General features: G+C 41.8%; 4 protein-coding genes across 4 annotated transcripts; 2 read left to right on the top strand and 2 right to left on the bottom strand.

The window, feature by feature from the left end:
- Positions 1–12,620: 12,620 nt before the first annotated feature.
- On the bottom strand, positions 12,621–15,576 carry LOC118968013 (olfactory receptor 52L1-like). The gene is given in 3 exon segments (XM_073217714.1): positions 12,621–13,568; positions 13,570–13,605; positions 15,532–15,576. Coding segments are annotated over 3 exon segments (1,029 nt in total).
- A 4,078-nt stretch (positions 15,577–19,654) lies between these two features.
- On the bottom strand, positions 19,655–20,617 carry LOC108402342 (olfactory receptor 52K1-like). Its single transcript, XM_017668817.2, has one exon. It carries the CDS (start codon positions 20,615–20,617, stop codon positions 19,655–19,657), a length of 963 nt encoding a protein of 320 aa, XP_017524306.2.
- An 8,020-nt stretch (positions 20,618–28,637) lies between these two features.
- LOC118968005 (olfactory receptor 56B4-like) lies at positions 28,638–36,643 on the top strand. The gene is made up of 2 exons (XM_036996460.2): positions 28,638–28,654; positions 35,695–36,643. The coding sequence occupies exons 1-2, from the start codon at positions 28,638–28,640 to the stop codon at positions 36,641–36,643; spliced, it is 966 nt and encodes a 321-aa protein (XP_036852355.2).
- Positions 36,644–66,114: 29,471 nt separating this feature from the next.
- Positions 66,115–67,080, top strand: LOC140844242 (olfactory receptor 56B4-like). Its single transcript, XM_073215726.1, is given in 1 exon segment — positions 66,115–67,080. A coding segment is annotated over 1 exon segment (966 nt).
- The last annotated feature ends 5,009 nt before the right edge of the window (positions 67,081–72,089 follow it).

Here is a 72,089-nt window from a genome sequence, read left to right on the forward strand (position 1 = left end):
ATAGCTAGTGATGTTGAGCATCTTTCTGTGAACTTACTGGCTATTTGTACTCTCTCTGGAGAATAGTTTATTCAGATCCTTAGTCCATTTTTAAATCCGATTTTTAGTTGGGTTATTTGTCCTTTAATTATTGAGTTGTAAGAGTCCTTTGAATATTCTAGATATAAGTTACTTATCAGATATGACTTGCAAGTACATTCTCCCATTCTGTGGCTTGCCTTTTTATCATCCTGATGGTACACTCTGAAGGACAAACAGTTTAATTTTGATGTAGTCCATGTATGTTTTCATTGTTGCTTATGATTTTGGTGTCATATATAAGGATTTGCCTAACCAAAGGTTATAAAGATTATTCCAATACTATCTTCTAAGGGTTTTATAGTTTTAATTCTTACCCTTAGGCCTATGATCCATTTCGAGTTAATTCCTATGCATAAAGTAAGAGGAGAGGGTCCAACTTCATCCTTTTGTGTGTAGATATCGAATTATCCCAGCACCATTTATTTAAAACACTATTCCTTCCATTGAATTCACTTGATAATCTTGTCAAAAACCAGTTAATCAGTGAAGAACCAAGATGGCGGAATGAGTAGAGCAGCGGAAATCCCCACCCAAAACCATATATATTTTTGAAAATACAACAAATACAACTATCCCTAAAAGAGAGACCAGAAGACACAGGACAACAGCCAGACTACATCCACACCTGCGAGAACCCAGCGCCTCATGAAGGGGGTAAGATACAAGCCGCCGCCCAGTGGGACCTGAGCACCCCTCACCCCAGCTCCTGGCGGGAGGAGAGGAGTCGGAGCAGGGAGGGAGAGGGAGCCCAGGACTTCTAAACACCCAGCCCCACCATCTGCACCAGAGCACAGACACACAGTTCGTGGTATGCAGGATACTAGGGGACCAGGACAGTAAGACCTGTGAGTGGGTCCCCGCAGCCGGTGCCAATAGGGCAAAGAAGAGCGAGTGCTTTTTGAAAGTCTTAAAGGGACAGAGACCCAACAGCTGGACGGAAGCGTCCCAGGACACTTAGCCCAGCTGCTGGGAATCCCAGGGAACTCCGGGAACCCTAACCCCCTGGGCAGCAGCACAGCTCAGAGGCCCCTCACAGAGATAAACAGCCTCCTGGCCGTTTCTCCTCCAATGCGGCTCCGCCATATTGGAATAGCAGCCTAAGGCAGGCCATGCCCATACCAACCGTGGAGCTTAACTCCACAGCAGCTGGGCAAGAATTAGAAACCCTGCCTGCATGCAGCTACCCAGCACAAGCCGCTAGGGGTCACTGTTCTCCCAGGAGAGGAAGGCCACAAACCAACAAGAAGGGATGTTCTCCCAGCCAACACACACGCCAGCTCCCCATAAATACCTCTATCACCATGAAAAGGCAGAAGAATTTCATACAGATCAAGATCACAGAGGCAAACCCTGAGAAGGGGATAGACCTAACTAATCTCCCTGAAAAAGAATTCAAAATAAAGCTCATAACCATGCTGATGGAACTGCAGAGAAATAAGCAAGAGCTAAGAGATGATGTCCGGAGGGACATTACAGAAATGAAACGATCTCTGGAAGGATTTATAAGCAGAATGGATAAGATGCAAGAGGCCATTGATGGAATAGAAACCAGAGAACAGGAATGCATAGAAGCTGATGCAGAGAGAGATAAAAGGATCTCCAGGAATGAAACAATATTAAGAGAACTGTGTGACCAATCCAAAAGGAACAATATCTGCATTATAGGGTACCAGAAGAAGAAGAGAGAAAAAGGGATAGAAAGTGTATTTGAAGAAATAATTGCTGAAAACTTCCCCAAACTGGGGAAGGACATAATGGATCAGACCACGGAAGTGCACAGAACCCCCAACAGAAGGGACCCAAGTAGGACAACACCAAGACACATAATAATTAAAATGGCAAAGATCAAGGACAAGGACAGAGTTTTAAAGGCAGCTAGAGAGAGGAAAAAGGTCACCTACAAAGGAAAACCCATCAGGCTATCATCAGACTTCTCAACAGAAACCTTACAGGCCAGAAGAGAATGGCATGATGTATTTAATGTGATGAAACAGAAGGGCCTTGAACCAAGAATACTGTATCCAGCACGATTATCATTTAAATATGAAGGAGGGATTAAACAATTCCCAGACAAGCAAAAGTTGAGGGAATTTCCCTCCCACAAACCACCTCTACAGGGAATTTTAGAGGGACTGCTCTAGATGGGAGCACTCCTAAGACTAAACAGATGTCACCAGAGAAAATAAAATCACAGAAAGAAAGCAGACCAACCAAATACTAACTAAAGGCAAAAATTAAAATCAACTACCCACAAAAGCAGTTAAAGGAAACACAAAAGAGCACAGAATAAAACAACCAACATATAAAGAATGGAGGAGGAGGAATAAGAAGGGAGAAAAATAAAGAATCACCAGACAGTGTTTAAAATAGCTCAATAAGCGAGTTAAGTTAGACAGTAAGATACTAAAGAAGATAACCTTGAACCTTTGGTAACCACGAATCTAAAACCTACAATGGCAATAAGTATATATCTTTCAATAATCACCCTAAATGTAAATGGACTGAATGCACCAATCAAAAGACACCAAGTACTAGAATGGATAAAAAGCAAGACCCATCTATATGCTGCTTACAAGAGACTTACCTCAAACCCAAAGACATGCACAGACTAAAAGCCAAGGGATGGAAAAAGATATTTCATGCAAACAACAGGGAGAAAAAAGCAGGTGTTGCAGTAGTATCAGACAAAATAGACCTCAAAACAAAGAAAGTAATAAAAGATAAAGAAGGACATTACATAATGATAAAGGGCTCAGTCCAACAAGAGGATATAACCATTTTATATATATATATATGCACCCAACACAGGAGCACCAACATATGTGAAACAAATACTAACAGAACAAAAGGAGGAAAGAGAATGCAATGCATTCATTTTAGGAGACTTCAACATGCCACTCACTCCAAAGGATAGATCCACCAGACAGAAAATAAGTAAGGACACAGAGGCACTGAACAACACACTAGAACAGATGGACTAATAGACATCTATAGAACTCTACACCCAAAGGCCATAAAGAAGATGTGGTACATATACACAATGGAATATTATTCAGCCATAAGAAGAAAACAAATCTTATCATTTGCAGCAACATGGATGGAGCTAGAGAGTATTATGCTCAGTGAAATAAGCCAGGTGGAGAAAGACAAACACCAAACGATTTCACTCATATGTGGAGTATAGGAACAAAGAAAGACTGAAGGAACAAAACAGCAGCAGAATCACAGAACCTAAGAATGGACTAACAGTTATCAAAGGGAAAGGGACTGGGGAGAAAGGGAGGGAAGGGAGGGATAAGGGTGGGGAAAAAGAAAGGGGTATTACAATTAGCATGTATAATGTGGGGGGAGGGCATGGGGAGGGCTGTGCAACACAGAGAAGACAAGTAGTGGTTCTATAGCATCTTACTATGCTGATGGACAGTGACTGTAATGGGGTTTGTGGGGGGGACTTGGTGAAGGGGAGACCTTAGTAAACATAATGTTCTTCATGTAATTGTATATTAATGACAACAAAATTAAAAAATTAAAAAAAACAGTTAATCATAACTGTGTGTTTATCTCTGGGCTCTCAATTCTGTTCCACTGACATATTTGTGTATATCCTTATATTACTATCATGCTGTTTTTATTACTATAGCTGTGTAGTAAGTTTGGAAGTATGCATCCTCCAAACTTACTCTTCTTTTTCAAAATTGTTTTAGGTCTTCTGGGTCTCTTGAATTTCCATCTAAATTTTAGAATAAGCTTGTTCATGTCTGCCAAAAAGGCAGTCAGAATTTAGATAGGGATTTCACTGAATCTGTGGATCAGTTTAGGGGTATTGCCATCTCAATGATAGTAAACCTAATCCATGAACACAAGATATCTTCAGGGGTATTGCCATCTTAATGATAGTAAATCTAATCCATGAATACAAGATATCTTCCCCTTTATTTACTTCATATTTTATTTCCTCAGCACATGTTTTGTCATTTTCAGAGTTACATTTTACACTCCTCTTATTAAATTTACTCCTAAATATTTTACTTTTATGGTGCTGTTGTAAATGGAATTGTTTTCTTAATTTCATTACTGAATTGTTCATTGCTAGTATAAAAAAATGACTTTTGTGTAAATGAGTTGGTACCCTGCAACCTTGCTGAACTTGTTTATTAGTTATAATGGTTTTTTAGTGGATTCCTCAGGATTTTCTACATACAGGCTCATATTGTCTACACATACAGTTTTACCCCTTCCTTTCCATTAGGATGTGTTTCTTTCAGTTTCTTGCCGTTGCCCCTCCTAGAAACTCACTGTGATGCTGAACAGAGGTGGTGAGAACAGATACCTCTACCTTATTCGTGACCTTACAGGGAAAACTTTCAGGCTCTTGTCAATGAAGATGTTAGCTGTGGGTATTTTAATCTCATCAAAAAATTTTGTCTGCTTGAGGGAATTCCCTTTCCCTAGTGTGTAAGTGTTTTCATCTTTAAGGATTGTTGGATTTTGTCAAATGCTTTTTCTACATCTTGAGATGATCACGTGGCTTCTGTTTTGTAGTCTATTGCTATGATGAGTTACATTGATTTTTAGGTATTAAACCAATCTTAAATTTGTGAGATAACTGCACTTGATTATGTGTATATTCATTTTTCTGCATCATTGAATTCCATTTGCTAGTGTTTTATTGAGGATTTCTGTGTCTGAACACATGTTTTGAATGCCCAAATTATAATTTTTATATCTTTTTCAATATACACTATCAATTAACCAAATGCAAACAATCTCTTGAATCAAACTGACTTTCCAAAACTGCAGAGACATAGGATCCTGCACACATAGGACCTTTACAATTGGAAGTCACCACATAGCTGACAGCCACAGGGACACATACTCCAGAGACAAGAAGAAAGGTGCTGAGCTCTACATGCCTATTTTGTTCCCTTTATATTAACTACACATATTAAGACATTCTTTCTACTCTGAAAGTGAGTCAAAGATTAACAGAAGTCAGGAGTGTTATGATGGTGTACTGGCCAGTACATGGTACAATATACCAAGAAGGGGGAAATGTGCCTCCCTAACATTAGTAAACAATGAATTGTGTCTAGCTATTTATAAGAGATACTAATTTATACTAGATTGATCAAATTGGAGTTTATCCCATCTCTTTCTCTCTCTCTCTCTCTCTCTCTCTCTCTCTCTCTCTCTCTCTCTTTCTCTCTCTCCCTCCCTCTCTCTCCCTCCCTCTCTCCCTCTCTCTCTCTCTCTCTCTCTCTCTCTCTCTCTCTCTCTCTCTCTCTCTCTCTCTCTCTCTCTCTCTCCCTCTCACTCTCTCCCACTCTCTCTCTCTTATCCAAAGCTATTAATACCATCCTTCACTCAACTTTATGTTTCAGACAAAAAGGAAGAAATGGAAAAGAAGTCTTGAGAGGTTTTTACATCTCACTGGTCAGAAATGAGTCTGATGTTCATCTCTAGTTACAAAGAAGACTCAAAAGTGTAGTATTTTAGTTTACCAATCTCTTATGATAGAGGAAAGCTATGGAGAGATGGGTCTGAATGGATGCTGAATAGCTAACCCTCAGTAAGACAAGAGAATACACATTATGTTTTTCATGCATTATTTTCAGAAATTGACAAAATAATGGGCCATGAAGAGATTCTCAAAAATTCCAAAGAGTAACTAAGTTCCAAAGATCTCTGAATCAACATGACAAACTCAGAACTCACTGCAGCTTCCTCCTCCCAATCCAAACCTAGTAATAACTAACAACATATTAAATAATACATCAATTTATCACATGATACAAAACAAATGGAGACCTACTGATGAAACAGAATAAATGGGGAAACTCAAAGATGAAGGGCAACCATGATGGAATTATGGAAGAATGGAACCCCCGCAAAGGTGAAGGTACGAGGGAAAGTCCTGCTACAAAAACAACGTTGATTCAGACTGAGAAATGTCTAATACTAAGAGAAAAGGGGGCATGAGAAAACCAACCTGGTGCTTAATGGGTAGCACAGTAGGTGTAGCCAGGCAGGTCTATCTTTCTACACATATACTCTTTCTACACATATCTTTCTACACATATACAACACGTGGGCCAAAAGTCAAGCAACAGGTGTGGGTGTTCCAGAATATTGGAGATTGGGGTCAGAATGCAGGGCAGTGACCCACATGGCTATAAACAGCCATACCCCATGAGGCATGGGGAACAAGCTCAACCCTAAATCATGAAGTTATCATGCCCCACATCCCCCACACACACACAACATGTTGCATCAAACAAATATAGCAGCAATCTGAAATTTCCTACTAGAAGAGAAAAACCATCAACCAAGGATCAAGATGGCTTGGCCTAAATTCTGGACAAGTTTCCTCCTGACTATGTGCCTCTGGCCTCCTTTCTCTTAAGGCATTTACTTTAGGAAACTTCTCATTATAAATTCCTTCTTTGCCCTTTGCAGTGTATATAAATCTTCTATCCTATTGCCAGTTTCACACTGTAGGAAATGTCTTTCTCATGGATCTGGGAACTATCCCTTGAAATATAAGCATTGAAGGAGAAAGCACCCCATCTCCCAGTCTCCATGCAGGGAAGGAGCCCAACTTCTAAGGGCGCCAATTAGCAAACACAGATGGCCTGATCAGACAACATTGCCAATCTCAGGAATAACTCAATGTGTTTGACACATCACATCAATCAACCTACCACTAAAGTCCTCCACACCTGTTCCCCTAAGCTCACCTCAGGGCTTAAAAGCCTTCTACCTGACACCTTACCCAGCCCAACCCCACCTTACATTTTAGCAGAACAGGGTATCCAGGCTTGGTCACCTTACATTTTAGCAGAACAGGGTATCCAGGCTTGGTCTGTGCTCTCTTCCCCACTGGCAGCAACAGTATTGGAATAAAATCAGCTTCCATTTGCTCATCCTGCCCAGCGTGATTTTTCATTAACACCAAGTACAACCAGCTATTTGAGCAAAGTCAACATGAAAGAGTGGCATTACACTATAAGCCCAACACACTCCCAAAGAGACAGAATAAATTCAACAAAACTAACCAAGAAACTCCTCTCATGGGAACTTTCTTTGTGCTAACTCTTGACTTCAGGATTCCAGTGACTCATCCCTTCATTCATGAGGTGGCAACACCGCTGTTACTACCTCTAGGCAAATGCGCTTTGTTTCTTACTGACTACAACCTTATAAGTAGTACATTTGTATGAAATCGTTTCTCATATTATTCAAATTAGAGTAAAAAATGTTGGGGAGGATGTGGAGAAAAAAGAACCATCAAGCACTGTTAGTGGGAATGTAACGTGGTGCAGCCACTGTGGAAAACAGTATGAGGGCTCCCCAAAATATTAAAAATAAAATAACTTTTTAATCTAGCAATTCCACTTCTGGGTATTGATCCAAAAAAAGAAAAAAACACTAATTCCAAAAGGTAATATGTATCACCACATTCACTGCAACATTATTTACAATATCCAGAATATGGAAACAACTGAAGTGTCCATGAATGTATGAATGGATAAAGAAGATGTGGTGGAAAAATACAAGAAAAATATTACTCAGCCATAAAAAAAGAATGAAATCATGCCATTAGGGAAAACATGGATGGGCCTAGAGGATATTATGTTAGGTGAAATGAATCAGGCAGAGAAAGACAAATGCCATATGACCTTACTTACATGTGGAATTTAAAAAAACAAAACAAAAAGCTCATTGACAGAGAACAGATTGTCAGCTGCTAGAGGTGCAGAAGAGGAGAGCATGAAATGGGTGAAGAGGGCCAAAAGGTACAAACTTCCAGTTATAAAATAAGTCACGGAATGTAATGTACAGCGTGGTGACTATAATTAATAATATTGTATGGCACATTTGAAAGTTTGGACAAAGATTAACTCATAAAAGTCCGTATCACAACAAAAAAAAAACATTTTGTAAAATGTACGGTGATGGATGTTACCTAGATTTATTGTGGTCATCATTTCACAACAGATGTCAAATCATTTTGTTATATATCAGAAAATTATATAATATAATATGTCAATTATACATCAATTAAAAAATTTTTTTAAGTTATTCTAATTTGAATGGGCCATCTGTTGCCTCTTGGAACTCTTGTCTACTACAATGCTCATTCAATTAGGCAGCATGGAAGTCATTAGCAAGAGCAGTTTCACCATAGTGACAGGACAGATTTTAAATGGTCATAGAGGAGAAAGCTGAAAAAGTGAAGGTAATACACCAAATAACTCTTACAATATGCTGGGTCAGTCAGAGGCAGACCCTGAGGACACAGGGGAGCAAAGGGGAAGTGCCATGGAAAGATCTGGATAGAAGTTTTTGCAGTGGAGATGCTATCTGACGTTGGCAGTCCTTGGACACTGCATACATTGAGGTGAATGATACAGGACAGAGGAAGACTTAGAGACATGAAAAGGGGCTACACTCGGTTCTGCTCTATGACCAGAGATACATTACAAAACAATTGAGCACAAGTGAATTTCACATTTGCCTCTGTGCAATTTCTTCCACTAGAAGCACTGCGTGAATGCAGAAAACTGCATCTTACAGAAAAGGAGCTGCATAGGAATATACAAAACACACACTCCAAATATCTACCAACTACCCTCTTCCACTTCACAGCCTTCAGGTTGATTTCAGATAAATCTCCTTCTACCATTTCACAAGCTCTCACAAGCAGCCCTTCTGCCACCTTCCACAACCAAATTCCACGCATTTTACAAAGTGTTACACTCATAGTAGCATTTGTGTTTCTCTTAACCACTTAACAATGTAAAACTGCTCCTATTTACCGTACTTTACTATCTTTTTTATGTGTCACTAGTGGAGTTGAGTACTGTGTTCCTAAGTCCATTTGTCATAAATCCTGTGGTTTTTCACATGGTATATTGCCTAGCACAGTGACTTAAGAACTCATGTGTCCCGTTATAAAACACCTGATTCACTTGCCTCAGAAAGCAGGGAGGAAACCAAGCCCAGAAAGAGGGGAGGACACGCCTCCTTCCAAGACTTACTTCCCCGGCAGGGCTGTCCATCAAGTGGGCTTCCCCGGGACTAGGTTTGAGGAGGACTGCTCCTGGAGGGGCCAACACAAGCCTCCAAACTCACTGGGGCCCTGCCTGCTGTAGGGAGACAACCACCGCCCCCAGGAGGGAGCAGGATGAGACACAGGGGTCACAGGATGGGCCCTGGGTGGGTCAGACCAGGACCCGGTCATTTCATGGCTGTGATTTATAACTAAAACCCCCAGAGTGGTAGGGACAGGGATAGAAGTGATGTGAGCAACAGAGAGCCAAGCACAGGCAGTCCAGGCCCAATGAGGGGGAGCAGCCCAGCAGGAAGCCCCAGCTTGAGGGCACCTCATGGCCGCTCTGCACAAATAAGTACACAGCCATGTCAGGGACACTGGTGGGGAGGCGGAGGCAGCCCCCTGCACAGGAGTCCATCCTGGTGTGTGAATCAGGCTCACAGCCCTTGCATTTCTCAACTTGCCCACCTTTCCTTCCATCAGGCTCTTCCCTGAGCAGGGGTTAGAGCTGAGTGGAGGCGAGGCCAGGGAGGTGAGGCTGGAATCTGGTGTGGCCAGGTTGGAAGCGATGGGGTTGTCCAGCCAGAGGACTATTCACAGGAGACTTCTGAGCTCTCACAGCGTCAGGCACACAGGAGGCTCACAGGAAAGATGCAATGAGTTTTAAGATCTGTGGTGACTCCTCAGGTTGTCCCTGTGACTTTCCGAACCTCCTGGTATCTGAACCCCCTGGTAACTGGGGATACTGGAGCCAGTGGCTACAAAGCTGGATCTCAGGGGAACCGACATCAGATCTCATGTTAAGGTGTTACTGGGTGCAAATGAAAGGTGGAGGACAGGATTGGAAAGTGACCTGAAATTCAAATCTGTATTTATCTGCTTGATCTAGATTTTTGCCCTGTTCTGTGCTGGGGAGGTGGATCTCTAGGGCCCACTTCAGTTGGGTTCCCTCACCTGACCCTTCAGACTGGGACTTATGCCACCTGCTACCCTGGTTCTCAAGCCTTTGAGCTAAGACTGAATTATACCACCAGCTTGCCTGGTTCTCTAGCTTGCCGACAGCAGATTGTGGGACTCACCAGCCTCCATAACTGCATGGGGCAATTCCCATAGTACTTACCTGCTACATCTCTCTCTGTCTCTATCTCTGTATTCACCTATCTACATCCTACTGGTTCTCTTTCTCTGGAGAACTTAGCCTATTACAATATCGTCCCCCTTAAGGGGAAAACTTGAGAAAGGAGACATTCTTAGTTGGTAATTAAGAGGAAAACACAGAAGAGGAAGGAACACAGGGCAGGAAGTGGAGGAGGAAGAGGAGAAAGAGGAGGAGGCAGAGGAGGGGGAGGGGGACTGGGAGGGGAAGAGGACAGGAAGGGAAGGGGGGGAAGGGAAGACTTTCTTTGAGAATGGGAAGATTATCTCTTGAGAATTCCTAATCACAAGTCCACACTAGGATGTCTACAGGCTGGTACTCATACAACTTGCGCCCTAAAATCTCATAGGTAAATTGTTGGTGTTACTGTCTTCAAATCATAACATTCCTTTCTTATCATTTTATTATCTATTAGGGTATGCATGGTAACATCTTCAATCATATTGATCCTTGGGTTTCTTTTTCTATGATAAGTCTTACTAGGGCTTAAATAATTTCTATCAATCTTTCTAACAACCAATCTTGTCCTTTTGTTGATGTTTTCTATAACTTCTGTTTTCAATTTTGTCAGTTCCATTATTGTTCATTAATTCTCACTCTTCTTTACATGGACTTAATTTTTTCTTCTTTTTCTAAATTCCTATATTGTCAAGTTAGATAATTAATTTAAAATCTTTTTTCTAATTTAAACAATGAAAAGTATAAATTACTCTCTAATTTCTAATTAAGCTCTATCCCACAACTTCTGCTATGTCATTAACATCAATTTGAAATATTTTCTAACTTTCTCCGTGATGCTTATTAAGCCATAGATTACTTAGATGTCTGCTGATTATTTCTAAGACTTTTGAGTTTTTCATGCTATCTTATAGATATTGTTTCCCAGTTTAATTCTGTTCACTAAGAAAATGTATATCAGGTTTTCTTCTTTTGACATTTATTGAGACATAATTTATGATGTCGTTCATCCCCGTGCCATTTTCCAGCCCCCGTGTAGTATTATCAGCCTTACTCAAAAGAATATGAAACAAGCCTGCGTGCTGGTTATTAGGGAAGAACCTTAATTCCACCTCCTCTGCTTCTACACAAGGAGGCTTTCTATTCCCTCAGCGCAAGGAAGGAATAGTGAGAGTGAACAATTCTGCTCTCTTCTTTCCACTTCTCTGCTCCATTGCCTGCTTTTCCATTCGGGAAGAAGGATCACTAACACACTTGGACAGAGATCACTGGGAGCAGTGGATGGGGTTAATGCACCCCAATGTAGGAAATAAGTTCTAAGCTGCTCATTTTAATGCCTGCCCCAAGGGTCTGTAAGGACAGCACTGGACTCTTGCGCATTGTGTTCGAGTATCATACACTCACCCGTGTAAGAACCTCATGATCGGCTTCCCAGGGAGAAACCTGGAAGCCAGCCTCTCTCTTTTGCATTTCATATTCTACTGGGGCTCTGTTTATGGGGGTCCTGCAATGTCCCTTGCAGGTTGCAGGGTGATTATAACCAGACCCTAATTTTCATGTCAAATCTCCCCATATTAATGTGGGAAGAAGGAGTAGAAAGGAGATGTAAGGCCTAAAATCAAGGGAATAAAATGCAGGCACTCCTCTCTGTCCGCTGGTTCCCCCTCTCATGTGTGGCCATGACCCAGCACTTGGCCCCTGCACATGGGAATGGGTGGTTCTGACCCTCCTCACTTGGATCACTCTTCACTTCCTTGTGAACCATCTCAACTGCTAAGAGCACGAAGGGAATAAAGAGTGAAGAATCTGCTTTTTTTATCTCAACAGCATGTCCGAGCTTCTTACTCTCAAAAAGGTGCCCTGTCCCTGTCTCCTGACGAGCATCTGATTCTAGGACGGGACATCTGTCCTCCGAGTCTAAACAGAATATCACACTGCAAATTACTAAGCAGGACCAAGGGGCACTCACTGCAGAGCATCAGGTTTGTGCACTCATCCTGTATAGCAAATAGTTCCTGAGGATGATACCTGTGCTGGGGAGTAAGTTGGGCAGCGGCTACTGAGAAGAAAACAGAACACAGACACCTGTCTGCCTGCAGCCTCTGGTCAAGCATGGAAGATATAGCCAACACAAGTCATATCACAAAATCACGTGCAGGAGGAATTCCACACTGTTGTCACCTTGATTCTAGGCCTCAGACTTCAGCTGTGGAGCCACGAGCCCATGAGTGTCCTCTGCCATGACACTGGTAAGACAAGGAAGACTTCTCTCTGCAGAATGGCCTCTACCAGACAGCCTGACCACCCTTGAGCTCCTGGCAGTGTCTCCGGCAGGAGCCTCTGAAGAAGATAATCAGGATGTGCTGAGACCTACCCTTGTACGTAGAATACCCTGAGTACTCGGTGGCGGATCTGCCGAGTCTTCGCACCGTAGATGAGAGGATTGAGAGCTGGTGGCACAAGGAGGTAGAGTGTCGCCAGAAGAACATGGACGTGAGGGGGAACATGGTGGCCAAAGCGGTGAGTGAGGAAAGAAAACATTCCAGGAACATAGAAGACCAGGATGACACAAATATGAGACCCACACGTGCTAAAGGCCTTGAGTCGGGCCTCACCCCCTGATAGCCTCAGCACTGCCTGGAGGATGACGGCACAGGACACGCCAATGGCCAGGACATCCAGCCCAACCACCAGCAGGGCCACTACTAACCCATAGGCTCGGTTCACTGTGGTTGCAGAGCAGGCAAGTTTCATGACAACCATGTGCTCACAATAGGCATGGCCTATGACGGTGGCTCTGCAGAAGGTAAGTCTCCACAACAGGACAGGGAAGGGGAGAAGGAGCAGGAAGCCCCGTACCAGCACTGCCGCTCCAGTGCGCCCTATGATCCCTGCGTGCAGGATGGTGGAATGGCGCAGAGGGTGACAGATGGCCACGTAGCGATCCAGAGCCATGGCCACGAGAACACCTGACTCCATGGAGGAGAATGCATGGATAAAGAACATCTGGATCAGGCAGACAGTGTACCCCATCTCGTGGGCATGAACCAGGAGCACTGCCAGTGTTCTGGGTGCAGTGGAGGAGGCCAGGACCAAGTCAATGCCAGAGAGCATGGCCAGGAATAGGTACATAGGCTGATGCAAGGATTGCTCAGTACAGATGACCAACAGGATGGTGACATTGCCCCCGAGGGCAAGGAGGTAAAGGACACACAGCGGCAATGCTATCCAGTGCTGGCTTTCCTCTAAACCTGGGATGCCGACCAGGAAAAAAGAGGGCTGGTGTAGCAGCCAGCTGCAATTGCTAAAGGCAATCAATCATCAGTGGCTTACACAAGGAAGAGAGAAAAGAAACCTAAATTGTATTTCTGCATTCCTGATGCCTCATCACATTGTCCAGATCTGGCTACAGTCTTCACAAGAAGAAAAAGGTTTAAACTGCAAAGGAAGTAAAGAAAATTAGATACAGGCAAGAAAATCTCCTTTTCTTGAAATAATTCTTTTAAAGATGAGATATTCTTATGTCTGTTTTACTAGGTCTGGTTTCATTTAGAGAGAAGAGTAAGCATATGCTGATTTTAGAGAGATGTTTAAACTCTACCATGTCAACCGGAAAGGATTCTCCATGTCACCCCTTGGCCTTACTGAATGCTGGCATCACTCTGTTCTCAGATCAGCCTCCCTCAGGTTCGGTAGCTAGCACTCTACCGCTGTTCCTCCCATTCCCTCTTCTGACCGGTCTCCAGCTACATATCCATTATGTGCTATGGAGTCTTGGGTTCCATCTCTCCTCTGTTTCCTGTTCCTTACATAGTCTATGGTTGAGCTCATTCATTTACATAGCTTTAACCATTTATAAACTTTAATTTCTTCCACACTACATAAACATTACTTACTTTATAAGTAAAATAGCTTTCTGAACACAAATCCATTTTTCCATTTGCTACATGTTTGGAATTCATATACCAAACACTCAACACATTCAAGATGGAATTAACTCACCTATTCTTCCCATATCAGCTCTTTCTGTCTATATTTTGTGAATTACATCACTTTCTACCAATCTAAGCCAAAGTAGAAACTTGAAACTATCCTTATTCATGATTATCTCTCATAAAATTTACCTGTTCATCATTTCCTGTGTTCTGTATTTTTAACCCCTCCTATATCCATTCCTTTTTACAATCCCCAATGGCACCGCCTAGTTCACACTCCCAGCTTCTATCTACTGGATTGTTTCCTTACATCTGCTTTTGCCCTTAGCCCTTTCCAACCCACTCTCTGCTCTGAGGTCAGAGGGTTTTCAAAATACATCTAAAATGCAGATGTCATCATGTCACTCCTATGGTTAAAATCCAGTAGTTCCTTTAATCCATGGAATAAAATCATACATTTTAGACTGGCACACAAGGTTTTCAAAGGTTATCTTTATGGATTTCTTTGGCTTAAACCTAACGTATTCCCACATGTATGTTTTGCTTTAACCATCCCAGTGTGCTTGGGATTACATGGGCACATCAACCTAGTTTATATGTGCTTTTTCTGTATTCTTTCTTCATCCTCTTTCATCAGATGGTCTTTTGCATCATTCAAAACTCACAGTCCACTGTCTACTGCCTCTTAGAAGGACTCCCTGACTGTATGAGGACTGTGTTAGGAGCAGTTTATGATCCTCCTTTATTCACCCACAATTTCTCCTTCATCTAACTATAGATATCCTTTCAGTGTCTTAATGGTTTGTTTCAAGCAAAGAACCATATCTCATTACTCTTTATAATGACAAGCTGGTTGGTAGAGTCTTCACAGTATAGCAGGTTACACAAACTTTGCAGACAGTCAGACTAGGTTTAAATTCTGTCCCTTTCATATTCTACAAATGAAACCTTTCCAGGATGCTTAAACTCTCTGTGTAGAGATGCCTCAAATCACAGTGAGCACATAACATAAATTCACTGGTTTATTTTAAATATTAACAAAATGATAAATGTAAAGTCCTAATATATAGGATATACTATAAATTATACATGAACTTGTACCTGGTTCTGTAATCTTACTGTGAAAAGCTAGTACATTTTTTATATTTCCCCAAAGCAGAGCTGATGACTGTGAGCAAGGCTCTGGGAAGGCGAGATGTTATTAGCAACTGGAAGGTCCCTGAGGACACACAGACACACCTGGACAGGGCCAAACTTAGCCTCCAGATCAGCGGGAGGCACACAGAGCTAAGTCTACTGCCACTGGGACAGCTGGTGTGGCAGAGAGGCAGAGCAGGGACTGGCACCTGCACCTGCCCAGGTGGCCCACATTGTCCGCTGCTGGACACCATCACACTGAGGCCCGTCCATCCTGATGGCTGTACTAGGAAACCTCACATTTCTCTGTAAGCCCAGACTTCTCCTTTTCACAGGTCAAACTCAGCCCTAGTACATTCTTTAGTGGACTGTGTGGTTCCATATGCTCTAGCCTCTATCTTCTATGAGTGTTGGCTGCTAAAAGCTCATAATTGAGTCATTCTCCCTTGGATAAAAAGCTGATTCACCCAAGACTACTTTTCCTTTCCAAGTGCTTCTCTTGCTCAATGACAGGTCTATGTTTGAATACAAAGACCTGATCCTTTTTCTTCAATCTGAGGGACAATCTCAGCTCAAGAGCAGCCCCAGGGAATCAGCTCAGGCATCTAAATCATAATTTAACTTCTGACTCCTGTCCATCCTGCTCCTCTCACTCCATGACAGGTGTCACTCCAAGTATATTTCACAGTACACTTCCTGCATGCAAATCTCTGCCTCAGTATCTGTTTCCAGAGAACCCGATCTAAAACAAGTGTCACTGACCTCAGGTGAACTGGGTGCTCTCATTCTTTTCTGAGATGCAGTGGCAGGCCCACAGACATCAACTCCAGCACCATAGCAAGTTCCCAGTGAGATAAGCTTGGCCCTCCTCTATCATATCTGCCCATCACCAAGAAAACCCTCCTACAAGTCCGCCAGGAGCCATATTCTCCGTGGCAACAGTGCGTCAAGTGCATGATATTTTCATTCATCCAGTCAGCAAATATTTCATACATGGCTGGTGGGAAGCCTCATTTGTTCATTCATTCATTCAACAGATATTAAATCAAATGCATTTATTCTGCTACATGTTGGAAATAACAATTAGTATGATAAAAGGGCCCTTGTCACGATGGGTCATGGCATGATATATGTTATATATAATCACAGAAAGAACTAATAACAGTGATAAGTGGTATAAATTAAAACTACAGAGTGTTAAAGCATATACTAAGAGAACCTTTTCAGTCAGAGGTTCCCTCCCCCAATTCAGGTTAGTGACCAGAAACTGCATTAAAAGTGAAGGGAGGTATGGGGGTAGGCTGAGGATACAAAATCCCTGAGGCTGGAGAGGAGGGGGCTTGGCATTGTGGGAGGCCTGAATGATCATAAACTTGAAGGTGTGGGTCTCCGGAACTGAGCCTGGGGTGTGAGCAGGAACCACAGCAGCGTGGTTTAGGTCCTGGAAAGGGCAGTGGAAAGTCATGAAGATTCTAAGCGGAACGTTGAGACACAATCAGAATCTCATTACCAAGTATCATACTGGGAGAATGCACAAAAAAGGGTAAAGCACAGAGGCAGGGAAACCTGTCGGGAACAAGTGCAGTGATCCCTAGACAGGTTCAAGGATGTGTCACGGGAATAGGTAAATGAGGTAGTGGTGTTTGGGGGAAAGAAACCAAGGATATGAAAACCCAGATTTTCAAAGTGCCATTCCCATGGATACTAAAGTCTCCCTCCAGGATTATGGGTGACCAAATAACAGAGGCGATATTAACCAAGTCATTATTTAATGAAGGAGAACAACCAGGAGAGATAGCAGTAACTGGGGTGATAGGGATGCTATGCCTGGATGACATGAACCTCAAAAATACCTGTCTGTACTTGCTTGCCAGACTGTTTTTACAAAGGCTGGAAGTTGCATTTGGGAACAAGGACGGTGAACTCACTGCCAAAACAGAGGCAGAAGTGTGTAAGAAAATTAGTGGTCCCCACTTAGTAGGAAGTATAACACTTTTGCCAGAATAAAAATGGGAATCATGAGAGCACGAGCTTCATATGCATTTTGTAGACATTATATGAGAGAGTTTATGTGCAGTTTTTTCTCAAACGCTCAAGGTACCATTGAGTTAAGAGGTGGTCACACAGGACCTGCTCATATTATTAAGATTTCTATTAATACAAAACATTCAGACAAAGATTGTTCACAACTAGTTTGCCCAAAGCATCATCCTGTACCCTCTGTGGAATCTTCCTCTGCAATCCTGCAGCTGCTCTTCCTCACCTGCAGATCCTGTTCCCCTCCCACCCATGGAGCAGGGATGAGAGAAAGATTGGGGGCTAGGTGGGAGGGGCATCTCCACTTTCTGTCCTTTCTTTTAAGAGCTATCTTCTAAGAATATTCAAGATTAATATTTAGCAGAGGAAACATGGAATCATCAAGTATGACATAGAGCAGAAGCCACTTAGGAGAAACATTAAGGTGGACTCCCCCCAGGGACCATAAGTTTAACCCTAAGCCTCCACCTACCCACCCAACAACACAGGCCCATAGTCTTCTAAACCCTGGTCATTCACAGCATCTCTTAAAGCTGACGCAACACCCGGTCCCAGTCCTGCCCAGGGCCTCCCACTGAGAATTAGTACTCTATAACTTAGATCCAACCTCTACCGCAGAACTCTCACGTTTTATCATATCTGTATTTCAAATTCATTTCATCATCACACTAAGAGCCTGGTAAATACTCAGGATGAGGAAGAAAATAATGAAGAAAAGGAAGACAAATGCGATTTTTGTTTGTTCTATGCTTATACACAGCAGTTGTCCACCCTATAAGAGTAACTATGCTTTCCAGAGCATCTGCACAGGGTTCATAATACCACCAGCTGAAATTACATTAAAAAGCCTAAGTTAAGGTAATATTAGTCATGATGACAGCAGCAAAAACAGCAGAGTTAATAGTGATTGTGATTGTGATGGTAGTTTTGTGATGTTTCATTTCTTCGGTAGTTATTATTGAATGCCTGTGTTACATTCTGGAGATTTATGTATTCAGTTAATCAAACACACATATGTCAATGTGACTGATGAGAAAACATGTTGATTTGACACAGTCCATTAAAATAATGAGATTTATTTATTAAGCAATCATTTACTGACAGCCAATCACATGCAAGCACAATTCTAAAAATACAATACAATTCACCATTTATAGGGATGGGTGACAGAGACCGTTCAACCAATCATTACTGATATAATTACAAAGTGTGGTAGATAATGAAAAATATACACAGAGTTCTGAGTTCATAAAACAAGTGACCTGATCCAGTTAGAAAAGTCTTCTTTAGGGAGGTGAGGTTTGAACTGAGGTTCAAGATGAACAGGAATGGCAAGGATAAGACGAGGGAGGTGCATTCCCATTAGGATGAACCCGGACTGCCCATGGCTAGAGGAAACGTGGACACTTAAGGAACTGAAGAAGGGCATTTATGTATATTAGGAATATGGAACATTCAACACTACATGTATAGCAAGTGCCAACAGTAGGAACAGGAAGAGAACAACCAAGAGGGTTAGGAAGGAAAACAGAAAACGACACAAGAATTAGAACAATAATTATTAGATCTCTCCATACCTGGAGACTAAAATTGAAGAAATAAAACAATTATCATTACTCTCAGAGGTTAAAAATACATAAAACTGTAGAAGCTATAGAGGGTCATCCATCTCAAAAACAGGCTGAAAAAGCACATGAAATAAAGAAACTAGCTTCATTTGCATTGCTGGAGTCAGATGGAAAATGAACATTTTAAAGAGTTTCTCTCATGAACTTGAAATTCTAAAGTATCTCCTTAGTTTGCCACCGCTGTTTCTGTGATGCCAAAGTTGTGGTGCTAGAGAGGGCCCACCCAGCACAACAGACTGCCTATGTGTCAGTGTGGTGGTGGTTACAGGTGGCCCATGTTTTCTTATGTTCAAAATAGCCACAGTTCATCTCTCGCTGATCTCCTAAACCACCTGATCCAGGTCCATCAAGGTCCTCATTGCTTCTCCTTTATCTGATGCATTTATCTTGTCAATGTAAGTAAATCATAAACTTTTAGAAGAAAAAGGTATCAAGAGAATTTCTGGCTAATTAATCACCTGAGATACCCCAGCCCTTCTCAGTTTTCCAACCCAACATCTAAATATTATGCCAGAGAAGAGGTTTCCCAACTCCAAAACACTCAGGATAACATCATGTGCTTTCTCTTCTTCAGTGGTCCCACCAGATAAATGACCTGGGTGGTGGGGCTCCCGTACCAAGGAGAAGGTCACCCTGGCCCCTAAGCTCAAGCTGATGAGAACCATACTCAAGTGGAATCAATCCTCTTGGGTTTTAGAATTTTAAACACTTGCTCCCGGATCTTCTTGGTCTTGACCCCATAGACAATGGGGTCCAGTGCAGGGGGAAAGAGCAAGTAGAGACTGGCAAGGATGACCTTGGCAGCAGAGGCCATGGGAGGGCCAAAGCGCTGCATGACCACGGAAAGAAAGCCTGGTCCATAGAAGAAAAAGATGACACAGATGTGAGCCGTACATGTGCTGCCTGCTTTGGCACGTGCCTTGGGTGAAGGAAAATGAATCACAGTCCTCACAATCTGCCAGTAGGAGTAGAGGATAAAGGCCACATCTCCCACACCAACAAAGATTGCCACAGCAAAGGCATAGAGGTTATCCACAGCAGTGGCCCCACAAGCCAGCTTTACCACTGCCATATGCTCACAGTAGGTATAGGCAATTGTGTGGGAGCCACAGTAGGGCAGCCGATGAGCCAGGCTTGGAAAGGAGATGGTCAACCCCACACCTCGAAGCACTACCACGCCTCCAATCTTGACAACAACAACTGGGGTAAGAATGGTGGGGTAACGCAATGGGTCACAGATGGCCACAAGGCGATCCAGGGCCATGGCCACCAGCACTCCCGACTCCATGGCAGAGAATGCATGGATGAAGAACATCTGCAAAAAACAGGAGTGGGAGCTGATGGCTGTAGCATCAAACCAGAAGATGGCGAGCATCTTGGGCAGAGTGGACAGGGAGAGGACCAGGTCGACAAAGGAGAGCATGGCAAGAAAGAAAAACATGGGCTGGTGAAGGCTACATTCTGTCCAGGTGAGAAAAAGCAGGACACCATTCCCAGTCACTGCCAGGAAGAACATGAAGCAAAAGGGAAGTGAGATCCAAATGTGGGCAGCAGTCAGTCCTGGGATGCCAGCCAAGAAGAAAGTACGTGGGAAAAGATGAGAATTATTGGAAAGAACTGTGATAATCATTTCACCTAGAAGCGCGAAGGGCCACTGCAAAGAAAGGCAGAAAGGTTAAATTCACTGATGTAGGGATTGTGAGGTCAAGATATATGGTCTCACTACCGTATATCATCACCCATTCCTTCACAGTTCTCAGAAAATAGTCAAAAATAATTTTTATTCATAAGAAAGCTTAAGAATTTTCTATCATAGCCACATTATTGAGAACAGAAGAGAAAATAGGCAAATACTCCCTGCAATCCCATTATCCATGTAATTACAAAAAGGGTACAAAATTAGTCAGATCCACCATAGGTATTGTGCCCAATGCCCTTATTTTCTAGGTTAGAATACTGAGGTCTAGAAAGACGTCAATGGCCAAGGGTCACATATCTACTTATTGACAGAATTGGACAAGAGCTCACATCCACTGACGGCTGAGCAGGGAAGTCACCGTCCTGTCTCCACGCTGGCAGTGACCACTGCAGGGCCGAGGGAGAACACCCAGGGCCCTGGGACCATGGGCGGGCAGCAGAGGAATCAAATAGCAGGGCAGAGCAAGAATGATTTGGGGATTACCAGCATCCCCCCACCCAGTACCTCCAGGACCACAATCCTCTCATGTGAAAACAACAACACAAGGACACACAGAGACCTGAGCTCAGGGTCTGAGAGGGCATTGGAGGATAACTGTTCATATTCCCAGCAGAAAAGATGCTGCAGGGTTGATCTCACAGTTTCAGTGAGAGCAAAAGGAGCTCTCTGAGCATGAGGGAAAGGAGAAGTCAGCCCATGAGCATACTCCAAGAAAGACCATCAGAGCTTTAAAATGCCCAAGAACATTTTGGTTTTCTCTCCAAGAGAAACCTCATAATTGTTTCCCATACTTTCAACCACAGCTACTCAGGGAACTATGTGATGACAGCAGAAACTATGAGAGCTGGAAAGACGGGAGATTAGAGCGTACCTATTGTTCTGGTGTCAGGGAATAAACTCAGGACCAGAGGTCAGGATCCTGATTCAAGATGCTATTTCCGTGACATGTCAGCTGTGTGACTTCAAGCAAAGCATAACCATCTTCAGGCCTTTGTTTATTCACACGTAAAATGAGTGTTCTCTAAAATATACCTCAGAATCATTCTGAGAATTCAATGATATATGTGAGAATTCTTTGTCAAATGATCAAAAATAGTAATACTATTTTCACTGAATTATAAGAAATGAGGGATGCATTAGGAAGACTCTGGTTAAGAATGACAGAAACTTCAAAGATTCAGAGACAATGCATGTGACTTGACAAGAGATCCATCCCATGGCAGATGTTCTGCAGTAGTGACATGGAGCCACCCAGCCAAAAATACCACACCCTCCCCAGCATTGCTCCCTTCTTCCTCCCAATTGCATACAGTCCCCCCTGATCCCACAAGCTATGGTGTGGAGTGGGAAGGCACTGAAGCATGTCCAGGAGTGTGGCCCTAACCACATGAGCATCTGCTTCAAATTATCCTCCAAGCTGCCCACCCTTAAGCCTTAGCCCACACTATGGAACATAACAGCATCTCAGAACAGTGTAAGAAATAATGACACCTGACACCCCAACTATCCCCTCAGGTCCCAACAAATGTTCCTCATTAAAACGTTATGCCTCAAGGAAAAGGCTGACCCAGTAAGCTCAGCAACTCCCCCTCCATGAGAAGTAGGTAAAGGGCGATAAGGGATCCTAGAACCAGAAGAATCCAGGTTCCCTGTGACTCACTCTGTGGGCTTCAAAAAGGCACAGATTTATAAATAGCACCCTGTTGAGCCACGAATAGAAGGATATTTTTGCCTGCTTGAGAGGAAGTAATTCTCCCACACCCAATCCCTCCCATGCCTGTGTTTCTACACCATAAAAGGTCCACACAGACCTCTGATAGTGTATACACCACCAGCACTGGTGGTATTTCCAATCCGCCCTAACCATATCAGCACCACTCACTTCCACCCCAGACGGCCTATCAGATGATCCAGATCTGAGATGGTTGGGGGAAAGCTAATTCGTTGACAGAGCCTGTGCAATCTCTCTCCCATGGACCTACCATTAGCCATTACTCACCAAAGAGCTGCCCTGAATGGCCTACAGTGGGATGAGAAGTTAAGATACTAGTCAGGCCCCTAGGAACAGGGTTTTAATGAGCACCTTTCCAGGCATTGCCTGTAGGGATCCAAAGAGAAACTCCCACCACCCAGATACCAATTAGTACTTCTGCCTCCTCTTCAAACAAAGGTCTAACAAGCTCTCTTCCATTTCCTGGGGCCCCAGGGAAGAGCTCCAGCAGGGAATGTTTTGAACAGCATACTCCAGAGTACCACGTCGGGAGAGGGCCAGAGCCCTGCAGCTGTAAGCAAGAAGAGGCTTCCTGACATGGGAGAATGGGACCATCTGAGTTGATGGCCAAGCAAGATCTGATCTAGGGAGGGGAAGAGGAGGGCATGGAGATGGGGAGGAGCACCACCAGGACTGGCATACATTACCTAGATGACCCCTGTGACATAAGTGGAACCGTGAGAGGAACAATTGATTACTAGGTGGGAGTCTTTATGAGACGAGAGAACCTGGCTGGGGAATAAGGCTGGAAAAGACGCCAAGTATCTCCAGTGCCTGAACTCAAAATGCCAAGTATAACAGGAGGTCAAGTCCTACAGTTACTGCCATGCATATATTATCACACCTTACTAGTGAAATTACCTACAACTCTTCTCTTCTTCACCAATCTCTGTACATTGGACTCTCATCTCAGTCACCAAAATCACCCCTGAAAATGATGCCAAATTAATCTATAGGAGGATAGTCAAGAGTATGAAGGATCTGGACATTGCATTACTTTGAGAGGAACTGGAGAAATGTAGCGTGCACAGCTTACACTGGAGAATGCTTGTGGTGGCGTGCATGATCTTTGTGGATTCTTCAGATCCAGGAAGAAACTCCCCCTGGAGAAAAAGTGATTTGTTTTATGAAGCAAGGTTAAAATAAGAACAAACATATGCAAATTTATAGTTCAGGACTCAGGATGTGGAGTTCATGTCTTCAGAAGGATAACCCCTTATCAGAAAGACAAAGGTCAACACATATCTCTATTAGAGCACAAGGGTGGTTGGGAAAGGTAGGTACCCAGAATCAATCATTGATTTAGGAAAGCCATGCTCTAGGGTACTGACCCAGCTCTGGAGAGAACACAACATAGCAGGTGTCATTTCTGGTAGAGTCAAGATTATGAACCCTAACATGAAGCACTAAGTCTTGTAACAGAGAAGTCAAGCTTGGTAACAGGAAGCTTAAGATGGATGATGCACATAAGACAGATGACACCCCTGAAACTGCAGGAGACAGGCGTTATGTTAAAAACACCAGCCCAGAACCGCATGCAGAAGGAAGCAGCAGGCAAGATAAGCAGCAAGAGCAATATAAAGGCCAGTCCAGGAGGAACCGAGGGGTAAACTGGTAATGGGAACCGGAACTCAGGCCCAGAAAATAAGAAAAAGTCTAGAACTGGCACGTTAGATCAGTGTGACTATGGACCACCACCCTGAAACTCTGAAACCCTTGCCTAAAGTCAGAAATTATATAAAAACATCAAGAGATTGGAAAGAGACTGAAGATCCAAAAACAGTCAAGAGGTTTGGATCAATCATTTAGATCAAAAAAAAAATTTCCTGAGTCCCTCTTAAGGTTGTTGAAAGAAAAACAGAGATTTTAAACAGCATCAGGTGGAAACTACACAGCACACTTAGAGTACCAAAGGCAAAGCAGAGGTACACACAAAGGTCTGTGGCTACACCCTGGGGAGGCAGAAACACCTTGAAGAGGGCATCTAATTATGCCTGTGGGGGCTCAGGGAAGACAACACATGAGGCAACATGGAAAAGTTGAAGAGTGTAAAAAGAATATTCTAGAATGACTCACTAGCATAAAAAAAGTACACCAAAACTCACAAATTACAGAATTCTTGATGAACAGTTAAAAGACCACTGATGAGGGAGCAGTGAAGAGGGATGAGATTTGAGAGGGAGACTGGACCCAGACTGCAACCAGTCTGAAGTGCTCTTCCAAAGAGCACTAGGTGTTAATAAGAGGTCAAGGAAGGCAACGTACAAGGAAATTGTTTGAGCAGGGCAGTGGTATCGGTAGGTGCGTGCTTTAATCGACTTCTTTCACAATGCTCTGGGCAGAGAAGGAGGGACATAATACAGAAGGGGTCCAACTTGGAGTAAACCTGGAAGACAGCATGGCAATGTGGCAAAAAGCTGGAAATTGAACCCAGTCTTTAGTGGTGAATTCTGTCAAACATTTAAGAGAGAAACAGTAATAATCCTATGCAAACTTATAGAAAATAGGAGAAGAGGGGCCACTTCCCAACCAACTTTGTGAGGTCAGTATTAACCTGAAAACAAAACAAAATAAAGGTACTGCAAGATAGGAAAATCCAGACCAGTATTGCTCATGAACAGTGATACGAAAATCCTTAACAGATGATTAGCAAATAATACCAAATAATATATAAAAAGGATAATGAGAAGGCAGGGCTTTCCTGAGAATGCAAGATAATTTACCATTCAAAAATATTTTTCATCACATTAACAAAATAAAGGATGAAGAGAATACATATCACCTCAAAAGAGACAAAAATAAAAGCAAAATCAACATTCATTCATAATAACAGAAAAAACTCTCATACTATAAATAATAGGGAAGATCCCAAACATGAATTTTACAAAGAATATCTATGTAAAAACTACAGCATTATTACACATAATGGTAAAAGACTAAAGGCTCTCTCCCCAAAATGAGAATTAGGTGAGGAAACCCACTCTCACCACTTGTATTCAGCATTGTGCTGGAGGACCTAACCACTGGAAGAAAACAAAAAAATCAAGTAAAATCGTATGGATTAGAAAAAAAGAAGTAAAAAGATGATCACTGGCAGCCAAAATGACTGTCATGTAGAAAAGCCTAATATCTGTACTAAGTTAGCAGGTTCACAGTACACAAAGTCAGTACAACATTGAATTCCTGCATTTCTATGGTAGCCATGAAAAACTGGAAAATTAAGTTCATAGAGCTATTATGTATAATGACATCAAAACATATAAAATACTCGGGGATAAATTTGATAAAATAAGTCCCTACATGAAAAATTAGAAAACACTGCTGAGAGACATTACTAAAGACTTATATTAATGGAGAGAAATGTTATGTTTATGTATTGGAAAACTCAATATTATTGAGATATCTAGTCTCCCCAGCCCAATCTATAAATATGATGCAAGTCCAGTCAAACTAACAGGAGGCATTTTTGGTTGTAAAAATTGTAAGCTAATTCTCAAACTTATATGAAATGCAAAGATGCAAAAGAACAAAAACTATTTTGGAAATTATCAAAGTTGGAAGATTTATATTATTTTAATTCAAGACTTACCATAAATCTTCAAAATCCAGACAGTGTAATATTGGCATAAGGGCACATATATACACAAATGGACCAGAAAAAAGGGTTCAGAATACCCCCACATACATAGTCGATTTATGTTTTTAACTCGTGTGACTGTAACGCAATGGGAAAAGGGATAAAATCTTAAATAATGGAAATGAAACAACTGGATATCCATATATGAAAACATAAACTGAGACCCTTACCTTACATCTATAAAAATTAACTTGAAATCTCCAGCTGGGCAGGGGTCCCGCTGAATTGCCCACGGCAGCGGCCAGCCCACTACAGCAGCCAGGAGTTTTTCCCTCTTTGCCGCAGTGTGCTACGTGCAGTTCCTCAAAGAAGGGCACCAACACAGCTGGCGTTTCCAGCTAATGAGGCCCACATGCACCTGACACAACAGCCGCCCCTCCCTGCACGGCGGTCGATGACGAGTGCGGGATGCTCCCCACAGATACCTCTTCCCAAGGCCCATTTCTTCCATCTCTGGCTGGTTCGCCAATTGTTGATCAGAAAACCAGCCACCGTAAGAAAGGTAAGGAAAGATGGCTGGGAGAGGCAGGCGCTCCAGGTGAGCACGTGGCAGGTTTAATAAAAATGGGAACTTACTCACCAGGCGCGCCAGCTACCTCAGGAACAGAAGCTCCGCACAACTGCCACCAGAACGGCCCCAGGAGGCACGTGCTCTCAGGGCAGAGACCGGAAATGGCCGTGGCTGCAGGAATGGTGGGCGGGACAAACGTTTCAGGGCCGGGGAGCTGGTAAGGAGCCTCCGACGGCGCGGACCAAACTCGCCGGTCAGCCGGCGGTCACGTCTGCTCAGTGACCTCCTCCAACACTCCAGCCCATATGCTCTTTACAGTTGTGCATGCCCCCCGTCTTTTGCCATGTGCCCAAAGCAGTCAGTGATGGGTTTCACTAGCACAGAGGCGGCTTATTTGGTAGCTAGTGAGCTGCAACAGATAGATATATTGCTCACAGCAATAGTATAGGCACATGCAAGAGAAAATACAGAGTAAGAGAATGATTCCCAAAACAAATCATTTTTTTCTGCCAAGAGTCCCATGACCTGAACCACTGATTTATCAAGTCCCCAAGGCTGGGGGTTGGATCACTCAGAGTGTTCACCTGTGTCTTCCTGAGATTTAATAAAGATGTTATATTAGCAGACTCAGCAGGTGTGAACACACAACATTTTGTGGGGATAATGGCCCAGGTGCCTCCTTGTGAGGCAGTAATAATGCCCAAGGCCATTCTATTTTGGAGGACAACTTTTCTCATTAGACACATTTCAGTGTTCAATAAAGAGGCTTTACTGGCTGTCATTTAATGCTTGATGGGTGAATTTAGTGAGGGCTTCTGTGTATGCTAGGATGTCCTCCAGGCCAATGGATGGAACAAAGATGGCAACCAAATGGTTGTGCGAGCAGAGAACAGAATGTGTCCTCCTGGCCTTGGGGTTGGCAGCTTTAGGAACGTCAGCTGGTCATGCATACCATACATGTTGCCTAGGGCAGGCAACACTGTCAGGCATAATTGGGGCTGAGATATGACAGACCAAGACCACCATCTTCTCCCCTCTCTCAGTGGGATACATACTTTCCAGGTACAATGTGTTTCCATAGGTCCAACATACAGCAGTACAACAGGATCCCAGTGCAGACTACAAAGTTCCCCTTACCCAAGGGTGCAAAGTAACTCACTCATCCCAGTAGGACATCCCATTGCAAAGTCCCATAGGTAATACCTTTGCCAGGCATGTTGGGACTTGGTGTTCTTAGCATCATAGCACGTTGATCCACAGTGAAAACTCATGGCAATGGCCATTTCCTGTGATTTCCATGCCCTTATGGTATTGACTGGTCTTGGCAGGGCATATGGGGCAACAGCCCCAGGTTGGCATATGGGGCAACAGCCCCTACTGGTTGATAATTCAAATATATTAAAGACTGAGATTGTACTTGAGTTCAACCAGCCAAGGTGGATTTATCCACTAGTTATTTAATATGCTGTTTTGATAGTCCATTCCTCCTTCCTACCAATCCTGCTACATGCAGGTTATAGGGTAGATGGAACCTCCATTCAATGTCATGTCCTTGTGCTCAGTCTTATATATCATGACCTGTGAAATGAAATCAGCTTCTCTAATCCCCTACTGGTGGCAGCCTGGTTTGCATGGCAGCAAGGGAAAGCTTGGGTTAAGCAAGATACAATGTCCACATGAACCAAGGCACATGAACCACAGAACCCACATTCTGAGGGAGGGGGCCAAGGTAATCAATTTGCCAAACCCTCACTGGTTGGAAACAGCACCAGCTGCTCTCAGACTCCTTTGGCAATTGCCTTGGGTGTCGTTTGGAACACAGCACATGCTGTTACTGCATTAACCAGTCACTCTATTTCAAGGGCCATCTGGCACCCTTGGCAATATACCATTCTACCCAAGCATTATGGTGGCTGCTCTTTCTATACACTCAAACTGCTTTATCTGCTGAAGGGTCAGTTATTTGGGCTCACACCCAAACTAGGGTATCAACTTCCTCGTTGCCACAGGATGTCAGCACCTTATGAGTAGTATGGGGAAGGCAGTGCAGTGCAGACGGCCTCAGGCTCTTGCAAGCAATCCAAATGTCATTCCATATATTCTGACCCCACAAGGGCTTATTCATGATCATCCATCCTTTGGCTTCCCAGTGCCCAAGCCATAGGGTGACTCCCTTTAGAACAGCCCAACACTCAGTGCAAAGGGTTAATAGCCAGGGCTCATGAGTGCTCACCAACCAAACCGCTCCAAGTTCAGCCCACTGGCTGCTGCAATTTGTTCTTCCTTCATTCAGATGGTGTCAGTGATGGGCTGCATAGCAACTGCACTCCATGTGGATAGACTGCCCAACTAGATCCATCTGTATACCAGGCACCAGGGGGAATTTCCCCCATTCCCTTTCTACAGGCTGCAGGAATAGAGGTGGAAGTATTGGGGGAATCTACAGGGCCTGGTGGCATCCACATTTCGAGGAACAGTGGACTGGCAGGTAGGGTATTGCTCTGCTGCAAACAGGCATGCCACTTAATGAATATGGGAGCCTGTGCTATGGCAGAGGTGGGTTAGTAGAACATTGTCTAAACCCACCCCTTGATAGGAAGGAAGGGTCTTACCATGAATATGCTCTTCTGGGTTAGGCTCCACCTGTGTACAAACGAGCTCTGTATGTACTACCAGGAGCTATCACTCTATGGGGACATATCAGGTTTTTCCCCCTTCCAAAACTGGGACCAAAATCATAGAAGTACTCTGTCCCTCTGTTGTCAATGACACAGTGCCCAACCCATACCTTCTGGAGTCACAGGCACATCAATTCAAATGGTACCCCTGCTTGGGAGATGCCCGGAGCTTTAACTTCCTTCACTAGTATTTTAAAGGGCAGCTTGTGGCTCCAATCCCCACTCCAACATGTGCTCTCTCTTCACCAAGTGCTATAAGAGATGGTGGCACTGTGACACGTGGGGAATTAAATCAGGCCACCAACCTCCATACTGTAGCGTCAAATGTCGTTAGGGTGTTTGAACCCGTGAATGAAATGCCTTGCAACAATCTCTTTCAATAGTACCGAATCTATGAGTATCTTGCTGATATGCAGGCACTGGGGTACCGAGGAGTCCCAAGAATCTGCCTAATAACTATTTCACAAGCAGCGAGGCCCTGTTTTCTACTGACTATAGCTCTTTTGCTTATAAGATCTTGGATTAGGATAAAATTATAGCCACTTTATTGTCAAATTTTCATTGTATCCTATTGAGTCTGAATCATACAGAGAAAGAGGTGCCTTTTAATCTGTAGGGATTTTAATTTTTCTGTATGATAGGACATGTAGAATGTGAGCCCAACATACAAGACTATCAGAAAACTAGGAATAGAAGCTTCCTTTGAAGATACAGTTCTCTGTCTCCCTACTACCCAACAGGAAGATAATAGGATAAGATCTTTTTTATAAAGTCACTGTCTACCATAGTACCCTATCATTAAAATTTTCTCAAGACATTATTTTACTCATCTTTGCTACTATGTGTTCTAAGCTTTCCCAAAGGCCTAATCCTTCCTCTTTCAGGATTTGTTCAATGATATCAATCTTCACTTTTCAATCTGGATTTCTTCTTTCAGATGATCTTAACATCTATATGCATACAAGTTTTAGTGTCTGCGTTCCAGCCTCATGAGTCAACTATGGGCCTTACAAGGAACACCCACATAAACCCACCATTTGATAAGAAAAAGAGAGTGAAGAACAAATCAATGCATAAATTTACTTTCAAAAAAATTTTAAATGATGATATTTGGTTGATGTCCTTTGGCCAAAATTCAATAGTGGATATCACCCAAGAAAATAATGTGGCTGAGAGGAGGTTGTACGAGGTTGAACAAAGGACACTGGGTAGAACAAGCACTAAACAGAAAGAAAAAACATTCAGGATCCTGAAAATGGGTTAAACTGAAGTTGACTGAGTAAGAGTTGACTAAAGTACTTGGACTCAATACCAACATTTTTACTATATATTAATATATGTAATGGAGTATGGAGAGCATGGTGTTAGAACAGCAAAGAAGAAAAAGATTCCAATGTAATATTTATTCAACATCTATTATCAGCCAACCACCCTGAGAGATACTAGAGTAAAATAATGAATAAAATAGGCACAGCCGCAGTTCTCATGGGCTTAAAGTAATGGGGAGAATGTTAGCATAATGGCAGTTATAACTCCATCCAGTAATGGATAAAAAGGGAAGGACAAGGGGTTCGGGTAGTGCGCAGGCATGGCATCTGAACACAAACTGGAAAATTAGGGAAGGCTTCTTAGGACAAGTGATACCTAGGTTGACATGAAAGAGAAGTTACCTGATAAACATAAAGAAGATTTCATGAAAAAGTAAAACATCTCTGAAGGCCTAAAGGCAAGAGTTTAAACAATATAGTTGCAGGACAAAGAGAAACACCTAAAAGTTCCCGTTGGATAGCAGAAAGGCTGGTGGGCATGTGCATATACCACCCAGATCATCCTCTGAGGGAGGACTTTGTCAGCAGGTAGGAGAGCAAGTGACCCCAGCTGTCACCTCTCAGGGACTCCCGCAGCTATAGGCGGCCTGAGGTCACACCTTCCCCTATCCAGAGACAGTGTGAGCTGGGGATGTAACATCCAGGCCTTTGGGCTACGTGTGGACTGAACTCTGATGGGTACCATTCCCTCCAGAGCTCCGACGCAGTCGGCTGAGGTTTTTTCACACCCGGGTGGCCATTTGACTTCCTCTTCTGCTCCGTCTGTCCTCCTCCCTGCTTTTCCACAGGTTCTGATCCCTGGTTAACTGTTTTTACCCTAGACTGTCTCAGTGTCTTCTCCCAGTGAATCTGACCTGCAGCATGAAATTAACACATTTTGGTTTATTAGGAGAATATAAGTCTCAAAGTAGGTTTAGAAGAGTATGAGACATAAGGAACTGGGAGCTCTATACTGAGAGAAATGCTTCAGCAAGTTTGCAAAAGAGAGTAGAGAGAGGGAGAAGATTCAGGAGTCAGGTGAGGGAGGGAGGACGGTGAGACCAGGATGTACACGGGCCCAAGTCCTAGCAGGAAGCAGCAGATGGCATGTGCAGAAGGGGAGACTGAAGAGAGTATAATGAAGGCACTATTCCAAAGAGGTGGGAAGACTTAGAAAAAAAATACTAAAACAGGGGTGGTGAATAATGCCAAGGCTGGTAACATTAAAAGCCATTATCAGCCCACAGTCTGAGGCACAATGGGGGGAAACAGCGTCCAGTATTCACAGAAGCCATAGGGAGAACCATGGGACAGGAGCAGTGGCCTTCAATAGGGGACACAGGCGCCTCCGAGCCACAGACCAGCAGGGGAAATTCAGGGGAATAAATCCTTCAGCTTGTCTTCCCAGCTGCCCTCTGATCTCCTGCCAGAGCCGCCATTAGACAAATGCACCCATATCCAGAGGCAACAGACATGAACCTCAAGGGGGACAGAGGAGGGTGCAAAGCAGATCTGGAGGGGTAAGCAGGAGGTATGCAGCAGAGGCGGCATCTGCATTTTATACATGTTTATGTACAGGGAAGATAACTCATGAAAGAAGCAGCAGTAAAAGATGAAGCACAGGGCACAGCTGCTCGAAAAAGGTCCCTGCAGAGGCTGAAGGGAACCGTAGGTGCTGCGGGAGGGGCAGGCCTTCAGACGCACAGGAGGGTCGCCTCTTCCAAACCTTCATCAAGACAGAGGTGACCATGTAACAGTGCTTCCCAGGGGGCTGGGGGCTGAGTGTCTCTGTTCCCTGAGCTGAGCTTGACGTGCCTCTGAGATCACTGGGGGCCACTGGGTGCTGCAGTGAATAACCACCAAACCTTGATGCACACAGGAAAACAGATCAAAGAGAGCCTTGTGCTGGGCCCAGGGTCCAGCAGAGAAGGACCAGGGCATCTCCAGGCTCCAATTTGCACAACCGCCTGGGCCCCAGGGGAGAGAGGGGCATGTACTCTCAGCAACAAAGGCATAAATACCCGTATGGCCAAGAGAATAGAAGCAGCTACAGAAGGCAGTTCCGTTTGGAGAAGAGCTCTTCAGAACCTCCTGGCAGGGAGCAGCCAGGGTGCAAAGGTGAGGGGAGGCGACCCTTCTCTCGCTCTGCTCCTAGCTCTCGGTTCTGGCTGCCCCGCCTCTCTTTCGCCGCCTCCTTGGCTTTCTCACTGGGCTTTCTAAGCTTGATCCTCTGACTCTGGCCTTCTCTTCCCCTAAGATATTCTCCTGTACAAAGGCCTGGGGTCTGGAGGACGAGTAAGAAAAGTGTGACCAAGCTCTCCTCCAGACACGTCAGACAGTAGAAACCCCAACGGGAGAGCAGAACAGCCAAAAGCTGCCTCCTGCAGCCAGACACAGGGGAGGCGAGCTGTCAGAGCTTAGGGAATGGTGGGAGCCCAGATCCGCCATTACAATTATGGACCCAAGACCCTGACAAGACCTATTGGCTGAATTCACCCGTTTCGCATCACTGAGAAAAAAATCAAGAACTAGAAATCAGTATCACCAAAAGTAATAAAGACCATTTAGCAGAAAAGCTTTCACTCTTTGTGTTGTTTAGAAACTCACAGACATTTTAATAGGATGCAGACCAAAAATGACACTCAAAGTTAAACTAATGTAGAAAAATATTTTTCTACCAAGTATTATATGCAATTACTGAAAAATTATTAGCTTTGGAAAGCAGTAGATAAAACAGTTGTATTTTGGAAAGTGTTTTTTAAAAAAATAATCATCAGGAGGTTACTTGGGTAACAATAGCCAACTAGGAAATACATAGAGGTGAAAAGGTAGTAAGAATGGAAAAAATTCCAAAAATACCTATTACAAAAAGGAAAAATATATTCAATTTCTGAAAGGAGAGAATCAATGGGATAATGACCTCAATTCTTCCATAATTAACTTGTGTTTTTAACCATTTTTTTATTTTAAAAATTTGAGTTTTTACTAAGAATCTCCCATACCATGTGGTAAATACATGAATTCTACTGAAACTGGTGCTAAAGACTGTAACCACTGTCCTGGCAGGCAGTGATCTTTGAATACATGTTGGAATTTAACATGACCAAAAAGGGCATTTCAGAATAATGAGGAGGGTACGGCTTAAATACTACATGCTGCTAGAAGAATGATTTGACATTCAGTGGGGAGAACTTATTTTAGATATTTTCTCAATCCATGTGAAATTTCAAACTTACTTAAAATAAATTTTTGTAAGGAAAATGTTAATAAAATATTTATTAAAATATTGAATTTCACATGAAAATCTTTAAAGTCATAAAATAATATACAAACTACAATGGTTATGATTACATAAAAGCTTAACTGTACATATGTGTGTAGGTTACTTTTTTTAAGGGATCAATAGAACTTAATGGAAAATTAATTGGAAGAATTATTTCCACAAAATTCAACAGACAAGTAATATCCTTAAGATATAATGAAATCCATACAAATTAATATGATGCTGCTGTCAGACCCCATGCTGAGGACTTGCAAAACATTACTTCACTTAATTCTATGAGATACTTTGGATATAAAGACAAATGAGAAAATTAATGGGTAGTCACATAAATGGAAGATAAATCTTTGAAAATGTCCAAGTCCACTCAACAATGAAATGAAAACTGAACCAAAATTGAAGTGTTGATTTTTACTTATCCTAGTAATAAAAAATTTTAAATTAAAATTCCTAATTTAGGCATGGATGTGATGAAATAAGCACTCATGAACCAACTCTGGGTGTGTAAAGTACTACAATGTATCTAGGAAGCAATGTTTCAGTATCATATCAAGGGAATTTAAAATGCCCATATTCTCATACAGGTCAAGAATAACTGCTTGGAAAGACAACTGGGCAGTATCAGTCAAAAATCTTTTTTTTTTTTTATATCACCCATCAATTCACTTCTTGGAAATTATCCTACGGATACACTTATACATATGCCTAAAGATATAGATGAACAAGTAGATTTAGTGCATCATTTTTTACAATAGCAAAATACTGGAAACAAATTGAGTATCTGTCAAAAGTTCTCATTAAATTATTGGATATCCATGTGGTAGAAAATCATCCACTTAGCAACCAGACACATCTATTGAGTGCTCTGGAACAGTCTCCAAGAAAATCAAGTTTAAAAAGAAAAGGGAAGTTAATAAAGGATAAGGGGTATGACTGATACGTTAATATTTGCTTCTGTCTTTACGGGGAAAGCACACATACATTTTTGTCCAAGCAAAACCTGTCTCTGGAAGCCATGAAAGTGGATCACTGGCTGCCTCTGGTGCAGTGAAGGGACTTGGGAGGCCCAAGCACAGGAGTCTTACTTTTCATTGTTTATATATTTCCTTTTTTTTTAATTTTATCATGTGCATGTACAACCCTTGAAATGAAATACTACAAAAAATAAATTTTTAACATGCCTAGGTCCTTTGTATGTATCACTTTTGTGCCATTTTATAAATTCTACTCAAACAAAATAACCTGAGCAGTAAAATAACAGTGAACAAATTATGGAATAGCCAAATATAGAACTATAAAGCAGTTATTAAAATTAAGATTCTACATTGCTTTTAATGATAATGGAAAGTCATGATTTTTTTATTCATCCAGGTAATATTCACTGAGTACCTATTTTATACCTTAGAACATGCAACTAAAAGACAAAGACAAGATACAAAATTATCTCCATATGACGTAAACTGCCTAAATAGAAAACAGAAAAATGCAAGTAAACTAAATAGTAATATTTGTTAGGGGTTATTGATATGAATCTTGTTGACAGATTTAGACATGCTTATTAGACATACAAGTGGTGATGACAAACAGCTAGGGCAACTTTTCTGTCCAGAACTAATTTCAGCTTTTTTTTATTGCTTCTCTGTGGAATATTTTCAGGAGACAACAAAAAGTTGAGGGTCCTTCATGAAAAAAAGAAACTGTATCATTGGCAGGAATCTCCAATCAGGAACCTCAGGTGAACTTTTAAACACAACCTCCTTCGTTGTTCAGTTTGAGGAACAGACACTGAGGACAGGGTGCCTGTGCCATGGATTCTTCCACCAGTGTCACCAACAGTTCCAGCCTCCACATGTCCCAGTTCCTCCTGATGGGGCTCCCAGGCATTCACGAGTGGCAGCACTGGCTCTCCCTGCCCCTGGCTCTGCTCTACCTCTCAGCTCTTGGTGCCAATCTCCTCATCATGATCACCATTAAACATGAGGACACACTGCATGTGCCTATGTACCATCTTCTGGGCATATTGGCAGTTGTGGACATTGGCCTGGCCACCACCATCATGCCCAAGATTCTGGCCATCTTCTGGCTCGATGCCAAGGCCATCAGCCTCCCTGAGTGTTTTGCTCAGATCTATGCCATCCACTTCTTCATTTGTATGGAGTCTGGTATCTTCCTCTGCATGGCAGTGGACAGATACATAGCCATCTGTCACGCACTTCGGTATCCCTCCATAGTCACTGAAGCTTTCGTGGTCAAGGCCACAGGACTCATGGTGCTCAGGAACGGCCTGCTTACTATCCCAGTGCCTGTACTTGCTGCCCAGCGACACTACTGCTCCAGGAACGAGATTGACCACTGCCTGTGCTCCAACTTGGGGGTTATCAGCCTGGCCTGTGATGACATCACTGTGAACAAATTTTACCAACTGATCTTAGCATGGACCTTGGCTGGGAGTGATATGATTCTGGTCTTTTCTTCCTATGCACTAATCCTTCACTCTGTGCTAAAGCTGAACTCACCAGAAGCAATCTCAAAGGCCCTGAGCACCTGTAGCTCCCACCTCATCCTCACCCTCTTCTTCTACACAGGTATCATCGTGCTGTCTGTTACACACCTTGCAGGGAAAAAGATTCCCCTAATTCCTGTGCTCCTCAATGTGCTGCACAATGTTATCCCCCCTGCCCTCAACCCCATGGTCTATGCGCTCAGGATGCATGAGCTCAGACTGGGCTTCCAGAGACTGCTTGGGCTTGGTGGAGATGTGTCCACCAAGTAATTCCAACTTTTCAAAGCCATGAAGGCATTAGGTTAGCTCTCAGCAGACCTGGGCTGTAATCTGCCTTTATCCCTCACAAGGGAAATAATGGCCAATAAAATCAGAAAATTGTCAGTCCCATTAATCAAAATATGCATATGAAAATGATGGTGAAATTTCCTATTACTATAAAATAAGTAAGAAGAGACAACTGAAATGTTCCTGATCACTGAAGCCATCCCAAGATTGATAGTCTTATATACGCTTGGCAGGGTTGTAAATTGGCCCATATATACCAAAGAGCAATGTCAAAAAATTCATCAAAATACTCACAAATGCTTAAACTCTTTTATCCAATAGTTATATTTTTAGAAAAATGTGCAAAAGTAATGGTCTAAATGTAACCAATTGTGTATTCATTAAAAAGTTCATTGTAATATTAATAGAAAATGAAGCCATTAAAGGTAATCTTTCTATGATTTCACTTTCACTTGTTCATATTTATGTGTTCTTCATATGCAATTTTCATAAGACAAATGTTTATTTAAAAGGGGTCAGAGAAAAGTTTCATTTTTGCACCAGAAAATCTCAATAAAAGTATTAATTAATTAATAGACAACAAATGCTAAATACGTCCTATAGGCCAGAAAACAGATTAGATAGATAGATAGATAGATAGATAGATAGATAGATAGATAGATAGATAGAGGATTGATAAATAGATGATAGGTAGATAGATATATAGATAGATAGATAGATAGATAGATAGATAGGTAGATAGATAGATGATAGATATAGATAGGTAGATATAGATAGATAGATAGATAGATAGATAGATAGATAGATAGATAGATAGATAGAGAGATATAGATGGATAGACTCACATACTGATATATATATGTGTATGTGTGTGTGTGTACATATATACCAACAAATACCCTGTGAGGCAGGTACAGTAGTAATTCCCAATTTAAACTTAAGGGAACAAGAACAATGAAGTTACAGAATTTGCTCCTGCCACCACAGTGGTCAAGTGGGGAAGCAGATTCAACTCCTTGGAAGTCTGTTTGCATAACTTAGCACTATCTCTCTCTTAGTCTTGCTCTGTTGAAGAACTTCTGTATGATCTTGAGCAACTTATGAAACATCCCATGCTTCAGTTCTTCAAGTTAAAAGTTGTAAGAATCATAACATTTTGCTGAGCTAAGTCACAGCATGCTGTGACAATCAAAAGAGATAATAAAGGAAACATGAAAAGAGAGATGATACACATGTGGAAAAAAGGCTCCAGTTATGTGGTGAAGTCTTCTAACTAGGACAAAAAAAAAAATGGTCCTAGAAAATGACCTAGAAAAGTAGTTCCAAATAACCTATTAATTAAATCTGTGTGAAATCTTACCATTTGCACATCTAACAAAAATGCACACTTTTGAGTACAAGAATCCTGGTCCATGTTCATTTTGCACCTTCTCTGAGTCTAGTACAGAACTCTGAACATAACAGATACTTAATAAATACTTTATTCATGATGCAGGCAGTCAGGGGCATAACAGGATATCCTGAATCCTAGCAAAAATATTCAGGGCCATGGTCTGAAGGATGATCTCAGTGAGTTTGCATATGAGTCCACCTTGAAGAACAGCCTCTTGGAAAACAGCATAGGGGCTGAAGCAACATCAGAAACCCTAAGCTCATCCCAGCAGGGAAGTGGATGCTGGACAGCACAGCAGACCTGCAGGAAGGTAGTCCATAATGAGGGACAGGCCATCTTAAGAGCTAAGCTTGGAAATTTACCCAAGACCAGAGAATATAAACTTCCTCCAAATAAGCTACTTTTTCACCCTTCGAACCATGGCCACTGACTCAGATTGAAACAATACTCCAGGAACAGAGGCACGGGAGAGACAGTCACAAAAAAGGGCTTGAACTGAACCAACCTCCACTCTTTCTACCCGGAAGGAACTGGGAAGAGCAGTATCTACTGCAGAGTTCTTCACGGATTGCAAAACACTTTCTCACAATGGATAAACCAATTTCATGCAATCTTCACAGGGGCCCTCTTTGTTAGGAAGCACACACTGTTAATCCTTTTTCACAAAGAAATAGGTACTCAGATTGAATGATTAGACAAGGCCATCCACTGTAAATGGCAATGCTGAGCCACCCTCAAAGCTGCCTCCAAACTTTCATTCACACATGTATTTACTTTTTTTATTCATTTGTTCAAAACATACAACGTGAGACTACATGTAGCAGCCCAGAAGGTAGACCACTCTCAACAACTGCTGTGGAGATGTGTGTCTCAGTTTGTCTGAAAATATGTGAACATCCAGCACCCAATCCCAGAAAAAATTCTGACACAACAGAGGGATTCGAGCAGTGAGTTATTCTCTCCACTCTACGTGGTGCCATGAGTACAAAAAGGAGTGTGTGCTCTGTTTCATCTTTATAAACAACTTCCCATTCTCATGTGTATATTAACCCATTTGCTTTGTTTTATATGATTTTCTCACGTATTATTTCCATATCCAGTTGATACCTTAATTTGGGCCTGTCTTATCAAAACAGTATTAGTTGTATCTCTGTTTAACATAAACTGAGGGGACTTATCCTTTAAGTAGGGGGATTGAATCCATCCACATTTCTTGTAATTCCCATATTCACTTTCCCATGTCAAGTTACTAATTTTTAATGAGATCTTTTTTTTCCTACTTCTGACTTTTCCTGAATTGATCTCTTTCATAAATATCCCCATACACCCACTTCTTTGAGTTGGAAGTTTTATTAAATGTGTCTCTTTGGCAGGTTGCTGCATTCATAAGTTTTTGAACACATTCAATCCTATATTTCTTTATTGTTAGTCCATATAGTGTAATAGCTATTCATCATTTTCTCCTCCTAACTCTAAGCTCAAGTTAAGAACGTCGGCAATTCAGTGTCCCCATTACTCCCTATCAAACACCTCACAGGCTCTGGCCTATTACAAACATGACCACACCATGCTCGTCCCTCAGGATCGCTGCAAGGTAACATTGAAAATCCCCCATCCAGAGGTTGGATGAAATTCCTCTCTCCCTTGAATCTAAGCTGACCTTGAGATTCACTTACAACCAACAGAACATGGCACAAGCTCAGGCCAGGGGAACCCTATTTCTCGTGTAATGTCTGCTCCATGGATGCTCCCTCCAGGAGGCTCCCACCAAAAGTCCAGCCACCATGGCAATAAGGAGGCCAAACCACATGAGGAGGCCATGGATGGTTGCTCTGGCCAACAGTCCCATCCAACGACCAGCTTTGAAGTCATGCCATCCCAGGAGCAGACATGTGAGTACAGACGACCTCACTCAATTGCTTCCAACCACTAGGTGTTTGATCACACCAGCTGTCTGATCACACACATCTTCTAGCTGAGGCTCTGACAGTGTGAAGCAGACGGAACCATCGCCATGGCACCCTTCTTGAATTCCTGACCCACAGACTCTGTGAGAGTGACAACATAGTTAATGTTTTATCCTCTGTTTTTAGGGTGGTTTGTATGAAGAACAGATAACTAGAACACTGGATTTTGCCCTAGCATTTGAAATTTTGGTTCTGAGCCATTGGTGAATGTTTTTAAAGCATGCCTTTTCTATTTCAAAAGTATTTAGAATTTTTAAACTCACGCTGAATTAGTTCCTACTAATATCCACTTACTTGTCTTTCTTTGTCATTATAATGTGTATGTATCATATCTGTCATAACACCAACAAGTACTTCCCATACACTCCGGGAAGAATGTGCTTCAGGATTAAACATACATCTTTAAATTAAAGTATTTAGAACCATTAATATGCTCACAACCATATTATCAAAATACTCTTCTACTTCTCTATGATGCTTTACCAAATTTACTGTTCACAGCCACTTCTTATGTACGCATTTCCGCCGTTATCATTCTGTGCCCAATCAGGAGAGAGAAACCACACATAACTGAACACAGAAAGGTTAATATAAATAATTCTCAACTATAACAAGGAATTGGATACCAAGGGATTGGCTAGTCAGTAGAGAGCACTCTAGAGATCATAAGAGCAACAGGTACAAGGAGCAGCCCCTGCCACTAGAGATGATAGAGAGATGACACAGACCTGCCCGAGGAAGAGGCCCACACTGAGATGCCTCCTTGTTGGAGGCACAGGATGGTACACGGGACAGGAGAGAAGTTGCTGTGATACCAGAAGAAAGTGCTGGAAATCCAATTTCCACTGTGCCAAGGAAAGCTGTTCCCAAGGCCCATGTTCACTCTTGGCTCTGCCACAGGACCAGGCCAGGGTGAGGCTGAGGGGAGCTGCCGCCTGCTGCATGCTGCCGGTTGCCCACTGGGTGGGAGCTGGTACTGGAGAAGCTGCAGTGCCACAGCAAAGCCTGCAGGCAAGCACATCAGAAGAACAAGAAAACCCTTTCCAGGCACTTCACTGAAAAGAAGAGTAGGGAACTGCAAAGGCCTGTCCCCTCCACATAGTAGCAAATAAACTGGCACAAAATGTCAGAATAAACTGTATGAGAACTCCGGAAAAGAGTCACAAAGACTCCTGCAACCAGGGAAACACCTAATTAAGAAAAGGGCAACAATCTCAGTAGGAAAGCTTTGTGGCATTTCAACCTACCCAGGCTCCAATCTCCCCTCCCAGGCTTGGCAACATCCTTGAAACCAGCCACTTGTGTTCCCTGTGTGGGTTCGTGGTGCTGGAGGGAGCAGAGCAGACCTTGTTCTCAAAGAATGGTGGTTTTTTTTATCCTGTCTGGTGGCTCCGTGAAGGACAGGAACAGAGAGCTTGTCTTTATTTCATAGAACTGAGAACTCTCCCAGGACAGAGTAGAAGCTACCCAGGGAGATTTGCCAAAAATGTTTAAAGGAAAATGTGTGGGCCCCTGCTACCTGGGACAAGGAATGACATTTGAAACAAACAAAAGACACACAAAGAAGCTTGGAAGAAAGGCTGACAAGTGAGGTATCTTGGAGAAAAAGGGCTTTGAAATGCTCTCACAAACTCTTGGGAATCTAGAAGGCCACTAGCATGCCCAGGGCTGGGTGCATCATTAGGAAAGATGAAGAAAAAAGGTGGGAAGATTCAAATTACTAAAATTAAGAATGAAATTGGGAACATTACTACCAACCTCACAGATGGGAAAATTTCAAGAAACATGCAAACTAATAAAACTGAATCAAGGAAAAATAGAAAATCTACACAGACTTAAAACAAGTTAAAAGATTAAATCAGTAAGCAAAAACTTCCACCAAAGAAAATCCCAGCCCCAAGTGACTTCGCCAGTAAATGCTGTCAATGTTTGTTTAAAGAACTAACACTAGTCCTTCCCAAATTATTCCAAAAAGTAGAGGAAGACAGAGTACTTTCTAACTTATTCTGCAGGACCAGAATTACCATGACACCAAAGCCAAAGACATTACAAGGAAAAAACTACAGATAAATATCTGCATGAAAACAGATGTCAAAATTCTCTGCAAAACACTAGCACACCAAATGTAGCAAATTAAAAGGATTAAACACCATGACCAATTGGAATTTATCCCAGGAATTGCACGAGTGGTTCAACATACAAAGACAACCAATGTGATACATCATAGTGATCAATTAAAGAGAAAATTTCACATACTCATTTCAGTTAATGCACAAAAAGCATTTGACAAAATCCCAAATCCTATCATGACTGAGACATGGAAAAAATAAGGAATAGAATTTCCTCAACCAGGTAAAATATGTCTACAAAAAACCCACAGCTTACATCATACTTAATTGTGAAAGACTGAAAGATTTATCCCTATATCAGGAACAAGACAAGAAATGCCTGCTATGCCTGCTGCCATTTCTATTCAACACTGTACTAGAAATTCTAGCACTTAGACAATAAAAAGAAGTAAAAAGCATCCAGATTGTAAAGAAAGAAAAAACACTATTTGCAAATGAGAAGACTGTATATGCAGAAAATGCTAAGGAATCCACCAAAGAACCATTACAGCTAATAATCAAATCCACAAGGTTGCAGGATACAAGGTAAACATACAAAACTAAGTTGCTTTTTTCTATACACTAGCAATGAACAATCCCAAATTGGAATTAAGAAATGTTTCCATTTATTATAGTATCAAAAAGAATAAAATACTTAAGGATAAATTTAACCAAGAAGGTACAAGACTGTATACTGAAAACCACAAAAAAAAAAAAATTGAAGAAATTAACAAAGACCTAAGTCAGTAGGAAGACACCTGTGTGAAAAGTCCAGCTCCTGGCCCAAAACATGTGTGTGACTTTTTACCCTGAATCATAAGCAATTAAAAGGCTTTATCTGGCAGATCTTGTGGGGGAAAGCTGTCTCCTCACCCCAGATTAGGTGCACAGGCAGTGTGCACTGCAGCCTCTGGAGGGAGATGCAGGCAGAGACTCAGGCCTAGGGGGCAGGCATGTTCTTACACACACCTGTGTCTCTAGCCAAGGCAGCTACAGCCTCTCTATCTGGGGTCTTTGGTAAAGGCCTTCCTCAGGAACCTTGCTCAGTACTTGTCCCCTCCTTGCCCCTTCCCTTCTCTCTTTCCCTTTTCTCAACAACCATAAACTACATAAAATAGGGGCCTTCTGTTCAGGGCTCCTGCAGCCCAGAATCTGTGCTGGTCTACTTGAATCTGGATGGGTTTACTATTACGTGGTGGTAAATGGACATAAGGGGGTCAGCACCTTCTCCAGGCTTAGCCTCTTGCTTCTACAATGGAAGTAAGTGATAAAAGCCTTCACTGTTATTTTCATGTTTGGCTTTTTAATTTATTCAACTACTACAACACCTGGAAGTTCAGCTCTCTCTCTCCACCTCTTCTGAGCTCTTAACACTGTGCTCATGGATTGGAAGACTTAATATTTGTTCAGATGACAGTATTTCCCAAACTGATCTACAGACTCAATGCAATCTTTATCAAAATAAAAATATCAACAGCCTGTTTTGCAGAAATACACAGGCTGATCCTAAAATTCATAAGGAATTATAAAGGACCCTGAGTAGCCAAAACAATAGTAAAAAAGAAAAAATGTTGAAGAACTTACACTTCCTTATTTAAAAACTTGCTACAAAGCTACAGTAATAAAAATAGTGCAGTGCTGATGAAAATATAGATACAGAGATCTAAGGACTAGAATTGAGAGACCACAAATAAACCTATATGTCTATCATCAATTGATTTTTGACGAGGGTGCTAAGATCATTCAATGAGGATAGAATAGTTCTTTCAACAAGTGGCACAAAGACCACTAAATACTCCCTGAAAAAACAAAAAAGAATCAGGTAGTGGATGGTTGGGTGAAATAGGTGAAGGAGATAAAGAGGTATACTTCAAATTATGAAATAAATTAATCATAAGAATGGAAGTACAACATAGAGAATATAACCAATAATATTGCAATTTCTTGCAATGGTAACAGGAGGCAAATACACTTATACTTAACAGCATTATATAATGTTTATAATTATTGAGTCACTGTGTTGTACACCTGAAACAAATACAACTTTGTATATCAACCATATTCCAATTGAAAAATTGAAAAAAAAAAAGAGAAAAGTCAGGGTATGACAGGGAATGTGTTCATAGTTCAGCTTCAAAAAATATACAAATTAAGTCAAAAGATTTGGATGCTCCATATGTTTCTATAACAGGATTTTGCCAAAAAACTGAGTCTTCCATATGACAAAGAAAAAAAGAGAAAGAAATGTAAGCATTGAAGGAGAAAGCACCCCATCTCCCAGTCTACATGCAAAGCAGGAGCCCAACTTCTAAGGGTGCCAATTAGCAAACACAGATGGCCTAATCAGACAACAACATTTGCAATCTCACAAAAACTCCATGTGTCTGACACATCACATTGATCAGCCTTCCACTAAAGTCCCCCAGTCCTGTTCCATTAAGCTCACCTCAGGGCTTAAATGCCTTCTACCTGACACCTTATCCCAGCCCAACCCCATCTTATGTTTTAGCAGAACAGGGTATCCAGACTTGGTCTGTGCTCTCTTCCCCCCTGCAGCAACCGTATTGGAATAAAATCAACTTCCATTTGCTCACCCTGCTCAGGGCAGTTTTTCTCTAACACCAGATACAACCAGCTATTTGAGCAAAGTCAACATAAAAGAGTTGCATTAAAGCCAGTAAGCCACTCACATCTAAAAGGATAGAATAAACTCAATAAAATCAATCACAAAACTCCTCTCAAGGTAACCTTCTTTATGCCAGTTCTCTACTTCAGAATTCCAGTACTTAGTTCCTTGCCTTGGAGGTGGTGACAGCCCAGTCACTAGCTCTAGGTAACTGCACTATCACTTAGGATCTCTTCCTGACTACAGCCTTATACATAGTTTCTTTGTAAGTAAACCTTTCTCATATTATGCTAATTTGAAAAATAAATGTTGCCAAGGATATGGAGAAAGGAGAACCCTCATGCCTGGTAGTGGGACAAAAATGGTTCAGCCACAATCAAAAAGAGTACAATGGTTCCTCAAAAAATTAAAAATAGAACAACCATATGGTTCAGGAATCCACTTCTAGAAAATACCTGAAAGAACAAAAACACTAATTCAAAAACATACATGCATTGCCGTGATCACTGCAGCATTATTTACAGTAGCCAAGACACAGAAATAACTTAAGCGGTCAATGATGTACAAGTGCATAAAGAGGATATGGTGTATATATAAGCAATGGAATATTAGTCAGCCATAAAGAAAAAGAATTCAATCTTTCTGTTCAGGACAACAGGGATAGAACTTGAGCATTATCCAAAGGGAAACAAGTCTGACAGAGAAAGATAAATACCACATGATCTCACTTACATGTGGAATTTTAAAAAAAACCAGCTCATTGATAACAGAACAAATAGATGGTTGTCCCAGGTGGGGTAGAAAATGAGCAAAATGAGTGAAGGGGTCAAAAAAGTCCACATTTAAAATTATAAAATAAGTCATGGAGATGTAATGTATAGCATGGTGACTATAATTAATAATACTGTATTGCATACTTGAAAGCTGCTGAAAGTAACTCTTGAAAGTCCATATTACAGGAAAAAAATTTTTTTATAAACCATATGGTGATGAATGTTACCTAGATTTGTTGGGGTCATCATTTCACATTATATACAGATGTCAAATCATTATGTTGTACATCAGAATATTATATAATTTACATGTCAGTTATACTTCAATTAAAAATTTTTTTAGTTATTCTAATTTGAATGGGCCATCTGTTGCCTCTTGGAACTCTTGTCTACTACAATGCTCATGCAATTAGGCACCACGGAAGTCATTAGCAAGAGCAGTTTCAGTGTAGTGACAGGACAGATTTTAGATGGTCATAGAGGAGAAAAGTGAGGAAGTGAAGGTAACACACCAAATGACTCTTACAACACGCTGAATCAGTAAGAGGCAGACCCTGAGGACACAGGGGAACAAAGGAGAAGTGCCACGGAAAGATCTAGGCAGAAGTCTGTGCAGTGGAGCTGCTATTTGAAGTTGGCAGTCCTTGGACACTGCATACATTGAGGTGCATGATACAGGACAGAGGAAGACTGTTACAGACATGGGAAGGGGCTACACTCGGATCTGCTCTATGACCAGAGATATATTACAAAACAATTGAGAACAACTGAATTTCACATTTGCCTTTGTGCAATTTTGTTCCCTAGAAGCACTGTGTGAATGCAGAAAACTGCATCAAACAGAAAAGGAGCTGCATAGGAATATACAAAACACACACACTCCAAATATCTACCAGCTACCCTCTTCCACTTCACAGCCTTCCAGCTGATTTCAGATAAATCTCCTTCTACCACTTCACAAGCTCTCAAAAGCAGCCCTTCTGCCACCTTCCACAAGCAAATTCCATGCCTTTTACAAAGTGTTACACTCATGGTAGTATTTGTCTTTCTCTTAAGTTAAACTGCTCCTGTTCATCATAGTTTACTATCTTCATTATGTGTCACTAGCGGAGTTGAGTACTGTGTTCCTAAGTCCATTTGTCATAAATCCTGTGGTTTTTCACATGGCATATTGCCTAGCACAATGATTTAAGAACTCATATGTTGTGTTATAAAAGACCTGATTTGAAGAGGTGGAGCCAACATGGCGGCATGAGTAGGACAGTGGGAATCTCCTCCCAAAAACATATATTTTTGAAAATACAACAAATACAACTAATCCTAAAAGAGAGATCAGAAGACATAGGACAACAGCCAGACTACATCCACACGTGCGAGAGCCCAGCGCCTGGTGAAAGGGGTAAGATACAAGCCCCGGCCTGGCGGGTCCCAAGCACACCTCCCCCCAGCCCCAGTGGGAGGAGAGGAGTCGGAGCCGGGAGGAAGAGGGAGCCCAGGACTGCTAAACACCCAGCCCCAGCCATCCACACCAGAGCGCAGACACAGTGCATGCATGGGGTCCTGGATACTAGGGAAACAAGGCAGCAGGACCAGTGAGCGGGTCCCGAAGCTGATGCCCCTGTGACAAAGAAAAGCGAGTGCTTTTTGAAAGTATTAAAGGGACAGGGACGCAACAGCTGGACAGAAACAACACAGGTCACAGTCCAGTAGCTGGAAATTACAGGGAAAACTGGGCGCACTAACCCCCTGGGCAACAGCTCTGAGACCTCTCACAGAGGTAAACAGCCAAACAGCCCCCCATCCATTACCCCTCCGGGGCTAAGCGAAAGCAGAGAAGCAGCCTAAGGCTGGTCACGCCCTCAGAAAGGGAGCTTCCTCCATACCGGCCAGGCAAGACACAAAGACCCAGCCTACACCCAATCACCCAACACAAGCCACTAGGGGTCGCAGTTGTCCCAGTAAAGAAAGGCCAGTAGCAAGTGGAAAGTTTGGCCCCCCAGCTGACAGTCAATAGCACCTATCAACATGAAAAGGCAAAAAAATATGATCCAGACAAGAATAACCCAGACAGCTTCGGCATCTGCTACATCTTCCCCTGAGAAGGAACCTGGAGAGAGAGATTTAACCAGTCTTCCCGAAAAAGAATTCAAAACAAAAGTCATAACCATCCTAATGGACTTGGAGAGAAATATGCAAGAACTAAGGAAGGAGAATACAGAAATAAAACAAGCTCTGGAAGGACTTCAAAACAGAATGGATGAGATGCAAGAGACTATTAATGGACTAGAAAACAGAGAACAGGAACAGAGAGAAGCTGATGCAGAGAGAGATAAAAGGATCTCCAGGAATGAAAGAATTCTAAGAAGCTGAGTGACCAATCAAAACAGAAAATATATGCATTATAGGGGTACCAGAAGAAGAACAGAGAGAGAAAGGGATAGAAAGTGTCTTTGAAGAAATAATTGCTGAAAACTAGGAGAGGAAATGGCCTCTCAGACCACAGAGGTACACAGAACTCCCATGACAACGGATCCAAGGAGGGCAACACCAAGACACATAATAATTAAAATGGCAAAGATCAAAGACAAGGACAAAATATTAAAGGCAGCCAGAGAGAAAAAAAAGGTTACCTACAAAGGAAAACCCATCAGGCTATCATCAGACTTCTCAACAGAAACCCTACAGGCCAGAAGAGAATAGCATGATATACTTAATACCATGAAACAGAAGGGCATCGGACCAAGACTACTGTATCCAGCACAAATATCTTTTAAATATGAAGGAGGGATTAAACAATTCCCAGACAAGCAAAAGTTGAGGGAATTTGCCTCCCACAAACCACCTCTACAGGGCATCTTACAGGGACTGCTCTAGATGGGAGCACTCCTAAAAAGAGCACAGAACAAAACACCCAACATATGAAGAAGGGAGGAGGAGGAATAAGAAGGGAGAGAAATAAAGAATCATCAGACCGTGTTTATAATAGCTCAACAAGCGAGTTAAGGTAGACAGTAAGACAGTAAAGAAGCTAACCCTGAACCTTTGGCAACCACAAACTTAAAGCCTGCAATGGCAATAAGTTCATACCTCTCAATAATCACCATAATGTAAATGGACTGAATGCACCAATCAAAAGACACAGAGTAATAGAATGGATAAAAAAGCAAGATCCATCCATATGCTGCTTACAAGAGACTCACCTTAAAACCAAAGACAAGCACAGACTTAAAGTCAAGGGATGGAAAAAGATATTTCATGCAAACAACAGAGAGAAAAAAGCAGGTGTTGCAATTCTAGTATCAGACAAAACAGACTTAAAAATAAAGAAAGTAACAAAAGATAAAGAAGGACATTACATAATGATAAAGGGCTCAGTCCAACAAGAGGATATAACCATTACAAATATATATATGCACCCAATACAGGAGAACCAACATACCTAAAACAAATACTAACAGAACTAAAGGAGGAAATAGAATGCAATGCATTCACTCTGGGAGACTTCAACACACCACTCACTCCAAAGGACAGATCCAACAGACAGAAACTAAGTAAGGACACAGAGGCACTGAACAACACACTAGAAAAGATGGACCTAATAGACATCTACAGAACTCTACATCCAAAAGCAACAGGATATACATTCTTCTCAAGTGCACATGGAACATTCTCCAGAATAGACCACATACTAGGCCACAAAAAGAGCCTCAGTAAATTCCAAAAGATTGAAATCCTACCAACCAATTTTTCAGACCACAAAGGCATAAAACAAGAAATAAACTGTACAAAGAAAGCAAAAAGGCTGACAAAGACATGGAGGCTTAACAACACACTCCTAAATAATCAGTGGATCAATGACCAAAACAAAATGGATATCCAGCAGTATATGGAAACAAACAACAACAACAACACAAAGCCCCAACTACTGTGGGATACAGCAAAAGCAGTCTTAAGAGGAAAGTATATAGCAATCCAGGCATATTTAAAGAAGGAAGAACAATCCCAAATGAATGGTCTAATGTCACAATTATCGAAATTGGAAAAAGAAGAACAAAAGAGGCCTAAGGTCAGCAGAAGGAGGGACATAATAAAGATCAGAGAAGAAATAAACAAAATTGAGAAGAATAAAACAATAGCAAAAATCAAAGAAACCAAGAGCTGCTTCTTCAAGAAAATAAACAAAATAGATAAACCTCTAGCCAGACTTATCAAAAGGAAAAGAGAGTCAACACAAATCAACAGAATCAGAAATGAGAACGGAAAAATCACGATGAAACCCACAGAAATACAAAGAATTATTAGAGAGTACTATGAAAACTTATATGCTAACAAGCTGGGAAACCTAGGAGAAATGGACAACTTCCTAGAAAAATACAACCTTCCAAGATTGACCCAAAAAGAAACAGAAAATCTAAACAGACCAATTACCAGCAACGAAATTGAAGTGGTAATCAAAAAACTACCAAAGAACAAAACCCCTGGGCCAGATGGATTCACCTCGGAATTTTACCAGACATACAGGGAAGACAAAATACCCATTCTCCTTAAAGTTTTCCAAAAAATAGAAGAGTAGGGAATACTCCCAAACTCATTCTATGAAGCCAACATCACCCTAGGCAAAGACCCCACCGAAAAAGAAAACTACAAACCAATATCCCTGATGAACGTAGATGCAAAAATACTCAACAAAATATTAGCAAACAGAATTCAACAGCATATCAAAAGGATCGTACACCATGACCAAGTGGGATTCATCCCAGGGATGCAAGGATGGTACAACATTAGAAAATCCATCAACATCACCCACCACATCAACAAAAAGAAAGACAAAAACCACATGATCATCTCCATAGATGCTGAGAAAGCATTTGACAAAATTCAACATCCTTTCATGATAAAAACTCTCAGCAAAATAGGTATAGAGGGCAAGTACCTCAACATAATAAAGGCCATTTATGATAAACCCACAGCCAACATTATACTGAACAGTGAGACGCTGAAAGCTTTTCCTCTGAGATCGGGAACTAGACAGGGATGCCCACTCTCCCCACTGTTATTTAACATAGTACTGGAGGTCCTAGCCATGGCAATCAGACAAAACAAAGAAATACAAGGAATCCAGATTGGTAAAGAAGAAGTTAAACTGTCACTATTTTCAGATGACATGATATTGTACATAAAAAACCCTAAAGACTCCACCCCAAAACTACTAGAAATGATATCGGAATACAGCAAAGTTGCAGGATACAAAATTAACACACAGAAATCTGTGGCTTTCCTATACACTTACAATGAACCAACAGAAAGAGAAATCGGGAAAACAACTCCATTCACAATTGCATCAAAAAGAATGAAATACCTACAAATAAACCTAACCAAAGAAGTGAAAGACTTATACTCTAAAAACTACAAGTCACTCTTAAGAGAAATTAAAGGGGACACTAACAAATGGAAACACATCCCATGCCCATGGCTAGGAAGAATTAGTATCGTCAAAATGGCCATCCTGCCCAAAGCAATATACACATTTGATGCAATCCCTATCAAACTACCAGCAACATTCTTCAATGAACTGGAACACATAATTCAAAAATTCATATGGAAACAACAAAGACCCCGAATAGCCAAGCAATCCTGAAAAAGAAGAATAAAGTAGGGGGGATCTCACTCCCCAACTTCAAGCTCTACTACAAAGCCATAGTAATCAAGACAATTTGGTACTGGCACAAGAACAGAGCCACAGACCAGTGGAACAGACTAGAGACTCCAGACATTAACCCAGACATACATGGCCAACTAATACTTGATAAAGGAGCCATGGACATACAATGGCGAAATGACAGTCTCTTCAACAGATGGTGCTGGCAAAACTGGACAGCTACATGTAGGAGAATGAAACTGGACCATTGTCTAACCCCATATACAAAAGTAAACTCAAAATGGATCAAAGACCTGAATGTAAGTCATGAAACCATTAAACTCGTGGAAAAAAACATAGGCAAAAACCTCTTAGACATAAACATGAGTGACCTCTTCTTGAACATATCTCCCCAGGCAAGGAAAACAACAGCAAAAATGAACAAGTGGGACTATATTAAGCTGAAAAGCTTCTGTACAGCAAGAACACCATCAAAAGAACAAAAGGGAACCCTACAGTATGGGAGAATATATTTGTAAATGACAGATCCGATAAAGGCTTGACGTCCAAAATATATAAAGAGTTCACACACCTTAACAAACAAAAAACAAATAACCCAATTAAAAAATGGGCAGAGGAACTGAACAGACAGTTCTCCAAAAAAGAAATACAGATGGTCAACAGACACATGAAAAGATGCTCCACATCACTAATTATCAGAGAAATGCAAATTAAAACTACAATGAGGTATCACCTTACACCAGTAATGATGGCTGCCATCCAAAAGACAAACAACAACAAATGTTGGCGAGGCTGTGGAGAAAGGGGAACCCTCCTACACTGCAAATACAGATGGTCAACAGACACATAAAAAGATGCTCCACATCGCTAATTATCAGAGAAATGCAAATTAAAACTACAATGAGGTATCACCTTACACCAGTAATGATGGCTGCCATCCAAAAGACAAACAACAACAAATGTTGGCAAGGCTGTGGAGAAAGGGGAACCCTCCTACACTGCTGGTGGGAATGTAAATTAGTTCAACCATTGTAGAAAGCAGTATGGAGGTTCATCAAAATGCTCAAAACAGACTTACTACTTGACCCAGGAATTCCACTTCTAGGAATTTACCCTAAGAACACAGCAATCAAGTTTGAGAAAGACAGATGCACCCCTATGTTTATCACAGCACTATTTACAATAGCCAAGAATTGGAAGCAACCTAAATGTCCATCAATAGATGAATGGATAAAGAAGATGTGGTACATATACACAATGGAATACTACTCAGCCATAAAAAGAGGGCACATCCTACCATTTGCAGCAACATGGATGGAGCTGGAGGTTATTATGCTCAGTGAAATAAGCCAAGCGGAGAAAGAGAAATACCAAATGATTTCACTCATCTGTGGAGTATAAGAACAAAGGAAAAACTGAAGGAACAAAACAGCAGTGGAATCACAGAACCCAAGAATGGACTAACAGGTACCAAAGGGAAAGGGACTGGGGAGGATGGGTGGGTAGGGAGGGATAAGGTGGGGGAAAAAGAACGGGGGTATTAAGATTAGCATGCATAATGGGGGGGTGGGAGACAGGGGAGGGCTGTACAACACAGAGAAGACAAGTAGTGATTCTACAACATTTTGCTATGCTGATGGACAGTGACTGTAAAGGGGTTTATAGGGGGGACCTGGTAGAGGGGAGAGCCTAGTAAACATAATATTCTTCATGTAAGTGTAGATTAATGATAACAAAAAGAAAAAGAAAGAAAGAAAAGGGGGATTACTCCCTGATAGGATAAAAGTAACTGTAAATCAACGATTAATGCATGCTTTAATATCCTTAATTTTGATCACTTAAAGGGTATCAGATGATCGGCTATGGAGGTACATTTTTCTGATAATATTCCTTTATCTTAAAAAAAAAAAGCAGTTCCTGTGTGGTGACCTCCAATGAGTTCTACACAATGGTATAAAGGGCATATCAAAGTGTGGGCAAAGGGTCTGTTTGTGTTTATACAGAGGATCAAGGCCTAATTTGGCTGCCCAGAAAATGAACTAAGATACGATATGAAGAAGAACTTCCAACATCTGCACTATCTGGAAGACTCATACCAGAAGATGATCATCAAAAAACCTCAACAAAGATCCAGGCACTGCTACAGCTGTAGCTGCCTGCATTCATCCCACCAGTTCCTGGACTTGCCATGGGAATGAAGAAGGAGATATATAAGCTGGCCTGTGCATACAGTAAAACAACAAATTTGACTGGATCTATGCTACTGGAACTCAACCAAGAATTAGGAGAAGTGCAAGTTGCAGCGCTCCAAAATCTTACAACTACAGACTATCTACTGTTAAAAGAACATATGGGATGTGAACAGTTCCCAGGAATGGGTTGTTTTAATTTGTCTGATTTCTCTCAGACTGTTCAAGTACAGTTGGACAATATCCATCATATCATAGATGAATTTTCACAAATGCCTAGGATGCCTAACTGGTTTTCTTGGTTTCACTGGAGATGACTGGTAATTATAGATCTGCTTTGGTTATGGAACTGTATTCCTATTATGTTAATGTGTATGCACAATTTAATCAGTAGTTTAAAACCTATACATGCTTAAGTTACTCTACAAGAAGATATGTCAAAGAAATAATCAATCTTCCCATGTTTTCTTCTGCGTGCTACTTCTATAGCTTTTCTTCTTCCTTCGTAATTACAACCCTTAAATAGAATTCATGCCTCATATCGAATTTACCGAGTATCATAATTCCTCCAAGTGGTAAAGATACCTCAAGACAAATGCTGGGCATAGAAGCCACAGGGCATAAATCTGCAAAGAAGTAAAAAGCTAACCTTTTCAAACAATATGGCCTCTCTCTCACTTACCAACTTTACTTTTCCCTGTATGTCCCCAGAAGATGACTGGTTAGCCAGAGACAGGTAAGATTCCTCAAGGGAGGAACAACCTAAGACAGGCACAGTCACAAGGGGGCCATCAGGTGAGAAATTGGGGATCAACAGAGGTGAGGCTTAGAACCTCACCCCCCCTGTTTTGAGAGAAATCTTCTGCATCTGTGGATGTTTTATTGCCCGTGTCAAGCTTGGATTAACACATAGTCTACAGGCACACACCTGATCATCTACATTTGCTCTCTTACAACACTAAACTATGTTTTCTACCTTTATCTTGCATCTACCTACCACTTCAGCATTTTATAAAACATAATAATAATAATAATAATAAAGGGAGAAATGTGGGATCCACATATAAATCAAGTATAAAAATCAAACGAATATTCATATTTGACCTGATTGTTTATAGTTCATAATGTGCGATCAAAACCGAAAGTTTCTGTGATGACTGCCCTTGTACTGTTCACCACGTAAGAACTTATTCACTATGTAAGAATTTGTTCACCATGTAAGAACTTGTTTGTTATGCTTCAGAAGATTGGAGACTGACGAAAATTAGGCTTGGGGTGGATTAATGATTGTGCATTGAGCATTGACTCCCCTATACAGAATTTTATTGCTGTTAAAAACCATTTGATCAATAAATATGAGAGATGCCCTCTCAAAAAAAAAAAAAAAAAAAAGACCTTATTCACTTGCCACAGTGAGCAGGGAGGAAACCAAGCCCAGACAGAAAGGATGACACACCTCCTTCCAACAGTTACTTCCCAGGCAGAGCTGTCCATCAGGTGGGCTCCCTGGGAACTAGGTTTGAGCAGGACTTCTCTTGGAGGGGCCGACACAAGCCTCCAAACTCACTGGGGCCCTTCCTGCTTCAGGGAGACAACCACCGGCCCCAGGAGGGAGCAGGATGAGACACAGTGGTCACGGGATGGGCCCGGGGTGGGTCAGACCAGGACCCGGTCATTTCATGGCTGTGATTTATAACCAAAACCCCCAGAGTGGCAGGGACAGGGATAGAAGTGCTGTGAGCAACAGAGGGCCAAGCACAGGCAGTCCCGGCCCAATGAGGGGAAGCAGCCCAGCAGGAAGCCCCAGCTTGAGGGCACCTCATGGCTGCTCTGCACGAGTAAGTACACAGCCATGTCAGGGACACTGGCGGGGGAGGCGGAGGCAGCCCACCTGCACAGGAGTCCATCCTGGTGTATGAATCAGGCTCACAGCCCTTGCATTTCTCAACTTGCCTATCTTTCCTTCCAGCAGGCTCTTCCCTGAGCAGGGGGTTAGAGCTGAGTGGAGGCGAGGCCAGGGAGGTGAGGCTGAAATCTGGTGTGGCCAGGTTGGATGCAATGGGGTTCTCCAGCCAGAGGACTATTCACAGGAGACCTCTGGGCTCTCACAGCGTCAGGCACACAGGAGGCTCACAGGAAAGATGCAATGAGTTTTAAGATCTGTGGTGACTCTTCGTGTTGTCCCTGTGACTTTCCAAACCTCCTGGAATCTGAGGTAACTGGGGATACTGGAGCCAGTGGCTACGAAGCTGGTTCTCAGGGGAACCGACATCAGATCTCATGTTAAGGTGTTACTGGGTGTAACTGAAAGGTGGAGGACAGGATTGGAAAGTGACCTGAAATTCAAATCTGTATCTATCTGCTTGATCTAGATTTTTGCCCTGTTCTGTGCTGGGGAGGTGGATCTCTAGGGCCCACTTCAGTTGGGTTCCCTCACCTGACCCTTCAGACTGGGACTTATGCCACCTGCTACCCTGGTTCTCAAGCCTTTGGGCTAAGACTGAATTATACCACCAGCTTGCCTGGTTCTCTAGCTTGCCGACAGCAGATTGTGAGACTCACCAGCCTCCGTAACTGCATGGGGCAATTCCCACAGTACTTACCTGCTACATCTCTGTCTGTCTCTATCTCTGTATTCACCTGTCTACATCCTACTGGTTCTCTTTCTCTGGAGAACTTAGCCTATTACAATATCGTCCCCCTTAAGGGGAAAACTTGAGAAAGGAGACATTCTTAGTTGGTAATTAAGAGGAAAACACAGAAGAGGAAGGAACACAGGGCAGGAAGTGGAGGAGGAAGAGGAGAAAGAGGAGGAGGCAGAGGAGGGGGAAGGGGACTGGGAGGGGAAGAGGACAGGAAGGGAAGGGGGGAAGGGAAGACTTTCTTTGAGAATGGGAAGATTATCTCTTGAGAATTCCTAATCACAAGTCCACACTAGGATGTCTGTAGGCTGGTACTCTTACAACTTGCGCCCTAAAATCTCACTGATAAATTGTTGGTGTTACTGTCTTCAAACTGTAACATTCCTTTCTTATCATTTTAGTATCTATTAGGGTATGCATGGTAACATCTTCAATCATATTGATCCTTGGGTTTCTTTTTCTATGATAAGTCTTACTAGGGCTGTATTAATTTTATTAATCTTTCTAAACAACCAATTGTGTCCTTCTGTTGATTTGTTGATGTTTTCTATAACTTCTGTTTTCAATTTTATCAGTTCCATTATTGTTTATTAATTCTTACTCTTCTTTACCTGGACTTAATTTTTTCTTCTTTTTCTAAATTCCTATATTGTCAACTTAGATACTTAATTTAAAATCTTTTTTTGTAATTTAAACAATGGGAAGTATAAATTGCTCTCTAATTTCTTATTAGCTCTATCCCACAACTTCTGCTATGTCATTAACATCAATTTGAAATATTTTCTAACTTTCTCGTGATGCTTATTAAGCCATAGATTACTTAGATGTTCGCTATTTATTTCAAAGACTTTTGAGTTTTTCATGCTATCTTACAGATATTGTTTTCCAGTTCAATTTTGTTCACTAAGAAAATGTATGTCAGGTTTTCTTCTTTTGACATTTATTGAGACATAATTTATGATGTCGTTCATCCCCGTGCCATTTTCCAGCCCCCGTGTAGTATTATCAGCCTTACTCAAAAGAATATGAAACAAGCCTGTGTGCTGGTTATTAGGGAAGAACCTTAATTCCACCTCCTCTGCTTCTACACAAGGAGGCTTTCTATTCCCTCAGCGCAAGGAAGGAATAGTGAGAGTGAACAATTCTGCTCTCTTCTTTCCACTTCTCTGCTCCATTGCCTGCTTTTCCATTCGGGAAGAAGGATCACTAACACACTTGGACAGAGATCACTGGGAGCAGTGGATGGGGTTAATGCACCCCAATGTAGGAAATAAGTTCTAAGCTGCTCATTTCACTGCCTGCCCCAAGGGTCTGTAAGGACAGCACTGGACTCTTGCGCATTGTGTTCGAGTATCATACACTCACCCGTGTAAGAACCTCATGATCGGCTTCCCAGGGAGAAACCTGGAAGCCAGCCTCTCTCTTTTGCATTTCATATTCTACTGGGGCTCTGTTTATGGGGGTCCTGCAATGTCCCTTGCAGGTAGCAGGGTGATTATACCCAGAGCCTAATTTTCATGTCAAATCTCCCCATATTAAGGTGGGAAGAAGGAGTAAAAAGGAGATGTAAGGCTTAAAATCAAGGGAATAAAATGCAGGGACTCGTCTCTGTCCGCTGGTTCCCCCTCTCTCGTGTGGCCATGACCCAGCACTTGGCCCCTGCACACGGGAGTGTGTGGTTCTGACCCTCCTCACTTGGATCACTCTTCACTTCCTTGTGAACCATCTCAACTGCTAAGAGTATGAAGGGAATAAAGAGTGAAGAATCTGCTTTTTTTATCTCAACAGCGCGTCTGAGCTTCTTACTCTCAAAAAGGGGCCCTGTCCCTGTCTCCTGACGAGCATCTGATTCTAGGACGGGAGATCTGTCCTCCGAGTCTAAACAGAATATCACACTGCAAATTACTAAGCGGGACCAAGGGGCACTCACTGCAGAGCATCAGGTTTGTGCACTCATCCTGTATAGCAAATAGTTCCTGAGGATGATACCTGTGCTGGGGAGTAAGTTGGGCAGTGGCTACCGAAAAGAAAACAGAACACAGACACCTGTCTGCCTGCAGACACCTCTGGTCTAGCATGGAAGGTATAACCAACACAAGTCATATCACAAAATTAAATTGAAATTGTAGTAATTCTGACTCAAGATGTTGGACTAAAAACATGATTTACTTCTTTTCTCTCCAAATGTTCCCCTTTAATGGCTAAAGAAATAGGAAGATAACTCAATAACAAAACTAGAATATGGGAAGTTCACAGGGATTGGTTCATATATTTTGACAAATTTCCGGAATTCTTAAGTTAGACTGGATTGGAGTGACAGAAAAACAAGAATGAAGAACTGTGTAAATGAATGTAGGTAAGTATGTATAGAGGGTAAAAGTATCAGTCAAGGAAAGAGAAACTGGAGAAGCTAAAACTTGATGCTGAGAGGGGAAACTGTCTTATTTAGAGACCCAGGGAATACTCCAAGCTTCCATCAATTGAAAGAATAACGGAAATTCAAAGCTACCCTTTCATGAACTGATGATTTGTTTCTGTATAGCCAGAGCAGGCAAGTCAGCTTAGCCTCCTGGGCACACAAAGTAACAAGGAAATGAGCTCCCTGTAAGGATGAAGGGGAAGCGTCTGCATCTCCACACCTATCATCGCAGAAGGGCCAGATGGAGAGAATCAGTCAGTCCGCAGGTAGGGCCTAGGTAGAAGTAGGCAAAACATATAGAAAGGCGGCTCACAGAAAAGCAAATTATACTGTAGCATCTCGGTTCCAGGCCTAAAAGCCTCTCTATTTTAGCAAAAGAAGATGGAGCTTGGCACACATTTTCATTTTCCTCTTGATAGGCTGAAGGGAATTCTGCTTCTTAGCAAATCCCTGCACAGTGGCCTGCAGAGTCCTACTATCAGGGTACAGGAGTGTGACCTTCACAGCCTCTGAGGAAACCCCACACCTTCTACCCAAACTGGGGAGTTCTCATTTCTTACCAGACACCTAAGAAGCAACACATATTTGGGGAAAAGTAGCAAGAAAAGGAAGTACCAAGATTAACAGGGAGAAAAACAACTCCATTGCACAAAAGATTGAAGGGAAGAAATAACATTTACAAATATGTAATAGTAGTTTTAAATGTCCTTTTTAATGCATCTTTGGGTGGTAGAAAACTATAAAAAGACAAAAAAATCAGCAGAAAAGAGAATTTAAATCAAAAATGGAAGTGCTAACAATTAGCTGAATGGCTGTACAGTTTATAGATTTAAATATTTTGATAATATTGATATATATTGCTCCACAGCAATAGTATAGTGCCTATACTATACTGTATTAAGAAAATACAGATTATTAAGAGAATGATTCCCAAAACAAATAATAATTTTTTTCTGCCAAGACCCCCTTGATGTGAACCCCTGATTTATCAAGTTCCCAAGGCTGGGGGTTGGATCACTCAGGGTGTTCACCTGTGTCTTCCTGAGATTTAATAAAGATGTTATATTAGCAGACTCAGCAAGTGTGAACACACAACATTTTGTGGGGATAATGGCCCAGGTGCCTCCTTGTGAGGCAGTAATAATGCCCAAGGCCATTCTATTTTGGAGGACAACTTTTCTCATTAGACACAGTTCAGTGTTCAATAAAGAGGCTTTACTGGTTGTCATTTAATGCTTGATGGGTGAATTTAGTGAGGGCTTCTGTGTATGCTAGGATGTCCTCCAGGCCAATGGATGGAACAAAGATGGCAACCAAATGGTTGTACGAGCAGAGAACAGAATGTGTCCTCCTGGCCTTGGGGTTGGCAGCTTTAGGAACGTCAGCTGGTCATGCATACCATACAAGTTGCCTAGGGCAGGCAACACTGTCAGGCATAATTGGGGCTGAGATATGACAGACCAAGACCACCATCTTCTCCCCTCTCTCAGTGGGATACATACTTTCCAGGTACAATGTGTTTCCATAGGTCCAACATACAGCAGTACAACAGGATCCCAGTGCAGACTACAAAGTTCCCCTTACCCAAGGGTGCAAAGTAACTCACTCATCCCAGTAGGACATCCCATTGCAAAGTCCCATAGGTAATACCTTTGCCAGGCATGTTGGGACTTGGTGTTCTTAGCATCATAGCACGTTGATCCACAGTGAAAACTCACGGCATTGGCCATTTCCTGTGATTTCCATGCCCTTATGATATTGACTGGTCTTGGCAGGGGTCCCTAGGCTGGCATATGGGGCAACAGCACCTACTGGTTGATCATTCAAATATATTAAAGACTGAGATTGTACATGAGTTCACATAGAAGGTGGATTTATCCACTAGTTATTTAATATGCTGTTTTGATAGTCTGTTCCTCCTTCCTACCAATCCTGCTGCATGCAGGTTATAGGGTAGATGGAACCTCCATTCAAAGTCATGTTCTTGTGCTCAGTCTTGCATATCATGACCTGTGCCATGAAATCAACTACTCTAATCCCCTACAAGTGGTAGCCCGGTTTGCACAGCAACAAGGGAAAGCTTGGGTTAAGCAAAATACAGTGTCCACATGAACAAGGCACATGAACCACAGAACCCTCGCTCTGAGGGAGGGGACCAAGGTAAACAATTTGCCAAACTCTCACTGGTTGGAAACAGCACCGGCTGATCTCAGACTCCTTTGGCAATTGCTTTCGTTGTCCTTTGGAACACATAGCACATGCTGTTACTGAATTAACCAGTCACTCTATTTCAAGAGCAGTCTGGTACCTTTGGCAATATACCATTCCACCCAAGCACTCTGGTGGCTGCTCTTTCTATGCACTGATATTTGGTTGATGTCCTTTGGCCAAAATTCAAGTGGATATCACCCAAGAAAATAATGTGGCTGAGAGGAGGTTGTACGAGGTTGAACAAAGGAATCTGGGCAGAACAAGCACTAAACAGAAAGAAAAAATATTCAGGATCCTGAAAATGGGTTAAACTGAAGTTGACTGAGTAAGAGTTGACTAAAGTACTTGGACTCAATACCAACATTTTTACTATATATTAATATAAGTAATGGAGTATGGAGAGCATGGTGTTAGAACAGCAAAGAAGAAAAAGATTCCAATGTAATATTTATTCAACATCTATTATCAGCCAACCACCCTGAGAGATACTAGAGTAAAATAATGAATAAAATAGGCACAGCCGCAGTTCTCATGGGCTTAAAGTAATGGGGAGAAGATTAGCATAATGGCAGTTATAACTCCATCCAGTAATGGATAAAAAGGGAAGGACAAGGGGTTCGGGTAGTGCGCAGGCATGGCATCTGAACACAAACTGGAAAATCAGGGAAGGCTTCTTAGGACAAGTGATACCTAGGTTGACATGAAAGAGAAGTTACCCAGATAAACATAAAGAAGATTTCATGAAAAAGTAAAACATCTCTGAAGGCCTAAAGGCAAGAGTTTAAACAATATAGTTACAGGACAAAGAGAAACACCTAAACTTCCCGTTGGATAGCAGAAAGGCTGGTGGGCATGTGCATATACCACCCAGATCTTCCTCTGAGGGAGGACTTTGTCAGCAGGTAGGAGAGCAGGTGACCCCAGCTGTCACCTCTCAGGGACTCCCGCAGCTATAGGCGGCCTGAGGTCACACCTTCCCCTATCCAGAGACAGTGTGAGCTGGGGATGTAACATCCAGGCCTTTGGGCTACGTGTGGACTGAACTCTGATGGGCACCATTCCCTCCAGAGCTCCGACGCAGTCGGCTGAGGTTTTTTCACACCCGGGTGGCCATTTGACTTCCTCTTCTGCTCCGTCTGTCCTCCTCCCTGCTTTTCCACAGGTTCTGATCCCTGGTTAACTGTTTTTACCCTAGACTGTCTCAGTGTCTTCTCCCAGTGAATCTGACCTGCAGCATGAAATTAACACATTTTGGTTTATTAGGAGAATATAAGTCTCAAAGTAGGTTTAGAAGAGTATGAGACATAAGGAACTGGGAGCTCTATACTGAGAGAAATGCTTCAGCAAGTTTGCAAAAGAGAGTAGAGAGAGGGAGAAGATTCAGGAGTCAGGTGAGGTAGGGAGGACGGTGAGACGAGGATGTACACGGGCCCAAGTCCTAGCAGGAAGCAGCAGATGGCATGTGCAGAAGGGGAGACTGAAGAGAGTATAATGAAGGCACTATTCCAAAGAGGTGGGAAGACTTAGAAAAAAAATACTAAAACAGGGGTGGTGAATAATGCCAAGGCTGGTAACATTAAAAGCCATTATCAGCCCACAGTCTGAGGCACAATGGGGGGAAACAGCGTCCAGTATTCACAGAAGCCATAGGGAGAACCATGGGACAGGAGCAGTGGCCTTCAATAGGGGACACAGGCGCCTCCGAGCCACAGACCAGCAGGGGAAATTCAGGGGAATAAATCCTTCAGCTTGTCTTCCCAGATGCCCTCTGATCTCCTGCCAGAGCCGCCATTAGACAAATGCACCCATATCCAGAGGCAACAGACATGAACCTCAAGGGGGACAGAGGAGGGTGCAAAGCAGATCTGGAGGGGTAAGCAGGAGGTATGCAGCAGAGACGGCATCTGCATTTTATACATGTTTATGTACAGGGAAGATAACTCATGAAAGAAGCAGCAGTAAAAGATGAAGCACAGGGTACAGCTGCTCGAAAAAGGTCCCTGCAGAGGCTGAAGGGAGCCGTAGGTCCTGGGGGAGGGGCAGGCCTTCAGACGCACAGGAGGGTCGCCTCTTCCAAAACCTTCATCAAGACAGAGGTGACCATGTAACAGTGCTTCCCAGGGGGCTGGGGGCTGAGTGCCTCTGTTCCCTGAGCTGAGCTTGATGTGCCTCTGAGATCACTGGGGGCCACTGGGTGCTGCAGTGAATAACCACCAAACCTTGATGCACACAGGAAAACAGATCAAAGAGAGCCTTGTGCTGGGCCCAGGGTCCAGCAGAGAAGGACCAGGGCATCTCCAGGCTCCAATTTGCACAACCGCCTGGGCCCCAGGGGAGAGAGGGGCATGTACTCTCAGCAACAAAGGCATAAATACCCGTATGGCCAAGAGAATAGAAGCAGCTACAGAAGGCAGTTCCGTTTGGAGAAGAGCTCTTCAGAACCTCCTGGCAGGGAGCAGCCAGGGTGCAAAGGTGAGGGGAGGCGACCCTTCTCTCGCTCTGCTCCTAGCTCTCGGTTCTGGCTGCCCCTCCTCTCTTTCACCGCCTCCTTGGCTTTCTCACTGGGCTTTCTAAGCTTGATCCTCTGACTCTGGCCTTCTCTTCCCCTAAGATATTCTCCTGTACAAAGGCCTGGGGTCTGGAGGACGAGTAAGAAAAGTGCGACCAAGCTCTCCTCCAGACACGTCAGACAGTAGAAACCCCAACGGGAGAGCAGAGCAGCCAAAAGCTGCCTCCTGCAGCCAGACACAGGGGAGGCGAGCTGTCAGAGCTTAGGGAATGGTGGGAGCCCAGATCCGCCATTACAATTATGGACCCAAGACCCTGACAAGACCTATTGGCTGAATTCACCCGTTTCTCATCGCTGAGAAAAAAATCAAGAACTAGAAATCAGTATCACCAAAAGTAATAAAGACCATTTAGCAGAAAAGCTTTCACTCTTTGTGTTGTTTAGAAACTCACAGACATTTTAATAGGATGCAGACCAAAAATAACACTCAAAAGTTAAACTAATGTAGAAAAATATTTTTCTACCAAGTATTATATGCGAGAAGGAAACTACTGAAAAATTATTAGCTTTGGAAAGCAGTAGATAAAACAGTTGTATTTTGGGAAGTGTTTTTTAAAAAAATAATCATCAGGAGGTTACTTGGGTAACAATAGCCAACTAGGAAATACATAGAGGTGAAAAGGTAGTAAGAATGGAAAAAATTCCAAAAATACCTATTACAAAAAGGAAAAATATATTCGATTTCTGAAAGGAGAGAATCAATGGGATAATGACCTAAATTCTTCCATAATTAACTTGTTTTTAACACAAAAAAAATCCAAAAATAAAAACCATTTTTTTATTTTAAAAATTTGAGTTTTTACTAAGAATCTCCCATACCATGTGGTAAATACATGAATTCTACTGAAACTGGTGCTAAAGACTGTAACCACTGTCCTGGCAGGCAGTGATCTTTGAATACATGTTGGAATTTAACATGACCAAAAAGGGCATTTCAGAATAATGAGGAGGGTAGGGCTTAAATACTACATGATGCTAGAAGAATGATTTGACATTCAGTGGGGGAACTTATTTTAGATATTTTCTCAATCCATGTGAAATTTCAAACTTACTTAAAATAAATTTTTGTAAGGAAAATGTTAATAAAATATTTATTAAAATACTGAATTTCACATGAAAATCTTTAAAGTCATAAAATAATATACAAAGTACAACGGTTATGACTACATAAAAGTTTAAGTGTATGTATATGTGTAGATTATATTTTTTAAGGGATCAATAGCATTTAATGGAAAATGAATTGGAAGAATTATTTCCACAAAATTCAACAGACAGGTAACATCCTTAAGATATAATGAAATCCATACAAATTAATATGATGCTGCTGTCAGACTCTATGCTGAGGACTTGCAAAACAATACCTCACTTAATACTATGAGATACTTTGGACATAAAGACAAATGAGAAAATTAAAGCATAAGCACATAAATGGAAAATAAATCTTTGAAAATGTCCAAGTTCACTCAACAATGAAGTGAAAACTGAACCGAAACTGAAGTATCAATTTTTACTTATTCTATTAACAAAAAATTTTAAATTAAAATTCGTAATTTAGTAATGGATGTGATGAAATAAGTACTCATGAACCAACTCTGGGTGTGTAAAGTACTACAATGTATCTAGGAAGCAACATTTCAGTATCATATCAAGGGCATTTAAAATGCCCATATTCTCATACAGGTCAAGAATAACTGCTTAGAAAGACAACTGGGCAGTATCAGTCAAAAATCTTTTTTTTTTTTTCTTATCATCCAGCAGTTCACTTCTTGGAAATTATCCTACGGATACACTTATACATATGCCAAAAGATATAGATGAACAAGTAGATTTAGTGCATCATTTTTTACAATAACAAAATACTGGAAAGAAATTGAGTATCTGTCAAAAGTTCTCATTAAATTGTCGGATATCCATGTGGTAGAAAATCATCCACTTAGCAACCAGGCACATCTATTGAGTGCTCTGGAACAGTCTCCAAGAAAATCAAGTTTAAAAAGAAAAGGAAACTTAATAAAGGATAAGGGATATGACTGATACGTTAATATTTGCATCTGTCTTTAAGGGGAAAATACACATACATTTTTGTCCAAGCAAAAACTGTCTCTGGAAGGATACCCATGAGAGTGGATCACTGGCTGCCTCTGGTGAAACGAAGGGACTTGGGAGGCCCAAGCACTTACTTTCCATTGTTTATATTTTTCTTCTTTTTTGAATTTTTACTATGTGCATGTACAACCCTTGAAATGAAATACTACTAAAAATAAAATTTTAACATGGCTAGGTCCTTTGTACGTACCACTTTTGTGTCATTTTTTAATTCTACTCAAAGGAAATAACCTGAGCAGTAAAATAACAGTGAACAAATTATGGAAGAGCCAAATATAGAACTATAAAGCAGTTATTAAAATTAAGATCCCACATTGCTTTTAATGATACTGGAAAGTCATGATTTTTTCATTCATCCATGTAATATTCACTGAGTGCCTATTTTATACCTTAGAACATGCTACTAAAAGACAAAGACAAGATATAAAATTATGTCCATATAATGATGTAAACTGCTTAAATAGAAAACAGAACAATGCAAGTAAACTAAATAGTAATATTTGTTAGTGGTAAGATTCTTGTTGACAGACATAGACATGCTTATTAGACATACAAGTGGTGATGACAAACAGCTAGGGCAACTTTTCTGTCCAGAACTAATTTCAGCTTTTTTTATTGCTTCTCTGTGGAATATTTCCAGAAGACAACAAAAAGTTGAGGGTCCTTCATGAGAAAAAGAAACTGTATCGTTGGTGGGAGTCTCCAATCAGGAACCTCAGGTGAACTTTTAAACACAACCTCCTTCGTAGTTCAGTTTGAGGAACAGACACTGAGAACAGGGTGCCTGTGCCATGGATTCCTCCACCAGTGTCACCAACAGTTCCAGCCTCCACATGTCCCAGTTCCTCCTGATGGGGCTCCCAGGCATTCACGAGTGGCAGCACTGGCTCTCCCTGCCCCTGGCTCTGCTCTACCTCTCAGCTCTTGGTGCCAATCTCCTCATCATGATCACCATTAAACATGAGGATGCACTGCATGTGCCTATGTACCATCTTCTGGGCATATTGGCAGTTGTGGACATTGGCCTGGCCACCACCATCATGCCCAAGATTCTGGCCATCTTCTGGCTCGATGCCAAGGCCATCAGCCTCCCTGAGTGTTTTGCTCAGATCTATGCCATCCACTTCTTCTTTTGCATGGAGTCTGGTATCTTCCTCTGCATGGCAGTGGACAGATACATAGCCATCTGTCACGCACTTCGGTATCCCTCCATAGTTACTGAAGCTTTCGTGGTCAAGGCCACAGGATTCATGGTGCTCAGAAATGGCCTGCTGAATATCCCAGTGCCTGTACTTGCTGCCCAGTGACACTACTGCTCCAGGAACGAGATTGACCACTGCCTGTGCTCCAACTTGGGGGTTATCAGCCTGGCCTGTGATGACATCACTGTGAACAAATTTTACCAACTGATCTTAGCATGGACCATGACTGGGAGTGATATGATTCTGGTTTTTTCTTCCTATGCACTAATTCTTCACTCTGTGCTGAAGCTGAACTCACCAGAAGCAATCTCAAAGGCCCTGAGCACCTGTAGCTCCCACCTCATCCTCACCCTCTTCTTCTACACAGGAATCATCGTGCTGTCTGTTACACACCTTGCAGGGAAAAAGATTCCCCTAATCCCTGTGCTCCTCAATGTGCTGCACAATGTCATACCCCCTGCCCTCAACCCCATGGTCTATGCACTCAGGATGCATGAGCTCAGACTGGGCTTCCAGAGACTGCTTGGGCTAGGTGGAGATGTGTCCACCAAGTAACTCCAGCTTTGCAAAGCCATGAAGGTGTTAGGTTAGCTCTCAGCAGACCTGGGCTGTAATCTGCCTTTATCCCTCACAAGGGAAATAATGGCCAATAAAATCTAAAAATTGTCAGTCTCATTAATCAAAATATGCATATGAAAATGATGGTGAAATTTCCTATTACTATAAAATAAGTAGGAATAGACAAATGAAATGTTCCTGACCATTGATGCCATCCCAAGATTGATACTCTTATACAATGTTGGTCGGGTTGTAAATTGGCCCAAATATACCAAAGAGCAATGTGACAAAATTCATCAAAATATTCACAGATGTTTAAACTCTTATCCAGTAATTCTGTTTTTAGAAAAATATACAAATAGTCTAAATGTAAGCAATTGTGTATTCATTAAAAAGTTTACTGTAATATTACTACTAATAGAAAATGAAGCCTTTAAAAATAATGTTTACTTTAATTCACTCTAACTTGTACATATTTATGTGTTCTTCACATGTAATTTTCATAAGAAAAAGAAAAAATAAATATTTATTTAAAAGGGGCAGAGAAAATTTCATTTTTGCACCAGAAAATCTCAGTAATAGTATTAACTAATAGATAACAAATGTTAAATACTTTTTATAGGCCAGAAAACAGACAGATGGAAAGATAGATGATAGATAGATAGATAGATAGATAGATAGATAGATAGATAGATAGATAGACTCACCTACTGATATATATATATGTGTATGTGTGTGTGTGTGTAAATAACCTGTGAAGCAGGTACAGTATTAATTCCCAATTTACAGCTAAGGGATTGAGCGCACTGAAGTTACAGTATTTGCTCCTGCCAACACAGTGGTCAAGTGGGGAAGCAGATTCAACTGCTTGGAAGTCTGTTTGCATAACTTAGCACTATCTCTCTCTTAGTCTTAGTCTGTTAAAGAATTTCTGTACAATTTTGAGCAACTTATAAAACATCCTATGCTTTAATTCTTCAAGTTAAAAGTTGTTAAGAATCACAACATTTTGCTGAGCTAAGTCACAGCATGCTGTGACAATCAAAAGAGATAATAAAGGAAACATGCTAAGAGAGATGATATACACATGGAAAAAAGGCTCTAGTTATGTGGTGTTGTCTTCTCCCTAGGACACGAAGAAAATGGTCCTGGATAATGACCTAGAAAAGTAGTTCCAAATGACCTATTTATTAAATCTGCGTGAAATCTTACCATTTGCACATCTAACAAAAATGCACACTTTTGAGTACAAGAAGCCTGGTCCACATTCATTGTGCACCTTCTCTGAGTCTAGTATGGAACTCTGAACATAATAGATGCTTAATAAATACTTTATTCATGATGCAGGCAGTCAGGGGGCATAACAGGATATCCTGAATCCTAGCAAAAATATTCAGGGCCATGGTCTGAAGGATGACCTCAGGTAGTCTGCATATGAGTCCACCTTGAAGAACAGCCTCTTAGAAAACAGCATAGGGGCTGAAGCAACATCAGAAACCCTAAGCTCATCCCAGCAGGGAAGTGAATGCTGGACAGCACAGCAGACCTGCAGAAAGTCAGTCCATAATGAGGGACAGGCCATCCTAAGAGCTACACTTGGAAATGTACCCAAGACCAGGGACTATAAACTTCCTCCAAACGAGCTGCTGTTTCACCCTTTCCAACTGTGACCACTGACTCAGATTGAAGCAGTCCTCCAGGAACAGAGGCACTGGAGAGACAGTCACAAAAAAGGGCTTGAACTGAACCAACCTCCACTTTTTCTACCCCGAAGGAACTGGGAAGAGCAGTATCTACTGCAGAGTTCTTCACAGATTGCAAAACACTTTCTCACAATGGATAAACCAATTTCACGCAATCTTCACAGGAGCCCTCTACATTAGGAAGCACACACTGTTAATCCTTTTTCACAAAGAAATAGGCACTCAGATTGAATGATTAGACAAGGCCATCCACTGTAAATGGCAATACTGAGCCACCCTCAAAGCTGCCTCCAAACTTTCATTCACACATGTATTTACTTTTTTTTTTTTTTTTTTTTTTTTTTTTTTGAGAGGGCATCTCTCATATTTATTGATCAAATGGTTGTTAACAACAATAAAATTCAGTATAGGGGGGTCAATGCTCAATGTACAATCATTAATCCATCTCAAGCCTAATTCTCGTCAGTCTCCAATCTTCTGAAGCATAACGAACAAGTTCTTACATGGTGAACGAATTCTTACAGAGTGAATAAATTCTTACATGGTGAACAGTACAAGGGCATTCATCACAGAAACTTTCGGTTTTGATCATGCAATATGACCTATAAACCATCAGGTCAAATATGAATATTCATTTGATTTTTGTACTTGATTTATATGTTGATCCCACATTTCTCCTATTATTATTATTATTTTTATTTTTAATAAAATGCTGAAGTGGTAGGTAGATGCAAGATAAAGGTAGAAAACATAGTTTAGTGCTGTAAGAAGGCAAATGTAGATGATCAGATGATCAGGTGTGTGCCTATGGACTAAGTATTAATCCAGGCTAGACAAGGGCAGCAAGACATCCACGGATGCAGAAGATTTCTCTCAAAGCAGGGGGGGTGAGGTTCTGAGCCTCACCTCTGTTGATCCCCAAATTCTCACCTGATGGCCCCCCTGCGACTGTGCCTGTCTTAGGTTGTTCCTCCCTTGAGGAATCTTACCCGTCTCTGGCTAACCAGTCATCTTCCGGGGCCATACAGGGAAATGTAAAGTTGGTAAGTGAGAGAGAAGCCATATTGTTTGCAAAGGTTAGCTTTTTACTTCTTTGCAGATTTATGCCCTCTGGCTTCTATGCCCAGCACTTGTCTCGAGGTATCTTTACCACCTGGAGGAATTATGATACTCGGTAAATTCGATATGAGGCACGAATTCTATTTAAGGTTTGTAATTAGGAAGGAAGAAGAAAAGCTATAGATGTAGCATATGAAGGAAACTTGGGAGGATTGATTATTTCTTTGACATATCTTCTTGTATAGTACCTTAAGTATGTATAGGTTTTAAACTACTAACTAATTTGCACACACATATTAACATAATAGGAATACGGTGACATAAACAAAGCAAATCTATAATTACCAGCCATCTCCAGTGAAGCCAAGAAAACCATTTAGGCACCCTAGGCATTTGTGAAAATTTATCTATAATATGATGGATATTTTCCAACTGTACTTGAACCATCAGACAACTTAAAGCAGCCCATTTCTGGGATCTGTTCACATCCCATATGTTCTTTTAACCATAGATAGTCTATAGTCATGAGATTTTGGGGTGCTACAACTTGCACCCCTCCCAACTCCTGGTTGAGTTCCAACAGTACAGATCCAGTCAAATTCGTTGTCTCACTGTATGCACATGCCAGCCTAGACATCTCCCTCCTCCTTCTTATGGCAAGTCCAGGAGACGGTGGGCTGGATGCAGCCACAACCGCAGCATCGTCCGGATCCCTGGGGAGGCTTTTTGATGATCATCCCCCAGCACGAGTCCTCCAGAGAGTGCTGATGCCGGAAGCTCCTCCTCATATCGTATCTTATTTCATTTTCTGGGTATCCAAGCTAGGCCTTGATCTTCTGCGTAGAAACAAACAGACCCTTTGCCCACACTTTGACATGCCCTCTATACCACTGTGCAGAACTCATTGGAGGTCAGCACACAGTAACTGCTTTTTTTTTTTTTTTTTTTTTTAATTAAGAGAAAGGAATATTATCAGAAAAGAGTACCTCCATAGCTGATCATCTGACACCCTTTAAGTGATCAACATTAAGGATATTTAAAGCATGCGTTGATCTTTGATTTACCAATAGTTTTATCCTGTTAACGAGTAATCCCCTTTTCTTTCTTTCTTTCTTTCTTTTTTTTTTTTTTTTTAAATTTTTAATCTACCCTTACATGAAGAATACTATGTTTACTATGCTCTCCCCTATATCAGGTCCCCCCTAACAACCCCATTACGGTTACTGTCCATCAGCTTAGCAAAATGTGGTAGAGTCACTACTTGTCCTCTCTGTGTTGTGCAGCCCACCCTCCCCTTTCTCCCTCCCCCCCATGCATGCTAATCTTAATACCCCCCTTCTTCTTCCCCCCCCTTATCCCTCCCTGCCCACCCATCCTCCCCAGTCCCTTTCCCTTTGGTACCTGTTAGTCCATTCTTGAGTTCTGTGATTCTGCTGCTGTTTTGTTCCTTCAGTTTTTCATTTGTTCTTATACTCCTCAGATGAGTGAAATCATTTGGTATTTCTCTTTCTCTGCTTGGCTTATTTCACTGAGCATAATACTCTCCAGCTCCATCCATGTTGCTGCAAATGGTTGGATTTTTCCACTTCTTATGGCTGAGTAGTATTCCATTGTGTATATGTACCACATCTTCTTTATCCATTCATCTACAGATGGACATTTAGGTTGCTTCCAATTCTTGGCTATTGTAAATAGTGCTGCGATAAACATAGGAGTGCATCTGTCTTTCTCAAACTTGACTGCTGCGTTCTTAGGGTAAATTCCTAGGAGTGGAATTCCTGGGTCAAATGGTAGGTCTGTTTTGAGCATTTTGATGAACCTCCATACTGCTTTCCACAATGGTTGAACTAATTTACATTCCCACCAGCAGTGTAGGAGGGTTCCCCTTTCTCCACAGCCTCGCCAACATTTGTTGTTGTTTGTCTTTTGGATGGCAGCTATCCTTACTGGTGTGAGATGATACCTCATTGTAGTTTTAATTTGCATTTCTCTGATAATTAGCGATGTGGAGCATCTTTTCATGTGTCTCTTGGCCATCTGTATTTCTTTTTTGGAGAACTGTCTGTTCAGTTCCTCTGCCCATTTTTTAATTGGGTTATTTGTTTTTTGTTTGTTGAGGCGTGTGAGCTCTTTATATATTCTGGACGTCAAGCCTTTATCAGATCTGTCATTTTCAAATATATTCTCCCATACTGTAGGGTTCCTTTTTGTTCTATTGATGGTGTCTTTCGCTGTACAGAAGCT

This window comes from Manis javanica, chromosome 11 (assembly GCF_040802235.1).
Source record: "Manis javanica isolate MJ-LG chromosome 11, MJ_LKY, whole genome shotgun sequence".
NCBI lineage: Eukaryota > Metazoa > Chordata > Mammalia > Pholidota > Manidae > Manis > Manis javanica.

What these genes read in the sequence shown, in the direction of transcription:
- LOC108402342 (XM_017668817.2), bottom strand. Translation starts at nt 20,617, where the DNA reads ATGATTATCACAGTTCTTTCCAATAATTCTCATCTTTTCCCACGTACT.